The sequence below is a fragment of the Macrosteles quadrilineatus genome, unplaced genomic scaffold (genome assembly GCF_028750875.1).
Source record: "Macrosteles quadrilineatus isolate MER2022 unplaced genomic scaffold, UCM_ALF_1.0 Scaffold_140__1_contigs__length_277083, whole genome shotgun sequence".
Lineage (NCBI taxonomy): Eukaryota > Metazoa > Arthropoda > Insecta > Hemiptera > Cicadellidae > Macrosteles > Macrosteles quadrilineatus.
Window position 1 is genome coordinate 1 of NW_026542733.1, and position 72,089 is coordinate 72,089.

Sequence of the window (72,089 nt, forward strand, 5' to 3'; positions counted from 1 at the left end):
CCATTTTTGGTCGAGATTGGTTATTTCAATTCCATCTTGATTGGAGCAGCATCAAACCTAGTAGGCCTATAAAATCTCTAGAAGTCTCTACAGGGAATCCAAATGCATGGATTCAACCTAACCTAACTAAGCTACTCACCAAATAATAAGTCAATAAGTCATTTATTAGGCCAGATCAACATATACATGCATTAGTCAAGTCAAATTAATCTTAATTGATAAAACATATTGATTATCTTACAGTGAAAACAACTAAAGTACTTACAAGCAACAACTCAATTCAGTTAACTCAAGTTAATTCAACAAGTGCCTACAAGTAAAGTTAAATATAAAGAAGTCTTTGACAAAAATGTAGGTACCATAAACAATTTTGTGTGCGATCTGAAATTGAAACCAAATGCTGTGCCGTGTTTTTCCAAAGCTCGTGTAGTACCTTTGACTTAACAGAAACGAGTCGAATTAGAACTTGCTCGTTTGGAGCGTGAAGGGATCATAAAACCTGTCGACACCTCAGAATGGGCTACACCCATTGTCCCTATTGTTAAGCCGAATGAAACTATCCGCATTTGCGCAGATTATTCTGGTACCGTAAATAAACAAATTGAAGTACCACAACACCCATGTAGCACAGATGGTTGGGCCAACGTTGGTAAATTGTGGAGCCACACAGTTAGCCAACGGTAGAAATGTCACTTCTTTAAACTGTTTTCCAACCAACCATTGTCCAACAATGGCCCAACTATCCAAAAATACTGATGGCCAACTAACCATAACACAACTGATATCCAACCAACCGTTTTATTTAACACAAAATATTAAAGATTTAGTATGAAAAGCATAATTATAAGTTGAGTAAATTGATTAAATAGTTCATAAAAACAAATTTTGAAAAAAAGCTAGAACAAAATTTTTTGGCCCAGACGGGTCTTGAACCCGGGTCCTTCGACTTATGAGCCTCTTACCTTACCACTGAGCTATCTGCGATTGTTGATATAGAGAGTTTTCAAGTGGTGTAAGAGTAGCCGACAGTTGCAATGGTCGCAATACTTAAAACAATTTTGATACTACACAGTATAATATGATTCTGTTAATAAAATGCATCATAAGTAGTTATTATTTTTTTGGGGGGGGAGTTAGAGAGGATACTGGTATTTGAATATAGATTATTTAATTACCGTTAGATTATTAATGCTATTATAATTGACTGTTATATGATTAATTACTCTTTCCCCTTAAATTGTTGCAAATAAGTTAAAGAATATTAGTTGATCCAGAGAATGAAAGTCGTGTAAAACTCAACTATGGACCATCGTTGGTCCAACAAAAGTATCTTTTGTTGGTCCAACGGAGTGAAAAACGGTTAGACAATGGTTGGCTTGATGTATGATACCCAGCAATGCATATTAATGTATTTCATTAACAATGAACCAATGTTGGTCCACAGTTGTAAATATTGGTTGGCCCAACTACGAGATATACAGTTGGACAACGGTTGGTTGGTTGTGGAAGCTCCAACCAACCATCGACCAACTGTTCCACAGTTGGCCAACGTTAGCCCAACCATCTGTGCTACATGGGCATCCTCTACCTAGATACGAATATGTCTTTTCTAAACTCAGTGTTGGCTTACATTTCACTATACACTAGATATTCTTTCAGCCTTTCTACATATGCCTGTGTCTGAGAAAACTTAGGAAATTCTAACTATCAATACGCACAAGGGATTGTACCGCTGTCTTAGGCTTATGTATGGTGTAAGTGCGGCCCCAGCCACTTGGCAAAAATACATTGAGAGTGTGCTTGCCGGCATCCAAAATTGTACAGTAGTCCATGATAACATAATTCTCACGGCTAAGACTGATGAAGAACATTTAAATGTTTTACGTCAAGTACTAGAAAAGCTAAAATCTTGCGGGTTACATCTTAATATACTTAAGTGCAAGTTTTTTCAAGAGGAGGTGACATATTTAGGCCACAAAATCAATGCTTCTGGTATTTCAAAAACTGAAGAAAAGGTTCAAGCCGTGCTTAACTTTCAACCCCCCACTACAGTTAAGGAAGTTAAGTCTTTCTTGGGCATGGTATCTTTTTACAGAAGGTTTTTCCCAAACTTATCTACGCTAGCCAATCCATTATACAACCTAACGAGACAAAACGTCCCTTTTAAATGGACTAAAGACTGTGAAAATAGCTTCCAAGCTATAAAGGAAGAAATTGTCCAAGATCGCATCTTGGTTCATTATGACCCCAACTTACCTTTAGTTCTTTCTGTGGATGCAAGCCCCGTAGGCCTTGGTGCAGTGTTGTCCCATCAAATGTCAGATAACTCTGAACGACCTATTGCTTTTAGTTCTCGTACGCTTACAGGGAGCGAATGCAATTACTCTCAGATAGACAAGGAGGCTTTGGCAATCTATTAGGGTGTACGGAAATTCTACCATTACCTCTATGGCCGAAAATTTACATTAGTTACGGACCATCAGCCCTTAATACACATTTTTGGTTCACGGAACAAACTCCCCGTCCTACAGGCTACTAGGCTACTGCATTACGCACTCTTTTTACAATCATTCCAATTTGACATAAAGTACAGGAAGTCTGAGATGCATGGTAATGCAGACTGTTTATCACGTTTCCCTACAAAATCTCAAGAAGTGTTTCAAATGGACGATATTTCCCTGTTCCAACTGAAGCAGATTAGTACAACGTTTGCTCCAGAAGTAATTTCAAAGGCCACTGCGGAGGATGAGGAGTTGCGGCCGATTCTACATAACTTACGAACAGGCGTGCCCTTACAAGGGAAAGAAGGGACTATGTCACTCCAGTCAGGTTGTATCCTGTTCTGTCATAGGGTTTACATTCCAACCAAACTACGCAAAGATGTCCTACAAGATCTACACTTAGGCCATTTGGGTATCGTAAAGATGAAGGCTTTAGCTAGGTCCTATTTGTATTGGCCTAGGATTGACAGTGATATCGAAACTATGGCGAGGAACTTCCCCGAGTGCATTTCAATACAGAAAGAACCCAAAAAGAGCGATACACATTTTTGGGAATATCCTTCGTATCCATGGGAAAGAATCCATATTGACTTTGCGGGTCCCTTTTACGGTCACAGTTTCCTGCTTGTCATAGACGCCCATTCAAAATGACCTGAAATCTTTATAATGAACTCAACTACAGCTCAAGCTACGATTACAAAGCTCAACTCTCTTTTTGCCTCTTTCGGATACCCAAAAGTGCTAGTAAGTGATAATGCCGCAACCTTTACAGGCATAGAATTCCAACAGTTTCTTAAGGCAAGAGGAATTAAACATATCACGGGAGCACCCTTCCACGCAGCGTCAAACGGACAAGTTGAACGCTATGTCCAAATTTTCAAACAGGCACTGCGAGCTATGAAAAATCCTGGTCACGGTTCAATGCAAGAGAAACTCAACACCTTCCTACTAGCCTACCGAAGAGCGCCTAATTCAACAACTTGTCAAAACTCCAGCCATGCTGTTTCTCAAGAGAGAGTTACGCTCAAACTTAGAAATTCTACGACCTAATATTCAAGACATTGTTGAAAAACATACAAGAGGCGATAAGTTCGAAGTTAAGAGCAGAAGTTTTGAAGAAGGCCAAAAGGTTGCTGTAAGGAACTATGCCAATCCAAACAAAAAATGGTTGGTAGGGCGAGTAGTAAGCCGTGATGGTGAACTTAATTACACTGTCTCAGTCAACAACAATTTGTGGAGAAGACATGCTGATCAAATTAGGTCTGTTGGAAGTGATGTACAAGAAACAGTAGAGCCAATTTACAATACACCCAGAATCGGTAGTGATTCCAACCTACAAAAAGATGCCAGCCCATCAGTACCACTTGCCCAAGAAAAGCCTCAAGTAAAGGAATTAAGTTTTCAAGAAGCTGTGCCCGCAACTACATGTGACACAGTCAGAAGTACCTCGGCCGAGTACCATGTTCCAAGTACTACAGCCTCGACACCTGTTCTCCGGCGGTCTTCCAAGATTCGGAAACCGCCCCAGAAGATGAATCCTTAAGGAGGGAGATATCATGTATATATGTAAATAGTGTATATAGCAAGATGAACATATAGATTAAGCCTGCCTACAAGCTAACCAAAAAAAAAATACCATGAAGATGCTAGAAACGGAACAAGGATTTGGTCTTCTCTATCCGGCAATGAAAGTGAGTAGTTGTATCAAAGTTTCTACATACGTTTTTACATAAGTATTTTAATCCATTATAATCGGCATACCCTTAGTATAAATTTACGTGTTTAATATTTTAAAGAGTCAAAGACCATAACGTATCAAAAACTTGACAACAGTGCTGGTATATATAAGTAACAAAGTTGAATTTTGATGGGAAGCCAAAGATGAAGGATTATAATGAAACATTCAAACAACTGACAACATGCTTCAAAACTGAAAACTATAAACACCTTATCTGTTCTCCATTAGGAAGTGTCAGAGACAAGCTGCCAATCAAGCACAATTTACCAGACATTGTTCAATTTCAAAGGGAAACTTTAGCTAAAGTTGGTATTGTAAAATACAGGCAGAACTTGGATAGAAGAGTTTTGAACAACAGTCTTGAACAGAAGTTTATAATTACCTTTAACTTTTTCCACCAATGTTCAGGCACTCAGACGTGGGAACGCAGCCTATGCCGCCTCAGCTATAAGTATTTTATGACGTACGACATCATAAGCCGTATAATACTGGTAAAGGAACCCTCCTCCCAGTACCCATTGATCGGGACCGGTGGAGCTCTCCCCTGGCTGGAAAGCTGATGGGCATATGGTAATACCTGAGTAGGAGACCTGTAGAACAAATTATCAAGTCAGAACTCTTTATTTGCCAGGAAATATTAACATAAATACATTGGCTATTGGCACGTCAGTAATTAGATAAATATAGCTACAGTTTCTTTATTTACGGTACGTTATATAGGTACAAATCTACAAGTTAAAACCAGCGGCAGTCCAGGTTGCAGTCATAAATTTGTTAGGGTATAAACAATTGTTTGTGAAAAAAAATAGAGGCCTTAAGAAGTGTCTTTTTTTCTGGGTTTTTAACAAATGTTTGGATCATGTCACGTATAAGTGGACCACTTCCCGCACATAAATATCCAAATTTGCTTTTATATGAATAAAACAAAGATAAATATTCAAACATGAGTTCATTTTGAGGTTTGCAAAATAGGCCAACAATTTTCATATTCCTCTACAATGTCAATAACATGCAAAGTATGTTTTTGTATTAGTAAAATGTCATCATTATGCAGAGAGCAACCCCACACACCGAGATCCAATGTAATAAGTACAACGTCTAGAATGTACTTTACCCTTAGTACATTTGGCGGCTAATGTCACTCAATTCCCTTATTGAGAGCTACCTCCAGTTGTATATCTAGCTCAGTGGTTAACAGCATAACCAGTGGCGTAGCCAAGGGGGGGGTTTTGGGGGTCATAACCCCCCCCCCCTTGACGATAGGATTTTGCCCTTAAAAACCCATAAAGACTCCTAATACTGTATAAATGGTCATTATTGTGATGATTAATTTTCTTTTCACAATTAAAAGACAATAACAGTAGTATTGCGCAATCATAATAAGTTGTCATTAACTCTTGGATCAGTAATACAAACTTTAACGTTTAAAATCATAGCTAACTCAAAGTTTTACTCAAACAAAAACATTTCCAAACACTGAAACACTGTACTGTACAGAAATGAATCGCGTAAAGAACAGAAAAATAGATAGTCTAAGCTAGTCATAGGTTTACTGCTACGTGTTTACTGCTACGTGATGTTTTGGGACAGAATAGGCTAAGTGTGATCTGTGACTCAGCAGACAGACAGATGTGTAAGGAAAGGAGCAGACGACTGTCAGTGCTAGCGCGTAGCTTAAGTGACCTTGAAGCTATCAGCCGATTTTTTTTGTCATGCTTCCATTTTATTTTTGTCAATTAAAATGTGATGTTTCAAAAACAATAATGTGAGAACCTACTGCATATAAATAATAATGGTAAAAAACTAGTTAAATTAAATATACAATGCATAAAACACATTAGACTTAAGAAACACAATTTATAAATCAATTGTGAAGTAAAAGTTCTTGGTATTGGATAATGAGGTTATGTAACATAATTTTAGAAGCATTTATATTGACCACTCTGGTTAATCAAGGTTCTTAATAGACAAAAGATTACGTATCTACTGAAAGAAAAAAACTGGACCTCACTGCTATTTAACTTATTATGATAAGTTCTTAAGTGGAACTGTGCAAATGAGGAATATTAAAAAATCAAATGTACTAGGGGGTATAAATAGCAATTCAACTACTGTGTCACGCATCTTACACTTGTTTTTTTATGACCACTAGTTATTTTTTAAATGGTCCTAAACAAACCTTATTATTATTTCTTCTCAAATTTTACGGCTGTGGCCCTCAAACCCCCCCCCCCCCCCCTCCAGATCAGCTATGTGAAACCCCCCCCCCCTTGACATAATCCTGGCTACGCTACTGAGCATAACCAAGATCTTTAACTTTACATCCATGCTTAATACAAGATAACCGCATCAATTACAAGCTGGAATGTATGTAAAATACTGGATTGGCCATTTTGTAACCGATGGTACTACAAAAAGGACCCTGATCAACTATAAAATGACCGATTGGCAGTTCTAGATCATTATTTGGTACTATATTGCAAATAAAGATTACACCTCACTTTGAATCTAAGTATTTATAATTTTAAAGATGTTTATTTATATCAAATCAAGATAAAATTATATCATATTTAACAATATGGAAACATGTTGCAGCAACCACAGCAGTAATAAAACAAAACAATTACTGGCAATGGTTATTATATCAGCAACCCTGTGTGAATTCAAATGAAAAAAATAATAGCAACAAATTAACATAACTTGTTAAGTTAAAAGATAATCACAAAGTATTTTTATCTATTGGTGTTGAGTGAATTGGTTATCAACACAAGTGGGTAAAAGTTTACTGGCATTGGTGATACAATGGCATGTAATGCACTCAATTAAAAGTGACAGCAAAAATAATACCTTCTGAATGTAATCTCGAGCAAGGATCATGAAGTCCTGATTGGCAATGGTAAACTTTACCTTTGGTCCCTTCAACTCATTGATGCATGGAATCTGAAAATAATGTTGAAATTTAAAATGAACAATCAGAAAATTTCCAATAATCAGATAATTACCATCCACTTTAGAATAAAGTGTCACAATAATTATGAGTTCTAAAAATTTTGAACCAGTTGTAAATAACCGTTCTACTTATGATGGTACACTCTTAATGAAATGAAATGAAATGAATGAAATGAAATGAAAAAATATCTTTATTCATATGGTATACAGTCGCATACATTGAATGGCGTCACTAGGCTTAAAACTAAATCAAACTAAATTACAATTCATCGAAACCATAAAGTGTTTTATCAGTCAACAAATGTTTCAGTTAATTTTTAAATTTGGAAATATTATCAATATTCCTCACCTCAGCTGGGAGTTTGTCCAAAAACCTTTTCCCTGCACAGGTGGTTTTTTTGTTAAAGAGCTCCAAATTATGGACACTGACAGCAATTTCATTTCTGTTCCGGGAAAAATAATTATGACTATCACCAAGTTTTGGGACCAAATTAGCATTAGAAAGTTTTTTTGTGTGTAAAATTGTATGAAAATCATAAATACTATATACAGTCATTATTCCCAATTTTGAAAAATTTTGACGAGCTGACTCATCCCATTCTAAATTTAACATAATTAATGGATATTCTTAAAATTGGTTAACCCGTGTTTTGATTTACAGTAGAACCTTGATAACAAGACTCTCATGGGATTGTAAAATCAGACTTGTTATCAAGGTTGACTTCTTATCGAGGTTTACAGTAATATAACATGTGTTTAGGGGTAAAATAATTTCAAGGGGATTTGAAAATGACCCTTGTTATCAAGAGTGTCTTGTTATCGAGGGTTTTGTTATCGAGGTTCTACTGTATATTGTTTTATAAATATTCATGGAAATACACTCGCAGCAAATGTCCATTTGTCTGACTAAACAAATTTCCATTTGACTGGTTGGATTTTCCCTAAAATAATTTGTTAAAAATGACAAATATATTCCCCTCTTAAATAACATTATGTATGACGAGTACTTAGGTTTGCTGCTACATGGATGGTCTTTAAAGGGTCTTTTAGAAAAACTTAGAATTAAATAATGAAATTATTTCCTATAACAATTAAATGAGAATTTAAATTAAAAGTTTTTTGGAATTTTCTAAAAAAATCATTACTCGTAAAGCAGTGCTCCCATATACTAAAATATTTGTTTTGCTCTACAAAATGGTATGGAAAGAAATTTTGAACAAAATTGGATAGCTTAAATATGAATTATCGTGTTAACAGACACACACACATTTATTCAATGAATTTGAATGACTGGCATTTTTATCCTCTGGGGACAACAAATGGGAAAAAGAAAGCGGTCCTGGGTCCAGGTCTTAGTATGATACCTCTGGCAAGAGCTTATTTCCAATAAAGTAAATTTGCAAAAACTTTCAAAATTGTTGTTAGAAACATCTACTACCATTTGAATAAATATTTATTGGAAGCATCATATTTGATTAATAGACTCCATCTTATTTTTAATTATTGTGTAATTCTAGATAACGCAAGATTGACCAACAATGAAGAGTAGCTTTTTACACCATTCCTTGTACTGATGTACAACAACTAATAGTATTAAATAAAGACAATTTCATTTGATTTGATTCTAAAGAAGCCCTGATACCTGGACTCGGTTTTGTCGGTCCTCGGTATATCCGGCCACTTCTGGGTAAATAATAACAATATTTTTTTACAGTTTACAGACGGTAGTCGCAAGTACAAATCTTGGAGGAGGATTCTCACAATTGATCTGTTTGATTACGTTTTATTGTGCCACCTTCAGTTGAGCTAGTAGTATTATTGTTTTTATAATAGGTTGGTTTATCCGGCCAAGGGCTTAGTCTCGTGGTGGTTATTTACGAGGGTTGTTTTTTTTTCAACCTCCGATAGGCTATATACAAAAGACAAGTTCATATAAAACATTAAATTTATTACCAAAAGTTTGGTCCATTTATGGTTACTTTTTGACATAATCACCAAAGAGATTGAGAGATTTGCTATATCTGTGCACCAGCTTTTTAATACCCTCTTCAAGAAAAGTGGCCGCCAGTACATTCAAAAAACTAAAAAAATTCAAAAAACAAAAAAATGTCAAAAAAATTTAAAAAATTTAAAAAAATCAATAAAAAATAAAAAAAAGACTTTAAAATTTCTAGATATTCAGTAAACAAATCAATAATGGTGAATCTGTGGTTTATTTAACCATTCTGCCAACTTGTTGAACCAGCTCATCACTGTCGTTTCAGATGACTTGGTTCAACAGTTTGACAGGATGGTTAAATAAACCACAGATTCGCCATTATTGCTTTGTTTACTGAATTTCTAGAAATTTTAAAGTCCTTTTTTTATTTTTTCTTGATTTTTTTAATTTTTTTGACATTTTTTTGTTTTTTGAATTTTTTTTGTTTTTGGATGTACTGGCGGCCACTTTTCTTGAAGAGGGTATTAAAAAGCTGGTGCACAGATATAGCAAATCTCTCAATCTCTTTGGTGATTATGTCAAAAAGTAACCATAAATGGACCAAACTTTTGGTAATAAATTTAATGTTTTATATGAACTTGTCTTTTGTTTATAGCCTATCGGAGGTTGAAAAAAAAACAACCCTCGTATAAGGGATTCTTGTTAACAATACAACCTGTTTTTACAGCTATGCTTTGTATAAACGTTTTTGTTACGAAAAGTTAAGTTTGATGAATGTTTTAATTTGAATCTTACCATGTATCGGTTTGAAAAAAATATTTCGGTGGCTCCAACGAGTCTGTTGATGTCATTTATCTCGTCAGCTGGACCGATGATGGTGTTGGCGCTGGTGTCAGCGAGAGCTTTACAACCATTCTTACAGTACTCCTTCTGGCTCTTCTTGCTCATCACTAGAGCGATTCTGCAAAAACATAAACAATGATAGAGATGACATGAGCGTCCATCAAACTTTTCCATAAGGGTGGCTGGGGGACTGAAGTGTAGCGAATGACCCCCAGTAAAAAGAGAGTTCAGGGCTCCTCCCCCAGAAATTGTTTAACATTTAAGTACAATTTGGATTGTAATTTTTTTACTAAAAATTCTTTATGTAGCCTATTGTAATTTTATTGTTTTTTGCAAAATTGGGTAATGTAGGGTCTCATAGGGCAGGGGGGGTTGGGCCCCCTGCCCATATTGATGGACGCCCATTGCTTTTAATGATCTTAGGGTTGTAATATATTAAATTATTACTCTATTGTCATTCTTATATTTATATTTTGAGTAATATTGTTTCCAGACAAACATCATAGCCACCGTATATTTGATGGGGTTTTATGAGAAAATCACCATTAAAAACCTTAATTTCAAAGAAATTAATAAACCTCTGGAGATACCATGGATCAATTAGTATCCAACCACTAAATTTCATTAAAATGGGACCAGTCTGGTCTGTAGCACTGAGCACATCCACACACACAGATATAAAAAAAAAACTTTTTTCGGTTCAGTTCAGGGTGACCCAAAATGTATATATCCACTCAAACACAAAAATTTTGACCACAATACTTTTGCCATATAGTAGTTTGTATTAGGGGTGTGCGAGTACTCCAATCTTCGAGCTTTTTGGTCGAGCTTTTCATTATTCGGCTCGGTTCGAGGCATTTTGAAAAAGCTCGAAGTTCGAGCCGAGCTTTTAATACTAAGTCAAAACTAAAAAAACCCCTTAATTTGGGTCGTAATTGAAAACAATGTTATCACAATTCTACGTTGTTCATGCATTCGAGGTTTGATAAGCACGAACCTCAGCTCCGTCAAGACGCAATGATTATCGATCGTAATTTTGAGGATATAGGAAAGAGACAAACTACCACCTATCGCGTTGTCTTTCTAACACAGCTATTCCAACGCAGTGCGAGTGCGTGATTGGCTCGCCGCTATGACGACACAGGGTTGCCGTGACAACCTACAGTGCGCACTGAGCACTGCGCCTTGTGTGGGAGGGGAGATTATACCAACAAACTATTTCAGGAATTCTATTTTGGGACGGATGAAAGATAAGGAAGAAACAAAAAGTGGTCACGTGTGCAAATGTAGTGGGCGACACAATAAGGCTGTAAACATCGTCGTGTCGTTGTTCCTTGTTTGTTTACTTTTTCAACTCCTTATCAAACGTCCCTATCTGTTATCTCTCTTTCTCTCTCTTTCTCTCCTCTCTCTCTCTCTCTCTCTCTCTCTCTCTCTCTCTCTCTCTCTCTCTCTCTCTCTCCCTCTCTCTCTCTCTCTCTCTCTCTCTCTAACAATGTACTGATTAAACAGATTGTGGTTGACGACTTTTCTACTTATAAGTTTCCCTGCAGTAATTTTAGTTCAATCAATCCCATAACCTTTTTAATGTTTATCAAAATAATTAATAATCTGTTTTGTATTTTATTTCCTTTAAACCAACCCCTATTTACCATCTGTATTTTATAGAATAAAATGTTTGTTTATAAAGTTTGACTGGCCACACAATTTTGTACCTATTTTATTTTGTATAAAGGAACAGTTACTTTGATGATTATATATATATCAATAAGTGGTGCATGCTGTAATGAATGCTTTTTATAATCAAAATAAGTAATGAATTATTAATTTTTGATAATACATGGGTCATTGAATACCATAATGTGATGTAGTTTCCTATTTGTAGCTTGCAAATAATAATAGTTGATAGTTAATTCTGGAAAATGAAAAATAGTGATCGCATTCATAAACCTGTTGTCAAAACAGCAACGAGGGTGTAAGGGTTTATTGTTTCAGAGGCTAGGGTGTTTTAAGGACAAAGTGTTGGGCCTCCCGGCTCAGGGAGGAGGGGGGCGGTGAGACTGTGTGAAGGGGAGGAAACTGGTTTTGGCTATTTATTGATTAGTTCGCTGACCCTTCTAGATAACAAAATTGAGTGACAGTGTTAAATCATCGTGTTCTTTATTTCATTTCTTGTTTACTTTGTGTGTTATTCTATTGATTTTAGTGTTTTGGTCTATTTCCTCTATATGTCAATTATATCTTTTTTAATATATAAGTTTACTTTTTACTTGTCTCTCCACCTTTTTGGATCCAAACAAACAATGTTCTTTTTTGATTAATACGATTCATAAAACAAAAATATTTTGTGCATGGAAAACAACAAGAATAGTCACGTGTTTTAAAATTTATTTTGTATTTATTTATACAAAATAGAATTAAATACTGTATTCATAGTAGTTACAATGTACATATGTTATCGACTTGCTAGTTGTTTTGTCGTCATTCAAGGTCGCGTTGCTGTTCTGTTATGAAAGACAATCTGATTGTCTCAGTCTGCACTGCATATCTCGTCAGGCCTTCAATCGATATCCTTTTTTTCTTGCATCTTAATTTAGTTCAGTTCAGTTCTTTTCGTGATTATCTACTATTTATTGTCTTGACAATTCTCAAATGTTTTTAAACATATTAAAATAACATTGTGTTTATTTAAAAATTGACTGAACATTATTATTATTAGGAAAAGCTTATTGAGGAAAAGCTCGGCTCGAAAAAGCTCGAGCTCGACAATTTTTTAAAAAGCTCGGCTCGGCTCGGCTCGAGGTTGAAAATCACTATTCGCACACCCCTAGTTTGTATATCGTGAGAAAGTGAAAAAATACAGTATGAATGCTAATATCAGTAGCAAAAAAACCAAATGATTCTTACTTGTCCACTTGGAACTCCCAGTAGAAATCAGAAGTCACATCTAGAGTGGTAAAGGCCGTTTTGTTGTGTTTGTAGTCAATTCCCCCGAAGAAGATGGAGCCTCCTCGTTTTGTGGTAGGATCTCTATAACACATAATCAATCAATAAATCAATCAATCATTATTTGCCATAAGGATACATTTACATATCATTGACAAAGTCTATTTGCAGTTTTTAAACCAAGTCTTAACATAAACAACAAAATACTCTTACAGGCCAAATATTACAATTAACATTCAACTCCATTCACATTCTTAACTGAAATGAAAACCAAACTAAAGGACAATTTCTCCCAGTTTAAAATAATCATCCAGACTATAAAAAGGGTTCTGAAGTAGATAACTATAAAACATAGCCTTAAATTTTTTAATTGAATGAAAATTTATATTATTTTTTACTGAGTTATACACTTTAATTGATAAAATGATGTGGCAATTACTAGTTTTACTAAGACGATGGGATTCTAACAGCGCAGTATTTTTAAAACGAGTGTTGTGACTGTGATTATTAAATTGAAGATATTCAGGGTTTTTTAATATATAAACAATCAGATCATAAATGAACAAATTTACTGCAGTTTGAATTTGCAGATCTATAAAAAGAGGTTTGCAATGATCAGGGTGCGTCCCTGTCATAGCTCTTAAAGCCCTTTTTTGGAGAATCAAAATTTCTTTTATTCTACCACTAATAATAATAATAATAATAATAATAATAATAATATCTTTATTGCCGTGAAACAAATATAAAATTGCATGGCATCCGTCAACATTTAATACAGGCATAACAAGTGACAGCAAAACAAATAAATACAACAGCATAAAACAATTAAAAATACTCATGATTAAAAAATTACACAGAACTTGTCATTTGATTGATTTAGAACCTCAGAGCAGCCGAACACCATCTACTCATTTGTGTCAAAAAACTTACCCACAGTGTAATATTCTTTATTAATCAGATATCTTTTTAAAATCAGTTTGAACCGTTTTTCGTTCCTTTCTTTCCTTATTTGTTCAGGAAGACTATTCAAAAATCTCACCCCCGTCTGAGAGGGCAAGCTTGAGGCTGCTCGGGACCTGTTTTGGGCCAACCTATATTGTTCTCTGCCTCGAGTTGAATACGAGTGAATGTCCTGGCCTTGTGTTAGGCTGCATTTAAATTTGGAAAACGTGGCAGCTTCCAAGATATACAGAGAGGCAAGAGTAAGCAGGCCCAGCTCCCTGAAGACGGCCCTACAAGACTCTCCCACCTGTAGTTTAGCCACTATTCTGAGTGCTCTCTTTTGAAGACGGAACAACCTGTGGAAGTCCACTTCTGCACATCCACCCCAGATTGCAATTCCATAAGAAAGATGGGGGTAAATAAGGCCAAAGTAGGCCATTAGCAAAACATTTTCTGGACAAAATTTTGAGAGGACTCTTAAGGCAAAACAGCCTGAAGATACTCTCGTACAGACGTTGTCAAGGTGGTTACTCCAAGTGAGCCCCCGGTCAATGGTGATGCCCAGAAACTTAAAAGAATGAACTTGTTCAATTTGTGAGTCATCAATCATTACCGTTACAGTCTCACTTGGTTCACCGTGCCTGTGAAAACGGATAAAATTTGTTTTTTGAGAATTTATTTTCAAATTGATGTTTTCAAAAAATTGAACACATGAATTTAGATCTACAAAAGTTTTGATTTCTAGATTTGGAAGATTGTTGGCACTGCAACAGAGAGTCGTATCATCAGCATATTGAGCCAATTTGCTAGATCCAGATGATGAAGACAGATCGTTAACGTAAATCAAAAATAAAATTGGACCAAGAATGGATCCCTGCGGGACACCATACTTTAACAGAGCTGGTTTTGAAAGATGATTTGAGACCTGCACCTGTTGAGTTCTGTTTGAAAGGTAAGATTTTATCCAATGCAACGGAACACCTCGAACACCGTAGTGTTCTAATTTTGACAAGAGGATACTGTGGTTGACGCAGTCAAAAGCCTTGGTAAGATCTAGAAAGACACTGAGTGTCGGGTGATGCTTGTCCGGATTCTCAATTACCTTACTGACAAGGCTATACACTGCATCCACTGAACATTTCCCCCTTCTGAACCCGAATTGATCAAATGAAAAAATGTTGTGATGATTGAGGAATGCTAACAATTGAATCAAGAACAGTTTTTCAAATATTTTGCTAAACACAGGCAAGAGAGAGATGGGACGGTAGTTGTTGGCATTGAGTGGGTCCCCCTTTTTAAAGATTGGAATAACTTTTGCCCTTTTCAGATCTTCAGGGAAACACCCACTCTTAAAAGAGGCATTGACTGCTTCCGTCAATGGACGTAATATATGCTCAGACAGTTGCTTAAGAAGCCACACAGACATGCCATCGACATCTGTTGATCTCTTCGACGGTAGTTGATTTATGACAGTTGCAACTTCCTCCTCTGTTACGGGGAAAAGTCCCATAGACATAATAGGACTATCACCTATCACTGGCTGCATATTTCTCAAAGATGTCACATTTGAAATTGCTACTTGGGAAAAATAATCATTAAGGTAGTTTGCCACATTCGAAGGTTCTGTGACTACGCCACTGTTTATTCTTACATGAATAGGTTTTTCAGTTTTCTGGCCTTTTATATTGTTGATCACACCCCATGCTGATTTTGAGATATTGTCACTAGCTTTTAATTTTTTTCTAATTTCATAGGATTTCGCTGCTCTAATTAGTTTTCTGTAAATTCTTTTGTAATTTTTAAAAAATATTTTGAAATTTGCATCTCTTGTTGCTTTAGCCGTAATATAGTGTTGCTTTAGTTTTTCTCTAGATACCAAAATACCTTTAGTTATCCAAGAAACATTTTGAGATTTTTTTTTTATTTTCATCTTTCTTCTTGGACAGTTTGAGTCAAGGTGATATCTAAAGCTGTACATGAAATGTTGAAAAACATCAACTGATTTGGTGTTTGATAAATAGTTACATTGCTCATTTTTTAAACAGGCTTTAAATGATTTAATTGTTGAGGGGTTGACAGTCCTTCCCTCATAAACCAAGGAGGGAGTAGTTGCTGGAGAACAATCATGGATATATATCTGCTGCGCATCATGGTCTGAGATGGCTGTAGTAACAACTGATGTTACCAGATTTTCACAGTTTGAGATTACATTGTCAATGGCACTAGACGAGGTTGCAGTTACACGTGTGGGTGAGTTTATGCGCCATTGCAAACCAAAAGACTCTAAAAGGTCTCTCAGCTGTTTAGTCTCAGGAAGAGAGGCATCTAGTACATTGATATTGAAGTCGCCAGCAACTACGAATTGACTACTCCTTGAGCTTAAGTCGCTCAGCAAAATCTCAAAATTTCGAAAAAAAGCATTTAGAAGACCATCAGGTGACCTATATAGACCTATGATGATTATAGGGCTTTGATTTGACGTTGTTACTTTCACTCCAGCAACTTCGAAGTCTTTGTCTGTGGTATTCGGAACAGAAATAGGCGCATAGACTATGGGAGACCTAACAAATATTGCGACGCCACCACCTTGAAACCTCGACCTGACAAAAGAATTAGACATTTCAAAATTGTTTATATGAAAATACTGAATATTTGCAGGCTTGAAATGATGCTCAGTAGCAACAAACACATCTGGCTGAAGCTCCTCACACAGAAGCTCCAATTGGAGAAGTTTGTTTGTTGCACACTGAACATTTTGATGCACTATTGATAATTTAGTACCTAATTCGGGGCTACAAGGGTGGCGCCGGTCGATGTTAGTAAACAACTGCTCTGAGATTGACTCGGAATTCCTAAAAAAAGAGTGTGAGTGGAATTAGATACTACGTTACATACAGGTTTATAACTTTGTGAAAGAGGTTCTGAATTGGTTAAATTTAAATTAGTTGGTTGGAGGTCTGGAGTCAGTAGTGGAAAGTCTTGCAGACAGTTGAGTTTTGGTGGTGGTGGTGATGGTGAAGAAGGTGATAGGAGCTGTACCTGGTGAGTCTTAGAGATGGATGGTAGTGGCGTGGACTGCTTGAGAGGAGCATGATGTCGCTGATGGACCGGAGGACTACGTAGATGGGGCACTGCAGGCGGAGATGTATTCTTTGGCATCTCTTTTTGCGAGGTGACTGTTAAAGATGTTGAGTCTCTTGTAGCCTGTCTGATAAGTCTGGTAAAATGATCTGCCAGTAGCTGTTTGCCCCTCCTGTTGTAGTGTAGACCATGTCTAGTGAAGTGTGATCTGTTAAGTACTGCATTGACATCTACATAAGAGAGGTTGGCCTGTCCTTTGTAGTCCTGTATCCTGTGAGATATGTTCCAGTTTGCATAATAAATGTTGTTGTTGATTGAAGGAGTATCGTAGCGGTAAGGTATGCTATTAATAAGGATATTAGATGTCACGTTCACGGAAAGAAGAGATTGGACACCTTGGGTAACAGTTAGTTGTGAAGGCTCGTTTTGATGTAGATCATTTGACCCTGCTAACACAATGACAAAATCCTCCTTGCCGAAATTGTTGATCATACTCATCCCATCTCGAACAACATGTTTAAGTTTAGCACCAGGCTTGGTATAGACAAAAATTTCAAAATCCTCTTCTAAATGTTTCAGATACTTGCCAAAATCCTTGCCTTGACTGTCGGCTAATAAAGTAAGGCGCCTTTTATTCCTTGGAAAATCAGAAGATCGATTTAACTGTTTTTTATTAGATTTTGTAGATGAAGTCGAAGGAGGTTCAGCTGATTTGTGAACTTGAGCCAAAACCTCGACTCTTACGCCGTCACAAGGTGGTACACGGATTTCTTCAGCAAGAGCGGAGAATCTGTTTGAAGTTATAATTGGTTGTACATCTTGAGGATTTACTATGTTTTTTTTTACTGTGTTCTTTGGAAGTGCAAACTCTGTATTCCCAGGAATTAATCCACTATTATTCATTCCTTGATATAGAGAGTTACTTTCACATTGTAATATATTTATGACTGCATCTTTATCCTTTAAGTCTTCGTGCATCTTTAACTGAACTTGTTTCAGGTTTTCAATTTGAAGTTTTAATAATTTTATATCTTCTTCCGCCTTTTCTTCAAAGTGCAATGAAACTTCAAAATTTTCTCTCCTCTGAGCTTTTTCTTTTTCCAGTAGCTTTACTAACGTTTTATTTTCCTCAGTTAGATCATAAATATGTTTCTTCAAATCGTTATTGACGGTAGTTGATGCATCCAATCTATTTAAGGTACTCGTTATATCTGGTATTAAATCCACTATAGCTTCATTACCATACTTTTCCGCTACAACTGAAAGAGTCCCACGAAGGTTTATGGCAAGACCCACCACATCATCATTTACCAATTCACCTCTAAGGCTTTCAAGACCATTTTCAGCTTCGCGTAATAAATTCTCGCGACCACGACGAGTAATTGGCTTGGACATATTTCACTTCCTTCAATAATCTCAATGCAAGTTAGCAGTACAGCACTGTCATGCGGGTTAGTCTACCCTTGCGTTGAAGGCCAATAGTCTACCACCCCAAAGCACCAATCCGTATCTCATGATTGACTGGAAGTACACAAAATAGGCTGTCCTTACATATTTCTTAGGAACCTGATTTACAAGCCATCCTAAAAGATGCACCACCCGAGACAATCTTGAAGATAAATAATCTATGTGAGCATTTCATGTAAGTTGATTATCAATATGAAGGCCCAAAAATTTTACAGCTGTGCTATTATTTATATCACTCTTAGTGGGGATTTGTTTTAGTGTAAAAATCATATTTTGGGTTTTTTCTTCATTAAGCAAAAATCCATTCGCATTAAACCAATTTGATGCTTTTAGCTTTGTTTCATGGACAAGATTTTTTAGTTCTGTTAGGTTGGGGTTTACATGAAAAAATGTTGGTTTGTCAGCATTTAGAATAGTTTGACTCTTTACTGCCAATGGAAGGTCATTGAAATAAATTAAAAATAAAAGTGGACCAAGGACTGAGCCTTGGGGAACGCCCCATTTTACATTCTTTTCTTGTGACGTATTACCGTTAATACTTACTATTTGTTTACGATTGTTTAGGTAAGATGAAAAGAATTGTAGAGATGGCCCTCTAAACCCATTTTGTAATTTGTTTATAAGAATTTTAAAATCAACACAATCAAACGCCTTGCTCAGGTCACATGTGCATGTTTGACAGTCTATGTGTTATCCACACAGGGACACAGTGCTTATTTAAACCTGAATACGAGTGAAAGATCAGTGTGTAGCAAAGAAAATGACAATAGAAATAATAGTAATGCAATTTTTAACAAGTTTTCTCAGGTGGAAAATATTTTCCACCTGAGACTTGTTAAAAATTGCATTACTATTATTTCTATTGCCATTTTCTTCGCTACACACTGATCTTTCACTCGTATTCAGGTTTAAATAAGCACTGTGTCCCTGTGTTAATGTACCAGAATCAGAATCTCATTGTCATTTGTCAACATTACACAATAGACAACACCAAAGAAGAACAGTAATATGCTGTCTAAAAGAAAATAGTATAGTCTGCAAGTGTTGGTTTTTAAGTTAGGGCTGTTTGAATAGTTCCTTAGTTGGCATGTAGGTTGCAACGCTGCTTACTGGCAAAGTTTATTAACAGAAAGGCACCGTTTACAGTTCTATAGCTAACATGTACACTTAGCTGTGTGCCTAGAAAACTTTTTAAGATATAGAATTTCACGCCGCATACGAGATAAGGTCATTGGTATGTTTTTAGACTGTAAGAAACATATCAGCTGGATTAGGGAGCTTAAAAATGACTATGAAAATATCAATTTCTTAAGGAATTGTGTTTAGTGTTTTTGTGGATACTTTTCATAGAAAACCACAAAGAAAAAAGGTTTTCACAATTTATTTTTGTTATATAGTATATTATTGATTAAATTGTGCATATTTATGAAAATAGTTGTTGAGTTTGAGTGAGAGTTGAAAGTGGAGAGGATTTTCCATTGTCACGTGATTTAAAATGTTTTCTGTTGCTTTCACCCCCAACAAACCCAAAACATCTTGCGCCTCTGGGTCCGAGCACATTTGAAAGCAAGCCTGGATTTACCTTTAAATCAAATGGTATTTAGTGTAATTGTTGTTGTTATAATACCGTATTATCATTCCATGTTTTTGTAGTTTTTATACAAGTACATATTTTTGTCCTTTGTTAATTCAATAAACAATTGTATTCTCTCTGTAACTTAATTTATGTAAACATTGTGAATCTATGTTAAATGACTATGTAATATTTTAACTGTCTTGTGTATGGTTGCCAATATAAATAAATTGCCTATTACAGGACAGATAATGATCCCAGACAGCACAAGGATATTTTATAAATATTTTTAAAACATATATCCATCTTAAAAATATTTTATATATTTTAATATTATTTTTAAAATCTATTTTTTTAATTTTTGAATAATATTTTAACATAATAGTTTTAAAATATTTTAAAATGATTTTTTAATTGTCTTAAAAATATATTTTGTAAATATTTTCTATTTTTCGGTTGAATATATTTACAAAATATTTTTAATATATTAAGACAAAATAATTTAGTTTTTTATGTAAAAGATATTTTTAAAATATTTTATTTACCATAAAAAATAGCTTTTAAAAATATTTTTATAGAATTGTAACTGTAAAAATATTTTTAAAAACACTTTATAACACCTTTATAAAGAATATTATAGAAATATTTTATAAATAGCCTGTTTAAGTTTTAAAAATATATTTTGGTTACTTGTTTCAACCGAGCTGGGTAAAATATATTTCCCACACATTTAAAAAATATATTTTGACAGCAAATTTCTTGTTCCTTAAAGAATTGATTTAGGGCCATGACTAAAAGACTTTTTTAAATAATTCAAGTAGCTTATACTAAAAATTGCATGTATATTACAGTTGTCACTCCAAAAATAATTCCTTTTTTCCAAACAGTTAAACAAAATGTTTAGACTATCTTATAAAAGTGAACTTTTAACATACCGGATGTCCGCCCAAGTAGCACACATTGTTATTGTTGGCCCAACGTTGGGAAATGGTCGGTACGGTTATGAAATCTATAGTAAATTGGATCTATAATTAATAGATTTAATTATAGATTATAGAGCAGGGAACACCTGCTTAATATAGAACAATTAAAATAATGCATTTTTTTAATTAATATTTTTTAACTTATTTGAGTTAATTTTTAATAGATGAACAATTTAAGGGGAAATATTAATTAATGTTATAATAATAAATTATAATAACATTACTAATCTAATTGTAATTAAATAATCTTTATTCAAATACTAGTACCCTCTCCAACTCCCAGAAAAACAATTCATCTACTTGATGCCTAAGCAGATTAACAGAATTATATTATATACTGTGGTATCAAAAATATTTCAAGTATTGCGGCCATTGCAACTGTCGGCTACTCTTTCACCACTTGAAAACTCTCAAAAACAACCAACACAGGTAGCTCAGAGGTAAGGTAGGAGGCTCACAAGGCAAAGGTACCAGGTTCAAACCCCCGTCCGGGCAAAAAAATTTTGTTCTAGTTTTTTTTTAATTTGTTTTTATGAACTATTTAATCAATTTACTCAACTAATAATTATGCTTTTCATACCAAATCTTTATAATTTAAAATATTTAAATACATTTTTTAATAATTTTTTAATAACATTTATAAAATATTAAAACAAAATATTTTATTAAAATATTTTTAGTATACATTGGGGGTGGAATAGGATGCATTTTTAAAATATACTTTAAAGATTAAAATAAAATATTTTTAAAACATCCTGTGCTGTCTGGGATTAACCTAGAACAAATTAGTTCAAAAGTTAACTCTTGTGAAATGTGTTTGGGACACACTCCTTAACATTTACCGAGAATTCCCAAAAACTTCAGCAAAATTTGCCATCTTGGAAAATGGCAGCGAAACAAATCAAACTTTCAAGGCTTTACGGAAGTTGAATAAATTTGAAGTTATAGCAATTTCCCTTAAACCTCGCAAGTATGATTTGTTTCGATGCCATTTTCCAGGATGGCGGATTTTGCTGAAATGGCATTTTTTGGGAATTCTCGGGAAATATTTAAGAGTGTGTCCCAAGCACATTCCAGAAGAGTTTATCCTTGAACTAATTTGTTCTAGGTTAGGGTCTTTTTTTGGATAACTGTCTTGTACTACAGGTAAAGTAACACATTGATCAATAGCTAATTGTCAATAAATTATACAAAAAAAAAGTGAACTGAAAACATACCTGTTAATGTAGAAAGAAAATATTGGAGCAATTTTGTTCTGTCTGTAGAAGTTGTAGAACAAAGGAGTGACACCGGGGGACAGTTTTTCCAAGCCTAGCCCTAGGGTTCCGTCTGCTTCATACAGAGCGTTTATCCATGGCAAATGTTTGAGTTCTGCAAACTTCTGATCTGTGGTATTCATCTGGCCAACCTGGGGAGCAAAGGTATGTTACAATTTCATCAACAAAAACATAGTGAGAAAATGTACAGGAAACTTTTTTTAACAACTTATAACTCAAGCTTGGGGCTGATTTTCACATTATTTAAACTTTTCACATATTTTTAAGCGGTTTGTAAATACATTCAGTCTGATGGGAGCATTTATACACTATGGTGTAACCACTCCCTCTTCAAGTGCTGCAGCCAACTCCGATGGCAAATATAGTATATTTTTGAAACCGAGTGTTTATTAGTTTTGGTAATATCCTAGACTGCTTGTACTAATTCCTACTTACCTAACCAATCTGAAATTTCTTGCGTACCATACTTTGATGAATGTTCTGAATGGTTGTGCCCAACGTATATGATGTTACATATGGCTTTAATTTGCTTTAATTACTGCTTTAATTTGTTTGAACAACAGAGTAACACGGACCAATGAGGTTCAAGGATTGAGAGAGAAGAAGTAAAATTGTAATGATTCGAACTTCAACTAATCAGCTGTTTAGGCCAATTTAATTGTTGAGTGCTGCAATTAGTGTTTGGTACAATGTTTGGTTGCATCACTGACAGTGGCAATGAGAGGTTTAAACAAAAACATAACCTCTCTTAGAAGTAATGAGTAGTGATTTATAGTAATTAAAACACTGTCGTAGGTAAAGTAATGTATGCAACTTGCGTAAATAGTGTTAACGACACTTGTAGAAGGTTTTAACGCACTCGCCAAGGCTGGCACCTTAAATTTTCTACTCGTGTCGTTAACACACTACTACTATAAGTCCCCTGAAACAATGCACTATTAACTACAAATAATATTTTTGTTAAATCAAGTGTATAAAAAAGATTAGTGATTATTGAAAATGGATAAAACTTACCAAGAACAAGTCATTGGAAAGATATCCAACATAAGTGTTGGAAATGTTGAAGCTGGTGCCATCAGGTTTATAAGTCGATGATCTACTGTGGTCATATCTTTCATGTCGGGCTGAAAAATACATTTATACCTAAATCAATAATCACCTGTATCATAAATTTAATTAACCTATTTTAAAATCAGTAGGATATTGGCAAAAATGAATTCCAAACTGTTCTTCGAGGTCTCCTTTATAATTAAGCTCTCAAACTCTGGAACTTTTCAAAAAGAAACCTAAATATGCTGGTTTAAAATTGTATAACAAAATTTCAAAAAGCATTACAGATAAGGCATCAAATAAAAATTCAAGATTAAATTGTAGCAGTACTTCATCAAAAAAGCTATTTATTCTTTTGATGAGTTATAAGAAGTAATGTTAGTTTTTACATTTTTAATTCTAAGATACCTTTGTTTATCATTTTTCAATAACTGTATTTGGCACTATTTATGTGTATTCGATGCTACAAACAAATAAAGATTCTTTGAATTGAATGAGTGAACTTGTGGAGACTAGTGTATAATACTTCATGTCTTTTAAGCCATATGGGAAACACGTTTTAATATTGGCTTCCAATCGGCCACATAAAACAAAGACCAGCGAAACCAAGACAGGATAACTTAAGTTATAGTAAAGCACAATACCACAAGCTATGCTGACAGGGGGCATTCCACGGACGGAACCCAGGTGTAGGCCCAAGCCGTGTCCATCACCATTTTGAATGTCTTCTCAGGCTTGCCAATGTTGACAAAACCATAGTATTGGGTCTGAAAATATACTCATAAATAGTAAAGACATTAAAAGACTATAATAATGGTACAATACCTCGTCAAGTAATCCAAATGGTGATTGAGGTTATCAACCTACATGTTTCGCCGTTAATACGGCATCGTCAGGGTTACAAAAAACGAAGACATCGATGTCACACGCACACAATAAATACACGAAAACGAACATTTAATTACGAAAAGACAAAAAGTAAACATTTAATTGACATTGATAGGCCTATCACACGCACACGACACGGACGGTCCCGGCGCAGGTAGTAGACTGCAGTCAGACTCCTTCCTCGTTGTTGTCCATGTTATCAGTAGGACAAAGGTCAGGTGGCCGGTTATTTTGGTGAATTAGCACATTGAAAATAGAGTGTGACTGGAACTGCAGTTTTTCATTGAGGATATGTCCACTGGCGGTGTTGTCGTGGTATAATTTGTAAATTTCAAATTCCTCTAACGTGTTTAGTTTACTACCTTTCCTGCATTTATGTAGCACCTCAAAACCGTCAGCAATCTCACTCATGTTATGGTTTAGGTCGATTAAATGCTGGGCAAACGCTGAATTTTGTTTGATTAAACGTGGTTTGGGCCTGTGTTCATTGTAGCGAGTAGCGAACCCACGACCTGTTTGCCCAACATATTGGCTTGGACAATCTTGGCATTTAATTTTGTAAACACCTGTCATTTCCATTTTATCTCTTGATCGGTCAGTTTGTGACAGGGTGTTACGAGTACGGTTTGTAGTTTTGAATGTTAATTCGATTCCCTTTCTACGAAGCTCTTTGGATAGGCAGTTTTGTAATGTGTGGGAATATTCAATACATACGTACTTCTTACGTTCGTCCTTTTGTTTGACCTCTCTATTATGGTGTTTGATTATAAGTCTGTCTACAAGCCCGCTATTATAGCCGTTGGATATGGCTATATGTTTGATGATATTGTATTCATTACTGTAATTTGTGGGACTTAAGGGGACCGTTAGAAGTCTGTGTACCATAGAGCTGTATGCTGCAATTTTTTGAGAATGTGGATGATATGAGGTTGCGTGAATGGTCTGAACTGAAAAAGTGGGTTTCCTGTAGATTTTATAATCGAATTTATTGTTAATTTTAGTTATGGTTAAATCTAGAAAATGTATTGCGTTGTTGTCTTCTTCTGTTTCTAATGTGAACTTTAGTCTCGGGGCTATTTTGTTTAGATAATTTAAGAGTAGATCCAATTGCCTTTTATTGCCATCAAACAAGACAATGGTATCATCGACATATCTATTGTATAGTACTATTTTAGAATGATATTTGTTCTTGTCAGATAAAATGTACTCATTTTCAATATAATTTAAGTATATATCAGATAAAATTCCAGATAGTGGGGAGCCCATTGCCAGACCATCAGTTTGAGAATAATATTTCCCATTAAATGCAAAATAGTTTTGTCTCAAAATCTCTCTTAACAGGTCAATAATCTCTTTTATTGCCTCTGGTAACATAGCTGATTTGTTTGTTAAGTTTGTTTGTATTATATCTATGGTTTTTTCTACGGGCACATTCGTGTATAAATTCACTATGTCGAATGAGGCAAGCAAATGATGGTTTTGTATGTGCCAATCTTTAGTTTTGTCAATGAAATCATAGGAATTCCTTAGGCTGTGGTTATTGTCTAGGACTATGTTATCCTTTAGGATCCTTTCTAATCGTTTAGCGATATTATATGTGGGTGCGTTTGTGTAGTCGACTAGTGGCCTGATGGGAACACCTGTTTTATGAACTTTAGGAAGCCCCCGTAGTATCGGGGCTGATGGGTTCATGATACGTAGATAGCGGATATCGTTATCAGTGAATAACACTTTACTCGAATTTATCAGAGTTTTGATTTTTGTTTGATAATTTTTAGTGGGGTCTTTTTTTAGTTCAATAACTTCGTTGGCAGGTCGTGGGTTCGCTACTCGCTACAATGAACACAGGCCCAAACCACGTTTAATCAAACAAAATTCAGCGTTTGCCCAGCATTTAATCGACCTAAACCATAACATGAGTGAGATTGCTGACGGTCTTGAGGTGCTACATAAATGCAGGAAAGGTAGTAAACTAAACACGTTAGAGGAATTTGAAATTTACAAATTATACCACGACAACACCGCCAGTGGACATATCCTCAATGAAAAACTGCAGTTCCAGTCACACTCTATTTTCAATGTGCTAATTCACCAAAATAACCGGCCACCTGACCTTTGTCCTACTGATAACATGGACAACAACGAGGAAGGAGTCTGACTGCAGTCTACTACCTGCGCCGGGACCGTCCGTGTCGTGTGCGTGTGATAGGCCTATCAATGTCAATTAAATGTTTACTTTTTGTCTTTTTGTAATTAAATGTTCGTTTTCGTGTATTTATTGTGTGCGTGTGACATCGATGTCTTCGTTTTTTGTAACCCTGACGATGCCGTATTAACGGCGAAACATGTAGGTTGATAACCTCAATCACCATTTGGATTACTTGACGAGGTATTGTACCATTATTATAGTCATTTAAAGTAATCCAGGGGCCATCAACATGGAATTTAATAGACATTAAAAGGTTAGGTACTTTTAGCTATTAGCACACTAATCACTTTTCGCTATACTAAAAATTAATCAATTGGTTTCTGTAGTTTTTTCATACCAGAAAGTCATCTTTCATAGTAAGGCACCAGTAAAGTCAGCTGGAGTAAGGGTCAATTTAAGGATTGTTCTCGCGTGAAAATGACACTTTTTCAAAAAGCTATAATACAGTAGAACCTTGATAACAAGACTCTCATTGGGATTATTAATTAAGACTTGTTATCAAGGTTGACTTGTTTTTGAGGGTCTTCCTATCGAGGTTCAACTGTATGAGTTTCTTAGTAGGCTTTCAACGAAGCTACACTATAAATATTTTTCAGGTTTGACCAGGCCAATTGCACTTTCACAAATTAAAAATTGGAAACATACTCTTTAAAAATAGTTGACAATTCTGTTTGGTGAACTGTATATTTAATATTTTGTCATTAAATGGGTTGTTTTTAACATGCTGTGTTTAGCTGTGTGTAGTTTGTAGTGTGGCAAAAAAGTATAATATGAAACTCATTTGGGAAGATGATTACAGAGCTTGTAGTGCGTCACTGTCACTTTATTAAATGTAATGAGTAATGTAATTAAATGTAATAAAGTTGTTTTAGAATTTTTAAAGTTATGTTGTAACAGTTGTTTCAAGTTTTTTCACTTATCTAATGAATCAAGTGATTTCATTGCCAGGGACGTAACTAGGCTATTCAGCACCCATAGAAAACCACAAAAAAAAAAGTTTTTCACAATTTATTTTTGTTATATATTATATTATTGATTAAATTGTGCATATTTATGAAAATAGTTGTTGAGTTTGAGGGAGAGTTGGAGAGTGGAGAGGATTTTCCATTGTCACGTGATTTAAAATGTTTTCTATTGCTTTCACCCCCAACAAACCCAAAACATCTTGCGCCTCTGGGTCCGAGCACATTTGAAAGCAAGCCTGGATTATCCTTTAAGTCAAATGGTATTTAGTGTAATTGTCGTTATTATAATACCGTATTATCATTCCATGTTTTTGTAGTTTTTATACAAGTACACATTCTTGTCCTTTGTTAATTCAATAAACAATTTTATTCTCTCTGTGATTTATGTAAACATTGTGCATCTATGTTAAATCACTATGTAATATTTTAACTGTCTTGTGTATGGTTGCCAATATGAATAAATTGCCTATTACAGGACAGATAATGATTAACCTAGAACAAATTAGTTCAAAAGTTAACTCTTGTGGAATGTGTTTGGGACACACTCCTTAACATTTACCGAGAATTCCCAAAAACTTCAGCAAAATTTGCCATCTTGGAAAATGGCAGCGAAACAAATCAAACTTTCAAGGCTTTACGGAAGTTGAATAAATTTGAAGTTATAGCAATTTCCCTTAAACCTCACAAGTATGATTTGTTTCGATGCCATTTTCCAGGATGGCAGATTTTGCTGAAGTGGCATTTTTTCGGAATTCTCGGGAAATATTTAAGAGTGTGTCCCAAGCACATTCCAGAAGAGTTTATCCTTGAACTAATTTGTTCTAGGTTAGGGTCTTTTTTTGGATAACTGTCTTGTACTATAGGTAAAGTAACACATTGATCAATAGCTAATTGTCAATAAATTATACAGAAAAAAGTGAACTGAAAACATACCTGTTAATGTAGAAAGAAAATATTGGAGCAATTTTGTTCTGTCTGTAGATGTTGTAGAACAAAGGAGTGACACCGGGGGACAGTTTTTCTAAGCCTAGCCCTAGGGTTCCGTCTGCTTCATACAGAGCGTTTATCCATGGCAAATGTTTGAGTTCTGCAAACTTCTGATCTGTGGTATTCATCTGGCCAACCTGGGGAGCAAAGGTATGTTACAATTTCATCAACAAAAACATAGTGAGAAAATGTACAGGAAACTTTTTTAACAACTTATAACTCAAGCTTGGGGCTGATTTTCACATTATTTAAACTTTTCACATATTTTTAAGCGGTTTGTAAATACATTCAGTCTGATGGGAGCATTTATACACTATGGTGTAACCACTCCCGCTTCATGTGCTGCAGCCAACTCCAATGGCAAATATAGTATATTTTTGAAACCGAGTGTTTATTAGTTTTGGTAATATCCTAGACTGCTTGTACTAATTCCTACTTACCTAACCAATCTGAAATTTCTTGCGTACCGTACTTTGATGAATGTTCTGAATGGTTGTGCCCAACGTATATGATGTTACATATGGTTTTACTGCTTTAATTTGTTTGAACTATTAAGAGTCAAAACAACAGAGTAACACGGACCAATGAGGTTCAAGGATTGAGAGAGAAGAAGTAAAATTGTAATGATTTGAACTTCAACTATTCAGCTGTTTAGGCCAATTAATTTGTTAAATGCTGCAATTAGTGTTTGGTACAATGTTTGGTTGCATCACTGACAGTGGCAATGAGAGGTTTAAACAAAAACATAACCTCTCTTAGAAGTAATGAGTAGTGATTTATAATTAAAACACTGTCGTAGGTAAAGTAATGTATGCAACTTGCGTAAATAGTGTTAACGACACTTGTAGAAGGTTTTAATGCACTCGCCAAGGCTGGCACCTTAAATTTTCTACTCGTGTCGTTAACACACTACTACTATAAGTCCCCTGAAACAAAGCACTATTAACTACAAATAATATTTTTGTTAAATCAAGTGTATAAAAAAGATTAGTGATTATTGAAAATGGATAAAACTTACCAAGAACAAGTCATTGGAAAGATATCCAACATAAGTGTTGGAAATGTTGAAGCTGGTGCCATCAGGTTTATAAGTCGATGATCTACTGTGGTCATATCTTTCATGTCGGGCTGAAAAATACATTTATACCTTAATCAATAATCACCTGTATCATAAATTTAATTAACCTATTTTAAAATCAGTAGGATATTGGCAAAAATGAATTCCAAACTGTTCTTCGAGGTCTCCTTTATAATTAAGCTCTCAAAAGCTCTGGAACTTTTCAAAAAGAAACCTAAATATGCTGGTTCAAAATTGTATAACAAAATTTCAAAAAGCATTACAGATAAGGCATCAAATAAAAATTCAAGATTAAATTGTAGCAATACTTCATCAAAAAAGCTATTTATTCTTGTGATGAGTTATAAGAAGTAATGTTAGTTTTTACATTTTTAATTCTAAGATACCTTTGTTTATCATTTTTCAATGCCTGTATTTGGCACTATTTATGTGTATTCGATGTTACAAACAAATAAAGATTCTTTGAATTGAATGAGTGAACTTGTGGAGACTAGTGTATAATACTTCATGTCTTTTAAGCCATATGGGAAACACGTTTTAATATTGGCTTCCAATCGGCCACATAAACCAAAGACCAGCGAAACCAAGACAGTAAAGCACAATACCACAAGCTATGCTGACGAGGGGGCATTCCACGGACGGAACCCAGGTGTAGGCCCAAGCCGTGTCCATCACCATTTTGAATGTCTTCCCAGGCTTGCCAATGTTGACAAAACCATAGTATTGGGTATGAAAATATACACATAAATAGTAAGGACATTAAAAGGTTAGGTACTTTTAGCTATTAGCACACTAATCACTTTTCGCTATACTAAAAATTAATCAATTGGTTTCTGTAGTTTTTTCATACCAGAAAGTCATCTTTCATAGTAAGGCACCAGTAAAGTCAGCTGGAGTAAGGGTCAATTTAAGGATTGTTCTCACGTGAACATGACACTTTTTCAAAAAGCTATAATACAGTAGAACCTTGATAACAAGACTCTCATGGGGATTATTAAATAAGACTTGTTATCAAGGTTGACTCCTTATTGAGGTTTGCAATAACATGTGATTTGGGGTAAAATAAATTCAAGGGGATTTGAAAATTACACTTGTTATCAACGATGACTTGTTTTCGAGGGTCTTCCTACCGAGGTTCAACTGTATGAGTTTCTTAGTAGGCTTTCAACGAAGCTACACTATAAATAATTTTCAGGTTTGACCAGGCCAATTGCACTTTCACAAATTAAATATTGGAAACATACTCTTTAAAAATAGTTGACAATTCTGTTTGGTGAACTGTATATTTAATATTTTTGTCATTAAATGGGTTGTTTTTAACATGCTGTGTTTAGCTGTGTGTAGTTGGTAGTGTGGCAAAAAAGTATAATATGAAACTCATTTGGGAAGATGATTACAGAGCTTGTAGTGCGTCACTGTCACTTTATTAAATGTAATGAGTAATGTAATTAAATGTAATAAAGTTGTTTTAGAATTTTTAAAATTATGTTGTAACAGCTGTTTCAAGTTTTTTCACTTATCTAATGAATCAAGTGATTTCATTGCCAGGGACGTAACTAGGCTATTCAGCACCCATAGAAAACCACAAAAAAAAAGGTTTTCACAATTTATTTTTGTTTTATAGTATATTATTGATTAAATTGTGCATATTTATGAAAATAGTTGTTGAGTTTGAGGGAGAGTTGGAGAGTGGAGAGGATTTTCCATTGTCACTTGATTTAAAATGTTTTAAATTGCTTTCACCCCCAACAAACCCAAAACATCTTGCGCCTCTGGGTCCGAGCACATTTAAAGCAAGCCTGGATTAACCTTTAAGTCAAATGGTATTTAGTGTAATTGTCGTTATTATAATACCGTATTATCATTCCATGTTTTTGTAGTTTTTATACAAGTACACATTCTTGTCCTTTGTTAATTCAATAAACAATTTTATTCTCTCTGTGATTTATGTAAACATTGTGCATCTATGTTAAATCACTATGTAATATTTTAACTGTCTTGTGTATGGTTGCCAATATGAATAAATTGCCTATTACAGGACAGATAATGATTAACCTAGAACAAATTAGTTCAAAAGTTAACTCTTGTGGAATGTGTTTGGGACACACTCCTTAACATTTACCCAGAATTCCCAAAAACTTCAGCAAAATTTGCCATCTTGGAAAATGGCAGCGAAACAAATCAAACTTTCAAGGCTTTGCGGAAGTTGAATAAATTTGAAGTTATAGCAATTTCCCTTAAACCTCACAAGTATGATTTGTTTCGATGCCATTTTCCAGGATGGCAGATTTTGCTGAAGTGGCATTTTTTCGGAATTCTCGGGAAATATTTAAGAGTGTGTCCCAAGCACATTCCAGAAGAGTTTATCCTTGAACTAAATTGTTCTAGGTTAGGGTCTTTTTTTGGATAACTGTCTTGTACTATAGGTAAAGTAACACATTGATCAATAGCTTATTGTCAATAAATTATACAGGAAAAAGTGAACTGAAAACATACCTGTTAATGTAGAAAGAAAATATTGGAGCAATTTTGTTCTGTCTGTAGATGTTGTAGAACAAAGGAGTGACACCGGGGGACAGTTTTTCTAAGCCTAGCCCTAGGGTTCCGTCTGGTTCATACAGAGCGTTTATCCATGGCAAATGTTTGAGTTCTGCAAACTTCTGATCTGTGGTATTCATCTGGCCAACCTGGGGAGCAAAGGTATGTTACAATTTCATCAACAAAAACATAGTGAGAAAAAGTACAGGAAACTTTTTTAACAACTTATAACTCAAGCTTGGGGCTGATTTTCACATTATTTAAACTTTTCACATATTTTTAAGCGGTTTGTAAATACATTCAGTCTGATGGGAGCATTTATACACTATGGTGTAACCACTCCCGCTTCAAGTGCTGCAGCCAACTCCAATGGCAAATATAGTATATTTTTGAAACCGAGTGTTTATTATTTTTGGTAATATCCTAGACTGCTTGTACTAATTCCTACTTACCTAACCAATCTGAAATTTCTTGCGTACCGTACTTTGATGAATGTTCTGAATGGTTGTGCCCAACGTATATGATGTTACATATGGTTTTACTGCTTTAATTTGTTTGAACTATTAAGAGTCAAAACAACAGAGTAACACGGACCAATGAGGTTCAAGGATTGAGAGAGAAGAAGTAAAATTGTAATGATTCGAACTTCAACTAATCAGCTGTTTAGGCCAATTTAATTGTTGAGTGCTGCAATTAGTGTTTGGTACAATGTTTGGTTGCATCACTGACAGTGGCAATGAGAGGTTTAAACAAAAACATAACCTCTCTTAGAAGTAATGAGTAGTGATTTATAGTAATTAAAACACTGTCGTAGGTAAAGTAATGTATGCAACTTGCGTAAATAGTGTTAACAACACTTGTAGAAGGTTTTAATGCACTCGCCAAGGCTGGCACCTTAAATTTTCTACTCGTGTCGTTAACACACTACTACTATAAGTCCCCTGAAACAAAGCACTATTAACTACAAATAATATTTTTGTTAAATCAAGTGAATAAAAAAGATTAGTGATTATTGAAAATGGATAAAACTTACCAAGAACAAGTCATTGGAAAGATATCCAACATAAGTGTTGGAAATGTTGAAGCTGGTGCCATCAGGTTTATAAGTCGATGATCTACTGTGGTCATATCTTTCATGTCGGGCTGAAAAATACATTTATACCTTAATCAAAAATCACCTGTATCATAAATTTAATTAACCTATTTTAAAATCAGTAGGATATTGGCAAAAATGAATTCCAAACTGTTCTTCGAGGTCTCCTTTATAATTAAGCTCTCAAAAGCTCTGGAACTTTTCAAAAAGAAACCTAAATATGCTGGTTCAAAATTGTATAGCAAAATTTCAAAAAGCATTACAGATAAGGCATCAAATAAAAATTCAAGATTAAATTGAAGCAATACTTCATCAAAAAAGCTATTTATTCTTGTGATGAGTTATAAGAAGTAATGTTAGTTTTTACATTTTTAATTCTAAGATACCTTTGTTTATCATTTTTCAATGCCTGTATTTGGCACTATTTATGTGTATTCGATGTTACAAACAAATAAAGATTCTTTGAATTGAATGAGTGAACTTGTGGAGACTAGTGTATAATACTTCATGTCTTTTAAGCCATATGGGAAACACGTTTTAATATTGGCTTCCAATCGGCCACATAAACCAAAGACCAGCGAAACCAAGACAGTAAAGCACAATACCACAAGCTATGCTGACGAGGGGGCATTCCACGGACTGAACCCAGGTGTAGGCCCAAGCCGTGTCCATCACCATTTTGAATGTCTTCCCAGGCTTGCCAATGTTGACAAAACCATAGTATTGGGTATGAAAATATACACATAAATAGTAAGGACATTAAAAGGTTAGGTACTTTTAGCTATTAGCACACTAATCACTTTTCGCTATACTAAAAATTAATCAATTGGTTTCTGTAGTTTTTTCATACCAGAAAGTCATCTTTCATAGTAAGGCACCAGTAAAGTCAGCTGGAGTAAGGGTCAATTTAAGGATTGTTCTCACGTGAACATGACACTTTTTCAAAAAGCTATAATACAGTAGAACCTTGATAACAAGACTCTCATGGGGATTATTAAATAAGACTTGTTATCAAGGTTGACTCCTTATTGAGGTTTGCAATAACATGTGATTTGGGGTAAAATAAATTCAAGGGGATTTGAAAATTACACTTGTTATCAACGAAGACTTGTTTTCGAGGGTCTTCCTATCGAGGTTCAACTGTATGAGTTTCTTAGTAGGCTTTCAACGAAGCTACACTATAAATATTTTTCAGGTTTGACCAGACTAATTGCACTTTCACAAATTAAATATTGGAAACATACTCTTTAAAAATAGTTGACAATTCTGTTTGGTGAACTGTATATTTAATATTTTTGTCATTAAATGGGTTGTTTTTAACATGCTGTATTTAGCTGTGTGTAGTTGGTAGTGTGGCAAAAAAGTATAATATGAAACTCATTTGGGAAGATGATTACAGAGCTTGTAGTGCGTCACTGTCACTTTATTAAATGTAATGAGTAATGTAATTAAATGTAATAAAGTTGTTTTAGAATTTTTAAAGTTATGTTGTAACAGTTGTTTCAAGTTTTTTCACTTATCTAATGAATCAAGTGATTTCATTGCCAGGGACGTAACTAGGCTATTCAGCACCCATAGAAAACCACAAAAAAAAGGTTTTCACAATTTATTTTTGTTATATAGTATATTATTGATTAAATTGTGCATATTTATGAAAATAGTTGTTGAGTTTGAGGGAGAGTTGGAGAGTGGAGAGGATTTTCCATTGTCACGTGATTTAAAATGTTTTCTATTGCTTTCACCCCCAACAAACCCAAAACATCTTGCGCCTCTGGGTCCGAGCACGTTTGAAAGCAAGCCTGGATTAACCTTTAACACGTTCGCTGCTACGGACGTTCCGGAACGTCAGCCGGGCCACGGCGTTAGGAGCTAAGAACGTTCCAGAACGTGACCGTTCATTGTTGTTTAACGTTGCTATGGATAAGCCAGCACGTCACAAGCGTTCTATATTTCTTTGCAGCTCGTGGGGACGTACTTTTCTGACAATAAAAAATATAGTTTCCCAAGTCACCACCTGGGTCGTTTGGAACAGGGCTTTGTTTTACCTCTTTCCTGCTGGATAGCGATACTACTTTAACGACTGTAACCTGGGTAGTGCTGCTATCTATCAGAATCACTTAGTACTATATCCAAAGCCAGTTTTATTGCAGAACATTGCCATCCAGTATAACTACTGTTGTTTTTATTGTAATTCAGTGTATCGGTGGCAATGTTACGCAGCGGCCGAGCGTTAGTTCAGCAACTGGCGCCGTCCCGGCATCTAGCGCTCAGCAGCGAACGTGTTAAGTCAAATGGTATTTAGTGTAATTGTCGTTATTATAATACCGTATTATCATTCCATGTTTTTGTAGTTTTTATACAAGTACACATTCTTGTCCTTTGTTAATTCAATAAACAATATTATTCTCTCTGTGATTTATGTAAACATTGTGAATCTATGTTAAATCACTATGTAATATTTTAACTGTCTTGTGTATGGTTGCCAATATAAATAAATTGCCTATTACAGGACAGATAATGATTAACCTAGAACAAATTGGTTCAAAAGTTAACTCTTGTGGAATGTGTTTGGGACACACTCCTTAACATTTACCGAGAATTCCCAAAAACTTCAGCAAAATTTGCCATCTTGGAAAATGGCAGCGAAACAAATCAAACTTTCAAGGATTTACGGAAGTTGAATAAATTTGAAGTTATAGCAATTTCCCTTAAACCTCACAAGTATGATTTGTTTCGATGCCATTTTCCAGGATGGCAGATTTTGCTGAAGTGGCATTTTTTGGGAATTCTCGGGAAATATTTAAGAGTGTGTCCCAAGCACATTCCAGAAGAGTTTATCCTTGAACTAATTTGTTCTAGGTTAGGGTCTTTTTTTGGATAACTGTCTTGTACTATAGGTAAAGTAACACATTGATCAGTAGCTAATTGTCAATAAATTATACAGAAAAAAGTGAACTGAAAACATACCTGTTAATGTAGAAAGAAAATATTGGAGCAATTTTGTTCTGTCTGTAGATGTTGTAGAACAAAGGAGTGACACCGGGGGACAGTTTTTCTAAGCCTAGCCCTAGGGTTCCGTCTGGTTCATACAGAGCGTTTATCCATGGCAAATGTTTGAGTTCTGCAAACTTCTGATCTGTGGTATTCATCTGGCCAACCTGGGGAGCAAAGGTATGTTACAATTTCATCAACAAAAACATAGTGAGAAAATGTACAGGAAACTTTTTTAACAACTTATAACTCAAGCTTGGGGCTGATTTTCACATTATTTAAACTTTTCACATATTTTTAAGCGGTTTGTAAATACATTCAGTCTGATGGGAGCATTTATACACTATGGTGTAACCACTCCCGCTTCATGTGCTGCAGCCAACTCCAATGGCAAATATAGTATATTTTTGAAACCGAGTGTTTATTAGTTTTGGTAATATCCTAGACTGCTTGTACTAATTCCTACTTACCTAACCAATCTGAAATTTCTTGCGTACCGTACTTTGATGAATGTTCTGAATGGTTGTGCCCAACGTATATGATGTTACATATGGTTTTACTGCTTTAATTTGTTTGAACTATTAAGAGTCAAAACAACAGAGTAACACGGACCAATGAGGTTCAAGGATTGAGAGAGAAGAAGTAAAATTGTAATGATTCGAACTTCAACTAATCAGCTGTTTAGGCCAATTTAATTGTTGAGTGCTGCAATTAGTGTTTGGTACAATGTTTGGTTGCATCACTGACAGTGGCAATGAGAGGTTTAAACAAAAACATAACCTCTCTTAGAAGTAATGAGTAGTGATTTATAGTAATTAAAACACTGTCGTAGGTAAAGTAATGTATGCAACTTGCGTAAATAGTGTTAACAACACTTGTAGAAGGTTTTAATGCACTCGCCAAGGCTGGCACCTTAAATTTTCTACTCGTGTCGTTAACACACTACTACTATAAGTCCCCTGAAACAAAGCACTATTAACTACAAATAATATTTTTGTTAAATCAAGTGAATAAAAAAGATTAGTGATTATTGAAAATGGATAAAACTTACCAAGAACAAGTCATTGGAAAGATATCCAACATAAGTGTTGGAAATGTTGAAGCTGGTGCCATCAGGTTTATAAGTCGATGATCTACTGTGGTCATATCTTTCATGTCGGGCTGAAAAATACATTTATACCTTAATCAAAAATCACCTGTATCATAAATTTAATTAACCTATTTTAAAATCAGTAGGATATTGGCAAAAATGAATTCCAAACTGTTCTTCGAGGTCTCCTTTATAATTAAGCTCTCAAAAGCTCTGGAACTTTTCAAAAAGAAACCTAAATATGCTGGTTCAAAATTGTATAACAAAATTTCAAAAAGCATTACAGATAAGGCATCAAATAAAAATTCAAGATTAAATTGAAGCAATACTTCATCAAAAAAGCTATTTATTCTTGTGATGAGTTATAAGAAGTAATGTTAGTTTTTACATTTTTAATTCTAAGATACCTTTGTTTATCATTTTTCAATGCCTGTATTTGGCACTATTTATGTGTATTCGATGTTACAAACAAATAAAGATTCTTTGAATTGAATGAGTGAACTTGTGGAGACTAGTGTATAATACTTCATGTCTTTTAAGCCATATGGGAAACACGTTTTAATATTGGCTTCCAATCGGCCACATAAACCAAAGACCAGCGCGAAACCAAGACAGTAAAGCACAATACCACAAGCTATGCTGACGAGGGGGCATTCCACGGACTGAACCCAGGTGTAGGCCCAAGCCGTGTCCATCACCATTTTGAATGTCTTCCCAGGCTTGCCAATGTTGACAAAACCATAGTATTGGGTATGAAAATATACACATAAATAGTAAGGACATTAAAAGGTTAGGTACTTTTAGCTATTAGCACACTAATCACTTTTCGCTATACTAAAAATTAATCAATTGGTTTCTGTAGTTTTTTCATACCAGAAAGTCATCTTTCATAGTAAGGCACCAGTAAAGTCAGCTGGAGTAAGGGTCAATTTAAGGATTGTTCTCACGTGAACATGACACTTTTTCAAAAAGCTATAATACAGTAGAACCTTGATAACAAGACTCTCATGGGGATTATTAAATAAGACTTGTTATCAAGGTTGACTCCTTATTGAGGTTTGCAATAACATGTGATTTGGGGTAAAATAAATTCAAGGGGATTTGAAAATTACACTTGTTATCAACGAAGACTTGTTTTCGAGGGTCTTCCTATCGAGGTTCAACTGTATGAGTTTCTTAGTAGGCTTTCAACGAAGCTACACTATAAATATTTTTCAGGTTTGACCAGACTAATTGCACTTTCACAAATTAAATATTGGAAACATACTCTTTAAAAATAGTTGACAATTCTGTTTGGTGAACTGTATATTTAATATTTTTGTCATTAAATGGGTTGTTTTTAACATGCTGTATTTAGCTGTGTGTAGTTGGTAGTGTGGCAAAAAAGTATAATATGAAACTCATTTGGGAAGATGATTACAGAGCTTGTAGTGCGTCACTGTCACTTTATTAAATGTAATGAGTAATGTAATTAAATGTAATAAAGTTGTTTTAGAATTTTTAAAGTTATGTTGTAACAGTTGTTTCAAGTTTTTTCACTTATCTAATGAATCAAGTGATTTCATTGCCAGGGACGTAACTAGGCTATTCAGCACCCATAGAAAACCACAAAAAAAAAGGTTTTCACAATTTATTTTTGTTATATAGTATATTATTGATTAAATTGTGCATATTTATGAAAATAGTTGTTGAGTTTGAGGGAGAGTTGGAGAGTGGAGAGGATTTTCCATTGTCACGTGATTTAAAATGTTTTCTATTGCTTTCACCCCCAACAAACCCAAAACATCTTGCGCCTCTGGGTCCGAGCACGTTTGAAAGCAAGCCTGGATTAACCTTTAACACGTTCGCTGCTACGGACGTTCCGGAACGTCAGCCGGGCCACGGCGTTAGGAGCTAAGAACGTTCCAGAACGTCACCGTTCATTGTTGTTTAACGTTGCTATGGATAAGCCAGCACGTCACAAGCGTTCTATATTTCTTTGCAGCTCGTGGGGACGTACTTTTCTGACAATAAAAAATATAGTTTCCCAAGTCACCACCTGGGTCGTTTGGAACAGGGCTTTGTTTTACCTCTTTCCTGCTGGATAGCGATACTACTTTAACGACTGTAACCTGGGTAGTGCTGCTATCTATCAGAATCACTTAGTACTATATCCAAAGCCAGTTTTATTGCAGAACATTGCCATCCAGTATAACTACTGTTGTTTTTATTGTAATTCAGTGTATCGGTGGCAATGTTACGCAGCGGCCGAGCGTTAGTTCAGCAACTGGCGCCGTCCCGGCATCTAGCGCTCAGCAGCGAACGTGTTAAGTCAAATGGTATTTAGTGTAATTGTCGTTATTATAATACCGTATTATCATTCCATGTTTTTGTAGTTTTTATACAAGTACACATTCTTGTCCTTTGTTAATTCAATAAACAATATTATTCTCTCTGTGATTTATGTAAACATTGTGAATCTATGTTAAATCACTATGTAATATTTTAACTGTCTTGTGTATGGTTGCCAATATAAATAAATTGCCTATTACAGGACAGATAATGATTAACCTAGAACAAATTGGTTCAAAAGTTAACTCTTGTGGAATGTGTTTGGGACACACTCCTTAACATTTACCGAGAATTCCCAAAAACTTCAGCAAAATTTGCCATCTTGGAAAATGGCAGCGAAACAAATCAAACTTTCAAGGATTTACGGAAGTTGAATAAATTTGAAGTTATAGCAATTTCCCTTAAACCTCACAAGTATGATTTGTTTCGATGCCATTTTCCAGGATGGCAGATTTTGCTGAAGTGGCATTTTTTGGGAATTCTCGGGAAATATTTAAGAGTGTGTCCCAAGCACATTCCAGAAGAGTTTATCCTTGAACTAATTTGTTCTAGGTTAGGGTCTTTTTTTGGATAACTGTCTTGTACTATAGGTAAAGTAACACATTGATCAATAGCTAATTGTCAATAAATTATACAGAAAAAAGTGAACTGAAAACATACCTGTTAATGTAGAAAGAAAATATTGGAGCAATTTTGTTCTGTCTGTAGATGTTGTAGAACAAAGGAGTGACACCGGGGGACAGTTTTTCTAAGCCTAGCCCTAGGTCTCCGTCTGGTTCATACAGAGCGTTTATCCATGGCAAATGTTTGAGTTCTGCAAACTTCTGATCTGTGGTATTCATCTGGCCAACCTGGGGAGCAAAGGTATGTTACAATTTCATCAACAAAAACATAGTGAGAAAATGTACAGGAAACTTTTTTAACAACTTATAACTCAAGCTTGGGGCTGATTTTCACATTATTTAAACTTTTCACATATTTTTAAGCGGTTTGTAAATACATTCAGTCTGATGGGAGCATTTATACACTATGGTGTAACCACTCCCGCTTCATGTGCTGCAGCCAACTCCAATGGCAAATATAGTATATTTTTGAAACCGAGTGTTTATTAGTTTTGGTAATATCCTAGACTGCTTGTACTAATTCCTACTTACCTAACCAATCTGAAATTTCTTGCGTACCGTACTTTGATGAATGTTCTGAATGGTTGTGCCCAACGTATATGATGTTACATATGGTTTTACTGCTTTAATTTGTTTGAACTATTAAGAGTCAAAACAACAGAGTAACACGGACCAATGAGGTTCAAGGATTGAGAGAGAAGAAGTAAAATTGTAATGATTCGAACTTCAACTAATCAGCTGTTTAGGCCAATTTAATTGTTGAGTGCTGCAATTAGTGTTTGGTACAATGTTTGGTTGCATCACTGACAGTGGCAATGAGAGGTTTAAACAAAAACATAACCTCTCTTAGAAGTAATGAGTAGTGATTTATAATTAAAACACTGTCGTAGGTAAAGTAATGTATGCAACTTGCGTAAATAGTGTTAACGACACTTGTAGAAGGTTTTAATGCACTCGCCAAGGCTGGCACCTTAAATTTTCTACTCGTGTCGTTAACACACTACTACTATAAGTCCCCTGAAACAAAGCACTATTAACTACAAATAATATTTTTGTTAAATCAAGTGAATAAAAAAGATTAGTGATTATTGAAAATGGATAAAACTTACCAAGAACAAGTCATTGGAAAGATATCCAACATAAGTGTTGGAAATGTTGAAGCTGGTGCCATCAGGTTTATAAGTCGATGATCTACTGTGGTCATATCTTTCATGTCGGGCTGAAAAATACATTTATACCTTAATCAAAAATCACCTGTATCATAAATTTAATTAACCTATTTTAAAATCAGTAGGATATTGGCAAAAATGAATTCCAAACTGTTCTTCGAGGTCTCCTTTATAATTAAGCTCTCAAAAGCTCTGGAACTTTTCAAAAAGAAACCTAAATATGCTGGTTCAAAATTGTATAACAAAATTTCAAAAAGCATTACAGATAAGGCATCAAATAAAAATTCAAGATTAAATTGAAGCAATACTTCATCAAAAAAGCTATTTATTCTTGTGATGAGTTATAAGAAGTAATGTTAGTTTTTACATTTTTAATTCTAAGATACCTTTGTTTATCATTTTTCAATGCCTGTATTTGGCACTATTTATGTGTATTCGATGTTACAAACAAATAAAGATTCTTTGAATTGAATGAGTGAACTTGTGGAGACTAGTGTATAATACTTCATGTCTTTTAAGCCATATGGGAAACACGTTTTAATATTGGCTTCCAATCGGCCACATAAACCAAAGACCAGCGAAACCAAGACAGTAAAGCACAATACCACAAGCTATGATGACGAGGGGGCATTCCACGGACTGAACCCAGGTGTAGGCCCAAGCCGTGTCCATCACCATTTTGAATGTCTTCCCAGGCTTGCCAATGTTGACAAAACCATAGTATTGGGTATGAAAATATACACATAAATAGTAAGGACATTAAAAGGTTAGGTACTTTTAGCTATTAGCACACTAATCACTTTTCGCTATACTAAAAATTAATCAATTGGTTTCTGTAGTTTTTTCATACCAGAAAGTCATCTTTCATAGTAAGGCACCAGTAAAGTCAGCTGGAGTAAGGGTCAATTTAAGGATTGTTCTCACGTGAACATGACACTTTTTCAAAAAGCTATAATACAGTAGAACCTTGATAACAAGACTCTCATGGGGATTATTAAATAAGACTTGTTATCAAGGTTGACTCCTTATTGAGGTTTGCAATAACATGTGATTTGGGGTAAAATAAATTCAAGGGGATTTGAAAATTACACTTGTTATCAACGAAGACTTGTTTTCGAGGGTCTTCCTATCGAGGTTCAACTGTATGAGTTTCTTAGTAGGCTTTCAACGAAGCTACACTATAAATATTTTTCAGGTTTGACCAGACTAATTGCACTTTCACAAATTAAATATTGGAAACATACTCTTTAAAAATAGTTGACAATTCTGTTTGGTGAACTGTATATTTAATATTTTTGTCATTAAATGGGTTGTTTTTAACATGCTGTATTTAGCTGTGTGTAGTTGGTAGTGTGGCAAAAAAGTATAATATGAAACTCATTTGGGAAGATGATTACAGAGCTTGTAGTGCGTCACTGTCACTTTATTAAATGTAATGAGTAATGTAATTAAATGTAATAAAGTTGTTTTAGAATTTTTAAAGTTATGTTGTAACAGTTGTTTCAAGTTTTTTCACTTATCTAATGAATCAAGTGATTTCATTGCCAGGGACGTAACTAGGCTATTCAGCACCCATAGAAAACCACAAAAAAAAAGGTTTTCACAATTTATTTTTGTTATATAGTATATTATTGATTAAATTGTGCATATTTATGAAAATAGTTGTTGAGTTTGAGGGAGAGTTGGAGAGTGGAGAGGATTTTCCATTGTCACGTGATTTAAAATGTTTTCTATTGCTTTCACCCCCAACAAACCCAAAACATCTTGCGCCTCTGGGTCCGAGCACGTTTGAAAGCAAGCCTGGATTAACCTTTAACACGTTCGCTGCTACGGACGTTCCGGAACGTCAGCCGGGCCACGGCGTTAGGAGCTAAGAACGTTCCAGAACGTGACCGTTCATTGTTGTTTAACGTTGCTATGGATAAGCCAGCACGTCACAAGCGTTCTATATTTCTTTGCAGCTCGTGGGGACGTACTTTTCTGACAATAAAAAATATAGTTTCCCAAGTCACCACCTGGGTCGTTTGGAACAGGGCTTTGTTTTACCTCTTTCCTGCTGGATAGCGATACTACTTTAACGACTGTAACCTGGGTAGTGCTGCTATCTATCAGAATCACTTAGTACTATATCCAAAGCCAGTTTTATTGCAGAACATTGCCATCCAGTATAACTACTGTTGTTTTTATTGTAATTCAGTGTATCGGTGGCAATGTTACGCAGCGGCCGAGCGTTAGTTCAGCAACTGGCGCCGTCCCGGCATCTAGCGCTCAGCAGCGAACGTGTTAAGTCAAATGGTATTTAGTGTAATTGTCGTTATTATAATACCGTATTATCATTCCATGTTTTTGTAGTTTTTATACAAGTACACATTCTTGTCCTTTGTTAATTCAATAAACAATATTATTCTCTCTGTGATTTATGTAAACATTGTGAATCTATGTTAAATCACTATGTAATATTTTAACTGTCTTGTGTATGGTTGCCAATAAAAATAAATTGCCTATTACAGGACAGATAATGATTAACCTAGAACAAATTGGTTCAAAAGTTAACTCTTGTGGAATGTGTTTGGGACACACTCCTTAACATTTACCGAGAATTCCCAAAAACTTCAGCAAAATTTGCCATCTTGGAAAATGGCAGCGAAACAAATCAAACTTTCAAGGATTTACGGAAGTTGAATAAATTTGAAGTTATAGCAATTTCCCTTAAACCTCACAAGTATGATTTGTTTCGATGCCATTTTCCAGGATGGCAGATTTTGCTGAAGTGGCATTTTTTGGGAATTCTCGGGAAATATTTAAGAGTGTGTCCCAAGCACATTCCAGAAGAGTTTATCCTTGAACTAATTTGTTCTAGGTTAGGGTCTTTTTTTGGATAACTGTCTTGTACTATAGGTAAAGTAACACATTGATCAATAGCTAATTGTCAATAAATTATACAGAAAAAAGTGAACTGAAAACATACCTGTTAATGTAGAAAGAAAATATTGGAGCAATTTTGTTCTGTCTGTAGATGTTGTAGAACAAAGGAGTGACACCGGGGGACAGTTTTTCTAAGCCTAGCCCTAGGTCTCCGTCTGGTTCATACAGAGCGTTTATCCATGGCAAATGTTTGAGTTCTGCAAACTTCTGATCTGTGGTATTCATCTGGCCAACCTGGGGAGCAAAGGTATGTTACAATTTCATCAACAAAAACATAGTGAGAAAATGTACAGGAAACTTTTTTAACAACTTATAACTCAAGCTTGGGGCTGATTTTCACATTATTTAAACTTTTCACATATTTTTAAGCGGTTTGTAAATACATTCAGTCTGATGGGAGCATTTATACACTATGGTGTAACCACTCCCGCTTCATGTGCTGCAGCCAACTCCAATGGCAAATATAGTATATTTTTGAAACCGAGTGTTTATTAGTTTTGGTAATATCCTAGACTGCTTGTACTAATTCCTACTTACCTAACCAATCTGAAATTTCTTGCGTACCGTACTTTGATGAATGTTCTGAATGGTTGTGCCCAACGTATATGATGTTACATATGGTTTTACTGCTTTAATTTGTTTGAACTATTAAGAGTCAAAACAACAGAGTAACACGGACCAATGAGGTTCAAGGATTGAGAGAGAAGAAGTAAAATTGTAATGATTCGAACTTCAACTAATCAGCTGTTTAGGCCAATTTAATTGTTGAGTGCTGCAATTAGTGTTTGGTACAATGTTTGGTTGCATCACTGACAGTGGCAATGAGAGGTTTAAACAAAAACATAACCTCTCTTAGAAGTAATGAGTAGTGATTTATAATTAAAACACTGTCGTAGGTAAAGTAATGTATGCAACTTGCGTAAATAGTGTTAACGACACTTGTAGAAGGTTTTAATGCACTCGCCAAGGCTGGCACCTTAAATTTTCTACTCGTGTCGTTAACACACTACTACTATAAGTCCCCTGAAAAAAAGCACTATTAACTACAAATAATATTTTTGTTAAATCAAGTGTATAAAAAAAGATTAGTGATTATTGAAAATGGATAAAACTTACCAAGAACAAGTCATTGGAAAGATATCCAACATAAGTGTTGGAAATGTTGAAGCTGGTGCCATCAGGTTTATAAGTCGATGATCTACTGTGGTCATATCTTTCATGTCGGGCTGAAAAATACATTTATACCTTAATCAAAAATCACCTGTATCATAAATTTAATTTACCTATTTTAAAATCAGTAGGATATTGGCAAAAATGAATTCCAAACTGTTCTTCGAGGTCTCCTTTATAATTAAGCTCTCAAAAGCTCTGGAACTTTTCAAAAAGAAACCTAAATATGCTGGTTCAAAATTGTATAACAAAATTTCAAAAAGCATTACAGATAAGGCATCAAATAAAAATTCAAGATTAAATTGAAGCAATACTTCATCAAAAAAGCTATTTATTCTTGTGATGAGTTATAAGAAGTAATGTTAGTTTTTACATTTTTAATTCTAAGATACCTTTGTTTATCATTTTTCAATGCCTGTATTTGGCACTATTTATGTGTATTCGATGTTACAAACAAATAAAGATTCTTTGAATTGAATGAGTGAACTTGTGGAGACTAGTGTATAATACTTCATGTCTTTTAAGCCATATGGGAAACACGTTTTAATATTGGCTTCCAATCGGCCACATAAACCAAAGACCAGCGAAACCAAGACAGTAAAGCACAATACCACAAGCTATGCTGACGAGGGGGCATTCCACGGACTGAACCCAGGTGTAGGCCCAAGCCGTGTCCATCACCATTTTGAATGTCTTCCCAGGCTTGCCAATGTTGACAAAACCATAGTATTGGGTATGAAAATATACACATAAATAGTAAGGACATTAAAAGGTTAGGTACTTTTAGCTATTAGCACACTAATCACTTTTCGCTATACTAAAAATTAATCAATTGGTTTCTGTAGTTTTTTCATACCAGAAAGTCATCTTTCATAGTAAGGCACCAGTAAAGTCAGCTGGAGTAAGGGTCAATTTAAGGATTGTTCTCACGTGAACATGACACTTTTTCAAAAAGCTATAATACAGTAGAACCTTGATAACAAGACTCTCATGGGGATTATTAAATAAGACTTGTTATCAAGGTTGACTCCTTATTGAGGTTTGCAATAACATGTGATTTGGGGTAAAATAAATTCAAGGGGATTTGAAAATTACACTTGTTATCAACGAAGACTTGTTTTCGAGGGTCTTCCTACCGAGGTTCAACTGTATGAGTTTCTTAGTAGGCTTTCAACGAAGCTACACTATAAATATTTTTCAGGTTTGACCAGACTAATTGCACTTTCACAAATTAAATATTGGAAACATACTCTTTAAAAATAGTTGACAATTCTGTTTGGTGAACTGTATATTTAATATTTTTGTCATTAAATAGGTTGTTTTTAACATGCTGTATTTAGCTGTGTGTAGTTGGTAGTGTGGCAAAAAAGTATAATATGAAACTCATTTGGGAAGATGATTACAGAGCTTGTAGTGCGTCACTGTCACTTTATTAAATGTAATGAGTAATGTAATTAAATGTAATAAAGTTGTTTTAGAATTTTTAAAGTTATGTTGTAACAGTTGTTTCAAGTTTTTTCACTTATCTAATGAATCAAGTGATTTCATTGCCAGGGACGTAACTAGGCTATTCAGCACCCATAGAAAACCACAAAAAAAAAGGTTTTCACAATTTATTTTTGTTATATAGTATATTATTGATTAAATTGTGCATATTTATGAAAATAGTTGTTGAGTTTGAGGGAGAGTTGGAGAGTGGAGAGGATTTTCCATTGTCACGTGATTTAAAATGTTTTCTATTGCTTTCACCCCCAACAAACCCAAAACATCTTGCGCCTCTGGGTCCGAGCACGTTTGAAAGCAAGCCTGGATTAACCTTTAACACGTTCGCTGCTACGGACGTTCTGGAACGTCAGCCGGGCCACGGCGCCAGGAGCTAAGAACGTTCCAGAACGTCACCGTTCATTGTTGTTTAACGTTGCTATGGATAAGCCAGCACGTCACAAGCGTTCTATATTTCTTTGCAGCTCGTGGGGACGTACTTTTCTGACAATAAAAAATATAGTTTCCCAAGTCACCACCTGGGTCGTTTGGAACAGGGCTTTGTTTTACCTCTTTCCTGCTGGATAGCGATACTACTTTAACGACTGTAACCTGGGTAGTGCTGCTATCTATCAGAATCACTTAGTACTATATCCAAAGCCAGTTTTATTGCAGAACATTGCCATCCAGTATAACTACTGTTGTTTTTATTGTAATTCAGTGTATCGGTGGCAATGTTACGCAGCGGCCGAGCGTTAGTTCAGCAACTGGCGCCGTCCCGGCATCTAGCGCTCAGCAGCGAACGTGTTAAGTCAAATAATATTTAGTGTAATTGTCGTTATTATAATACCGTATTATCATTCCATGTTTTTGTAGTTTTTATACAAGTACACATTCTTGTCCTTTGTTAATTCAATAAACAATATTATTCTCTCTGTGATTTATGTAAACATTGTGAATCTATGTTAAATCACTATGTAATATTTTAACTGTCTTGTGTATGGTTGCCAATATAAATAAATTGCCTATTACAGGACAGATAATGATTAACCTAGAACAAATTGGTTCAAAAGTTAACTCTTGTGGAATGTGTTTGGGACACACTCCTTAACATTTACCGAGAATTCCCAAAAACTTCAGCAAAATTTGCCATCTTGGAAAATGGCAGCGAAACAAATCAAACTTTCAAGGCTTTACGGAAGTTGAATAAATTTGAAGTTATAACAATTTCCCTTAAACCTCACAAGTATGATTTGTTTCGATGCCATTTTCCAGGATGGCAGATTTTGCTGAAGTGGCATTTTTTGGGAATTCTCGGGAAATATTTAAGAGTGTGTCCCAAGCACATTCCAGAAGAGTTTATCCTTGAACTAATTTGTTCTAGGTTAGGGTCTTTTTTTGGATAACTGTCTTGTACTATAGGTAAAGTAACACATTGATCAATAGCTAATTGTCAATAAATTATACAGAAAAAAGTGAACTGAAAACATACCTGTTAATGTAGAAAGAAAATATTGGAGCAATTTTGTTCTGTCTGTAGATGTTGTAGAACAAAGGAGTGACACCGGGGGACAGTTTTTCTAAGCCTAGCCCTAGGTCTCCGTCTGGTTCATACAGAGCGTTTATCCATGGCAAATGTTTGAGTTCTGCAAACTTCTGATCTGTGGTATTCATCTGGCCAACCTGGGGAGCAAAGGTATGTTACAATTTCATCAACAAAAACATAGTGAGAAAATGTACAGGAAACTTTTTTAACAACTTATAACTCAAGCTTGGGGCTGATTTTCACATTATTTAAACTTTTCACATATTTTTAAGCGGTTTGTAAATACATTCAGTCTGATGGGAGCATTTATACACTATGGTGTAACCACTCCCGCTTCATGTGCTGCAGCCAACTCCAATGGCAAATATAGTATATTTTTGAAACCGAGTGTTTATTATTTTTGGTAATATCCTAGACTGCTTGTACTAATTCCTACTTACCTAACCAATCTGAAATTTCTTGCGTACCGTACTTTGATGAATGTTCTGAATGGTTGTGCCCAACGTATATGATGTTACATATGGTTTTACTGCTTTAATTTGTTTGAACTATTAAGAGTCAAAACAACAGAGTAACACGGACCCATGAGGTTCAAGGATTGAGAGAGAAGAAGTAAAATTGTAATGATTCGAACTTCAACTAATCAGCTGTTTAGGCCAATTTAATTGTTGAGTGCTGCAATTAGTGTTTGGTACAATGTTTGGTTGCATCACTGTCAGTGGCAATGAGAGGTTTAAACAAAAACATAACCTCTCTTAGAAGTAATGAGTAGTGATTTATAATTAAAACACTGTCGTAGGTAAAGTAATGTATGCAACTTGCGTAAATAGTGTTAACGACACTTGTAGAAGGTTTTAATGCACTCGCCAAGGCTGGCACCTTAAATTTTCTACTCGTGTCGTTAACACACTACTACTATAAGTCCCCTGAAAAAAAGCACTATTAACTACAAATAATATTTTTGTTAAATCAAGTGTATAAAAAAAGATTAGTGATTATTGAAAATGGATAAAACTTACCAAGAACAAGTCATTGGAAAGATATCCAACATAAGTGTTGGAAATGTTGAAGTTGGTGCCATCAGGTTTATAAGTCGATGATCTACTGTGGTCATATCTTTCATGTCGGGCTGAAAAATACATTTATACCTTAATCAATAATCACCTGTATCATAAATTTAATTAACCTATATTAAAATCAGTAGGATATTGGCAAAAATGAATTCCAAACTGTTCTTCGAGGTCTCCTTTATAATTAAGCTCTCAAAAGCTCTGGAACTTTTCAAAAAGAAACCTAAATATGCTGGTTCAAAATTGTATAACAAAATTTCAAAAACCATTACAGATAAGGCATCAAATAAAAATTCAAGATTAAATTGTAGCAATACTTCATCAAAAAAGCTATTTATTCTTGTGATGAGTTATAAGAAGTGATGTTAGTTTGTACATTTTTAATTCTAAGATACCTTTGTTTATCATTTTTCAATGCCTGTATTTGGCACTATTTATGTGTATTCGATGTTACAAACAAATAAAGATTCTTTGAATTGAATGAGTGAACTTGTGGAGACTAATGTATAATACTTCATGTCTTTTAAGCCATATGGGAAACACGTTTTAATATTGGCTTCCAATCGGCCACATAAACCAAAGACCAGCGAAACCAAGACAGTAAAGCACAATACCACAAGCTATGCTGACGAGGGGGCATTCCACGGACGGAACCCAGGTGTAGGCCCAAGCCGTGTCCATCACCATTTTGAATGTCTTCCCAGGCTTGCCAATGTTGACAAAACCATAGTTTTGGGTATGAAAATATACACATAAATAGTAAGGACATTAAAAGGTTAGGTACTTTTAGCTATTAGCACACTAATCACTTTTCGCTATACTAAAAATTAATCAATTGGTTTCTGTAGTTTTTTCATACCAGAAAGTCATCTTTCATAGTAAGGCAACAGTAAAGTCAGCTGGAGTAAGGGTCAATTTAAGGATTGTTCTCACGTGAACATGACACTTTTTCAAAAAGCTATAATACAGTAGAACCTTGATAACAAGACTCTCATGGGGATTATTAAATAATACTTGTTATCAAGGTTGACTCCTTATTGAGGTTTGCAATAACATGTGATTTGGGGTAAAATAAATTCAAGGGGATTTGAAAATTACACTTGTTATCAACGATGACTTGTTTTCGAGGGTCTTCCTATCGAGGTTCAACTGTATGAGTTTCTTAGTAGGCTTTCAACGAAGCTACACTATAAATATTTTTCAGGTTTGACCAGGCCAAATGCACTTTCACAAATTAAATATTGGAAACATACTCTTTAAAAATAGTTGACAATTCTGTTTGGTAAATTGTATATTTAATATTTTTGTCATTAAATGGGTTGTTTTTAACATGCTGTGTTTAGCTGTGTGTAGTTGGTAGTGTGGCAAAAAAATATAATATGAAACTCATTTGGGAAGATGATTACAGAGCTTGTAGTGCGTCACTGTCACTTTATTAAATGTAATGAGTAATGTAATTAAATGTAATAAAGTTGTTTTAGAATTTTTTAAGTTATGTTGTAACAGTTGTTTCAAGTTTTTTCACTTATCTAATGAATCAAGTGATTTCATCGCCAGGGACGTAACTAGGCTATTCAGCACCCATAGAAAACCACAAAAAAAAAGGTTTTCACAATTTATTTTTGTTATATAGTATATTATTGATTAAATTGTGCATATTTATGAAAATAGTTGTTGAGTTTGAGGGAGAGTTGGAGAGTGGAGAGGATTTTCCATTGTCACGTGATTTAAAATGTTTTCTATTGCTTTCACCCCCAACAAACCCAAAACATCTTGCGCCTCTGGGTCCGAGCACATTTGAAAGCAAGCCTGGATTAACCTTTAAGTCAAATGGTATTTAGTGTAATTGTCGTTATTATAATACCGTATTATCATTCCATGTTTTTGTAGTTTTTATACAAGTACACATTCTTGTCCTTTGTTAATTCAATAAACAATTTTATTCTCTCTGTGATTTATGTAAACATTGTGCATCTATGTTAAATCACTATGTAATATTTTAACTGTCTTGTGTATGGTTGCCAATATAAATAAATTGCCTATTACAGGACAGATAATGATTAACCTAGAACAAATTGGTTCAAAAGTTAACTCTTGTGGAATGTGTTTGGGACACACTCCTTAACATTTACCGAGAATTCCCAAAAACTTCAGCAAAATTTGCCATCTTGGAAAATGGCAGCGAAACAAATCAAACTTTCAAGGCTTTACGGAAGTTGAATAAATTTGAAGTTATAGCAATTTCCCTTAAACCTCACAAGTATGATTTGTTTCGATGCCATTTTCCAGGATGGCAGATTTTGCTGAAGTGGCATTTTTTGGGAATTCTCGGGAAATATTTAAGAGTGTGTCCCAAGCACATTCCAGAAGAGTTTATCCTTGAACTAATTTGTTCTAGGTTAGGGTCTTTTTTTGGACAACTGTCTTGTACTATAGGTAAAGTAACACATTGATCAATAGCTAATTGTCAATAAATTATACAGAAAAAAGTGAACTGAAAACATACCTGTTAATGTAGAAAGAAAATATTGGAGCAATTTTGTTCTGTCTGTAGATGTTGTAGAACAAAGGAGTGACACCGGGGGACAGTTTTTCTAAGCCTAGCCCTAGGGTTCCGTCTGGTTCATACAGAGCGTTTATCCATGGCAAATGTTTGACTTCTGCAAACTTCTGATCTGTGGTATTCATCTGGCCAACCTGGGGAGCAAAGGTATGTTACAATTTCATCAACAAAAACATAGTGAGAAAATGTACAGGAAACTTTTTTAACAACTTATAACTCAAGCTTGGGGCTGATTTTCACATTATTTAAACTTTTCACATATTTTTAAGCGGTTTGTAAATACATTCAGTCTGATGGGAGCATTTATACACTATGGTGTAACCACTCCCGCTTCATGTGCTGCAGCCAACTCCAATGGAAAATATAGTATATTTTTGAAACCGAGTGTTTATTAGTTTTGGTAATATCCTAGACTGCTTGTACTAATTCCTACTTACCTAACCAATCTGAAATTTCTTGCGTACCGTACTTTGATGAATGTTCTGAATGGTTGTGCCCAACGTATATGATGTTACATATGGTTTTACTGCTTTAATTTGTTTGAACTATTAAGAGTCAAAACAACAGAGTAACACGGACCAATGAGGTTCAAGGATTGAGAGAGAAGAAGTAAAATTGTAATGATTCGAACTTCAACTAATCAGCTGTTTAGGCCAATTTAATTGTTGAGTGCTGCAATTAGTGTTTGGTACAATGTTTGGTTGCATCACTGACAGTGGCAATGAGAGGTTTAAACAAAAACATAACCTCTCTTAGAAGTAATGAGTAGTGATTTATAATTAAAACACTGTCGTAGGTAAAGTAATGTATGCAACTTGCGTAAATAGTGTTAACGACACTTGTAGAAGGTTTTAATGCACTCGCCAAGGCTGGCACCTTAAATTTTCTACTTGTGTCGTTAACACACTACTACTATAAGTCCCCTGAAAAAAAGCACTATTAACTACAAATAATATTTTTGTTAAATCAAGTGTATAAAAAAGATTAGTGATTATTGAAAATGGATAAAACTTACCAAGAACAAGTCATTGGAAAGATATCCAACATAAGTGTTGGAAATGTTGAAGCTGGTGCCATCAGGTTTATAAGTCGATGATCTACTGTGGTCATATCTTTCATGTCGGGCTGAAAAATACATTTATACCTTAATCAATAATCACCTGTATCATAAATTTAATTAACCTATTTTAAAATCAGTAGGATATTGGCAAAAATGAATTCCAAACTGTTCTTCGAGGTCTCCTTTATAATTAAGCTCTCAAAAGCTCTGGAACTTTTCAAAAAGAAACCTAAATATGCTGGTTCAAAATTGTATAACAAAATTTCAAAAACCATTACAGATAAGGCATCAAATAAAAATTCAAGATTAAATTGTAGCAATACTTCATCAAAAAAGCTATTTATTCTTGTGATGAGTTATAAGAAGTAATGTTAGTTTTTACATTTTTAATTCTAAGATACCTTTGTTTATCATTTTTCAATGCCTGTATTTGGCACTATTTATGTGTATTCGATGTTACAAAAAAATAAAGATTCTTTGAATTGAATGAGTGAACTTGTGGAGACTAGTGTATAATACTTCATGTCTTTTAAGCCATATGGGAAACACGTTTTAATATTGGCTTCCAATCGGCCACATAAACCAAAGACCAGCGAAACCAAGACAGTAAAGCACAATACCACAAGCTATGCTGACGAGGGGGCATTCCACGGACGGAACCCAGGTGTAGGCCCAAGCCGTGTCCATCACCATTTTGAATGTCTTCCCAGGCTTGCCAATGTTGACAAAACCATAGTATTGGGTATGAAAATATACACATAAATAGTAAGGATATTAAAAGGTTAGGTACTTTTAGCTATTAGCACACTAATCACTTTTCGCTATACTAAAAATTAATCAATTGGTTTCTGTAGTTTTTTCATACCAGAAAGTCATCTTTCATAGTAAGGCACCAGTAAAGTCAGCTGGAGTAAGGGTCAATTTAAGGATTGTTCTCACGTGAACATGACACTTTTTCAAAAAGCTATAATACAGTAGAACCTTGATAACAAGACTCTCATGGGGATTATTAAATAATACTTGTTATCAAGGTTGACTCCTTATTGAGGTTTGCAATAACATGTGATTTGGGGTAAAATAAATTCAAGGGGATTTGAAAATTACACTTGTTATCAACGATGACTTGTTTTCGAGGGTCTTCCTATCGAGGTTCAACTGTATGAGTTTCTTAGTAGGCTTTCAACGAAGCTACACTATAAATATTTTTCAGGTTTGACCAGGCCAATTGCACTTTCACAAATTAAACATTGGAAACATATACGGAGAGGAGTACCACAGGGATCAGTTCTCGGACCAGTCCTGTTCCTCCTCCTTACAAATGACCTACCAGACCAGCTACAAGAATACTGCCAAACCACAATGTATGCAGATGACACTGTCATCACACTAACCGACAAATCAACGGAAACTTTAAACCGAAACATCAATATAACCTTCAACATGACTAAACTATATTGTACAGTAAACGAATTGGCTCTAAATGAAAAGAAAACTGTTCAGCTGAACTACTCTACTAAAAATAAAGACACAAACATATTAATCCCTGGGATAGAAGCACAAAATAGTACCAAATATCTCGGCATTATCATGGATTCAAAACTGACATGGAAACAGCACATTGACCAACTCTGCAAGAAGCTACGCTCTGGCATTCATGTCATCAGGCGAATGAAGCAGGTTGGTGGTCTGGACACCGCAAAAACAGCCTACCATGCCCTGGTCGAGTCACACCTCAGGTATGGTCTGGTGGTCTGGGGAAGTACATCCAACAACTACCTAAAAAGAGTCCTTATCCAACAAAAAAGAGCTATAAGATGTCTAGCAGGCCTTCAATATCAAGAAAGCAGTCGTGATGCATTTAAGGAACTAAAAATCCTCACACTGACATCACTTTACATCCGTGAGGCAATTCTCCATGCCATCTCCACAAATCAAACAAGAAACAGAGACATTCACCATCACAATACACGGAACGCCTCAAGCTTTGCAATACCACCTCACCATCTAAGTCTCTTTGAAAAGAAGCCATCCTACAAAGGGGCCCTGTATTTCAACAATCTACCAGAACAACTTAGAAATGAACCAACTCACCGTTTCAAGAACCAATTAACAACATGGCTGCAAGAAAGGCCATTCTACTCAGAAAAAGAATTCCTTGACAACCAGCTTTAACAACATATTAAATCAACAAATTTTAATTATTATTCTGACGCATGTACTGTTCTCAACGAATATGTAAATAAAGATCATTGTCTATTGTCTATTGTCTATTGTCATACTCTTTAAAAATAGTTGACAATTCTGTTTGGTAAATTGTATATTTAATATTTTTGTCATTAAATGGGTTGTTTTTAACATGCTGTGTTTAGCTGTGTGTAGTTGGTAGTGTGGCAAAAAAATATAATATGAAACTCATTTGGGAAGATGATTACAGAGCTTGTAGTGTGTCACTGTCACTTTATTAAATGTAATGAGTAATGTAATTAAATGTAATAAAGTTGTTTTAGAATTTTTAAAGTTATGTTGTAACAGTTGTTTCAAGTTTTTTCACTTATCTAATGAATCAAGTGATTTCATTGCCAGGGACGTAACTAGGCTATTCAGCACCCATAGAAAACCACAAAAAAAAAGGTTTTCACAATTTATTTTTGTTATATAGTATATTATTGATTAAATTGTGCATATTTATGAAAATAGTTGTTGAGTTTGAGGGAGAGTTGGAGAGTGGAGAGGATTTTCCATTGTCACGTGATTTAAAATGTTTTCTATTGCTTTCACCCCCAACAAACCCAAAACATCTTGCGCCTCTGGGTCCGAGCACATTTGAAAGCAAGCCTGGATTAACCTTTAAGTCAAATGGTATTTAGTGTAATTGTCGTTATTATAATACCGTATTATCATTCCATGTTTTTGTAGTTTTTATACAAGTACACATTCTTGTCCTTTGTTAATTCAATAAACAATTTTATTCTCTCTGTGATTTATGTAAACATTGTGCATCTATGTTAAATCACTATGTAATATTTTAACTGTCTTGTGTATGGTTGCCAATATAAATAAATTGCCTATTACAGGACAGATAATGATTAACCTAGAACAAATTGGTTCAAAAGTTAACTCTTGTGGAATGTGTTTGGGACACACTCCTTAACATTTACCGAGAATTCCCAAAAACTTCAGCAAAATTTGCCATCTTGGAAAATGGCAGCGAAACAAATCAAACTTTCAAGGCTTTACGGAAGTTGAATAAATTTGAAGTTATAGCAATTTCCCTTAAACCTCACAAGTATGATTTGTTTCGATGCCATTTTCCAGGATGGCAGATTTTGCTGAAGTGGCATTTTTTGGGAATTCTCGGGAAATATTTAAGAGTGTGTCCCAAGCACATTCCAGAAGAGTTTTTCCTTGAACTAATTTGTTCTAGGTTAGGGTCTTTTTTTGGATAACTGTCTTGTACTATAGGTAAAGTAACACATTGATCAATAGCTAATTGTCAATAAATTATACAGAAAAAAGTGAACTGAAAACATACCTGTTAATGTAGAAAGAAAATATTGGAGCAATTATGTTCTGTCTGTAGATGTTGTAGAACAAAGGAGTGACACCGGGGGACAGTTTTTCTATGCCTAGCCCTAGGGTTCCGTCTGGTTCATACAGAGCGTTTATCCATGGCAAATGTTTGAGTTCTGCAAACTTCTGATCTGTGGTATTCATCTGGCCAACCTGGGGAGCAAAGGTATGTTACAATTTCATCAACAAAAACATAGTGAGAAAATGTACAGGAAACTTTTTTAACAACTTATAACTCAAGCTTGGGGCTGATTTTCACATTATTTAAACTTTTCACATATTTTTAAGCGGTTTGTAAATATATTCAGTCTGATGGGAGCATTTATACACTATGGTGTAACCACTCCCGCTTCAAGTGCTGCAGCCAACTCCAATGGCAAATATAGTATATTTTTGAAACCGAGTGTTTATTAGTTTTGGTAATATCCTAGACTGCTTGTACTAATTCCTACTTACCTAACCAATCTGAAATTTCTTGCGTACCGTACTTTGATGAATGTTCTGAATGGTTGTGCCCAACGTATATGATGTTACATATGGTTTTACTGCTTTAATTTGTTTGAACTATTAAGAGTCAAAACAACAGAGTAACACGGACCAATGAGGTTCAAGGATTGAGAGAGAAGAAGTAAAATTGTAATGATTCGAACTTCAACTAATCAGCTGTTTAGGCCAATTTAATTGTTGAGTGCTGCAATTAGTGTTTGGTACAATGTTTGGTTGCATCACTGACAGTGGCAATGAGAGGTTTAAACAAAAACATAACCTCTCTTAGAAGTAATGAGTAGTTATTTACAGTAATTAAAACACTGTCGTAGGTAAAGTAATGTATGCAACTTGCGTAAATAGTGTTAACGACACTTGTAGAAGGTTTTAATGCACTCGCCAAGGCTGGCACCTTAAATTTTCTACTCGTGTCGTTAACACACTACTACTATAAGTCCCCTGAAAAAAAGCACTATTAACTACAAATAATATTTTTGTTAAATCAAGTGTAAAAAAAAGATTAGTGATTATTGAAAATGGATAAAACTTACCAAGAACAAGTCATTGGAAAGATATCCAACATAAGTGTTGGAAATGTTGAAGCTGGTGCCATCAGGTTTATAAGTCGATGATCTACTGTGGTCATATCTTTCATGTCGGGCTGAAAAATACATTTATACCTTAATCAATAATCACCTGTATCATAAATTTAATTAACCTATTTTAAAATCAGTAGGATATTGGCAAAAATGAATTCCAAACTGTTCTTCGAGGTCTCCTTTATAATTAAGCTCTCAAAAGCTCTGGAACTTTTCAAAAAGAAACCTAAATATGCTGGTTGAAAATTGTATAACAAAATTTCAAAAACCATTACAGATAAGGCATCAAATAAAAATTCAAGATTAAATTGTAGCAATACTTCATCAAAAAAGCTATTTATTCTTGTGATGAGTTATAAGAAGTAATGTTAGTTTTTACATTTTTAATTCTAAGATACCTTTGTTTATCATTTTTCAATGCCTGTATTTGGCACTATTTATGTGTATTAGATTTTACAAACAAATAAAGATTCTTTGAATTGAATGAGTGAACTTGTGGAGACTAGTGTATAATACTTCATGTCTTTTAAGCCATATGGGAAACACGTTTTAATATTGGCTTCCAATCGGCCACATAAACCAAAGACCAGCGAAACCAAAACAGGATAACTTAAGTTATAGTAAAGCACAATACCACAAGCTATGCTGACAGGGGGCATTCCACGGACGGAACCCAGGTGTAGGCCCAAGCCGTGTCCATCACCATTTTGAATGTCTTCCCAGGCTTGCCAATGTTGACAAAACCATAGTATTGGGTCTGAAAATATACACATAAATAGTAAAGACATTAAAAGGTTAGGTACTTTTAGCTATTAGCACACTAATCACTTTTCGCTATACTAAAAAGTAATCAATTGGTTTCTGTAGTTTTTTCATACCAGAAAGTCATCTTTCATAGTAAGGCACCAGTAAAGTCAGCTGGAGTAAGGGTCAATTTAAGGATTGTTCTCACGTGAACATGACACTTTTTCAAAAAGCTATAATACAGTAGAACCTTGATAACAAGACTCTCATGGGGATTATTAAATAAGACTTGTTATCAAGGTTGACTCCTTATTAAAGGTTTGCAATAACATGTGAATTGGGGTAAAATAAATTCAAGGGGATTTGAAAATTACACTTGTTATCAACGATGACTTGTTTTCGAGGGTCTTCCTATCGAGGTTCAACTGTATGAGTTTCTTAGTAGGCTTTCAACGAAGCTACACTATAAATATTTTTCAGGTTTGACCAGACCAATTGCACTTTCACAAATTAAATATTGGAAACATACTCTTTAAAAATAGTTGACAATTCTGTTTGGTGAACTGTATATTTAATATTTTGTCATTAAATGGGTTGTTTTTAACATGCTGTGTTTAGCTGTGTGTAGTTTGTAGTGTGGCAAAAAAGTATAATATGAAACTCATTTGGGAAGATGATTACAGAGCTTGTAGTGTGTCACTGTCACTTTATTAAATGTAATGAGTAATGTAATTAAATGTAATAAAGTTGTTTTAGAATTTTTTAAGTTATGTTGTAACAGTTGTTTCAAGTTTTTTCACTTATCTAATGAATCAAGTGATTTCATTGCCAGGGACGTAACTAGGCTATTCAGCACCCATAGAAAACCACAAAGAAAAAAGGTTTTCACAATTTATTTTTGTTATATAGTACCTATATTATTGATTAAATTGTGCATATTTATGAAAATAGTGGTTGAGTTTGAGGGAGAGTTGGAGAGTGGAGAGGATTTTCCATTGTCACGTGATTTAAAATGTTTTCTATTGCTTTCACCCCCAACAAACCCAAAACATCTTGCGCCTCTGGGTCCGAGCACATTTGAAAGCAAGCCTGGATTAACCTTTAAGTCAAATGGTATTTAGTGTAATTGTCGTTATTATAATACCGTATTATCATTCCATGTTTTTGTAGTTTTTATACAAGTACACATTCTTGTCCTTTGTTAATTCAATAAACAATTTTATTCTCTCTGTGATTTATGTAAACATTGTGAATCTATGTTAAATCACTATGTAATATTTTAACTGTCTTGTGTATGGTTGCCAATATAAATGTATTGCCTATTACAGGACAGATAATGATTAACCTAGAACAAATTAGTTCAAAAGTTAACTCTTGTGGAATGTGTTTGGGACACACTCCTTAACATTTACTGAGAATTCCCAAAAACTCCAGCAAAATTTGCCATCTTGGAAAATGGCAGCGAAACAAATCAAACTTTTAAGGCTTTACGGAAGTTGAATAAATTTGAAGTTATAGCAATTTCCCTTAAACCTCACAAGTATGATTTGTTTCGATGCCATTTTCCAGGATGGCAGATTTTGCTGAAGTGGCATTTTTTCGGAATTCTCGGGAAATATTTAAGAGTGTGTCCCAAGCACATTCCAGAAGAGTTTATCCTTGAACTAAATTGTTCTAGGTTAGGGTCTTTTTTTGGATAACTGTCTTGTACTATAGGTAAAGTAACACATTGATCAATAGCTTATTGTCAATAAATTATACAGAAAAAAGTGAACTGAAAACATACCTGTTAATGTAGAAAGAAAATATTGGAGCAATTTTGTTCTGTCTGTAGATGTTGTAGAACAAAGGAGTGACACCGGGGGACAGTTTTTCTAAGCCTAGCCCTAGGGTTCCGTCTGGTTCATACAGAGCGTTTATCCATGGCAAATGTTTGAGTTCTGCAAACTTCTGATCTGTGGTATTCATCTGGCCAACCTGGGGAGCAAAGGTATGTTACAATTTCATCAACAAAAACATAGTGAGAAAAAGTACAGGAAACTTTTTTAACAACTTATAACTCAAGCTTGGGGCTGATTTTCACATTATTTAAACTTTTCACATATTTTTAAGCGGTTTGTAAATACATTCAGTCTGATGGGAGCATTTATACACTATGGTGTAACCACTCCCGCTTCAAGTGCTGCAGCCAACTCCAATGGCAAATATAGTATATTTTTGAAACCGAGTGTTTATTATTTTTGGTAATATCCTAGACTGCTTGTACTAATTCCTACTTACCTAACCAATCTGAAATTTCTTGCGTACCGTACTTTGATGAATGTTCTGAATGGTTGTGCCCAACGTATATGATGTTACATATGGTTTTACTGCTTTAATTTGTTTGAACTATTAAGAGTCAAAACAACAGAGTAACACGGACCAATGAGGTTCAAGGATTGAGAGAGAAGAAGTAAAATTGTAATGATTCGAACTTCAACTAATCAGCTGTTTAGGCCAATTTAATTGTTGAGTGCTGCAATTAGTGTTTGGTACAATGTTTGGTTGCATCACTGACAGTGGCAATGAGAGGTTTAAACAAAAACATAACCTCTCTTAGAAGTAATGAGTAGTTATTTACAGTAATTAAAACACTGTCGTAGGTAAAGTAATGTATGCAACTTGTGTAAATAGTGTTAACGACACTTGTAGAAGGTTTTAATGCACTCGCCAAGGCTGGCACCTTAAATTTTCTACTCGTGTCGTTAACACACTACTACTATAAGTCCCCTGAAACAAAGCACTATTAACTACAAATAATATTTTTGTTAAATCAAGTGTATAAAAAAGATTAGTGATTATTGAAAATGAATAAAACTTACCAAGAACAAGTCATTGGAAAGATATCCAACATAAGTGTTGGAAATGTTGAAGCTGGTGCCATCAGGTTTATAAGTCGATGATCTACTGTGGTCATATCTTTCATGTCGGGCTGAAAAATACATTTATACCTTATTCAATAATCCCCTGTATCATAAATTTAATTAACCTATTTTAAAATCAGTAGGATATTGGCAAAAATGAATTCCAAACTGTTCTTCGAGGTCTCCTTTATAATTAAGCTCTCAAAAGCTCTGGAACTTTTCAAAAAGAAACCTAAATATGCTGGTTCAAAATTGTATAACAAAATTTCAAAAAGCATTACAGATAAGGCATCAAATAAAAATTCAAGATTAAATTGTAGCAGTACTTCATCAAAAAAGCTATTTATTCTTTTGATGAGTTATAAGAAGTAATGTTACTTTTTACATTTTTAATTCTAAGATACCTTTGTTTATCATTTTTCAATGCCTGTATTTGGCACTATTTATGTGTATTCGATGTTACAAACAAATAAAGATTCTTTGAATTGAATGAGTGAACTTGTAAAGACTAGTGTATAATACTTCATGTCTTTTAAGCCATATGGGAAACACGTTTTAATATTGGCTTCCAATCGGCCACATAAACCAAAGACCAGCGAAACCAAAACAGGATAACTTAAGTTATAGTAAAGCACAATACCACAAGCTATGCTGACAGGGGGCATTCCACGGACGGAACCCAGGTGTAGGCCCAAGCCGTGTCCATCACCATTTTGAATGTCTTCCCAGGCTTGCCAATGTTGACAAAACCATAGTATTGGGTCTGAAAATATACACATAAATAGTAAAGACATTAAAAGGTTAGGTACTTTTAGCTATTAGCACACTAATCACTTTTCGCTATACTAAAAAGTTATCAATTGGTTTCTGTAGTTTTTTTCATACCAGAAAGTCATCTTTCATAGTAAGGCACCAGTAAAGTCAGCTGGAGTAAGGGTCAATTTAAGGATTGTTCTCACGTGAACATGACACTTTTTCAAAAAGCTATAATACAGTAGAACCTTGATAACAAGACTCTCATGGGGATTATTAAATAAGACTTGTTATGAAGGTTGACTCCTTATTGAGGTTTGCAATAACATGTGAATTGGGGTAAAATAAATTCAAGGGGATTTGAAAATTACACTTGTTATCAACGATGACTTGTTTTCGAGGGTCTTCCTATCGAATTCAACTGTATGAGTTTCTTAGTAGGCTTTCAACGAAGCTACACTATAAATATTTTTCAGGTTTGACCAGACCAATTGCACTTTCACAAATTAAATATTGGAAACATACTCTTTATAAATAGTTGACAATTCTGTTTGGTGAACTGTATATTTAATATTTTTGTCATTAAATGGGTTGTTTTTAACATGCTGTTTTTAGCTGTGTGTAGTTGGTAGTGTGGCAAAAAAGTATAATATGAAACTCATTTGGGAAGATGATTACAGAGCTTGTAGTGCGTCACTGTCACTTTATTAAATGTAATGAGTAATGTAATTAAATGTAATACAGTTGTTTTAGAATTTTTAAAGTTATGTTGTAACAGTTGTTTCAAGTTTTTTCACTTATCTAATGAATCAAGTGATTTCATTGCCAGGGACGTAACTAGGCTATTCAGCACCCATAGAAAACCACAAAGAAAAAAGGTTTTCACAATTTATTTTTGTTATATAGTACCTATATTATTGATTAAATTGTGCATATTTATGAAAATAGTTGTTGAGTTTGAGGGAGAGTTGGAGAGTGGAGAGGATTTTCCATTGTCACGTGATTTAAAATGTTTTCTGTTGCTTTCACCCCCAACAAACCAAAAACATCTTGCGCCTCTGGGTCCGAGCACATTTGAAAGCAAGCCTGGATTAACATTTAAGTCAAATGGTATTTAGTGTAATTGTCGTTATTATAATACCGTATTATCATTCCATGCTTTTGTAGTTTTTATACAAGTACACATTCTTGTCCTTTGTTAATTCAATAAACAATTTTATTCTCTCTGTGATTTATGTAAACATTGTGCATCTATGTTAAATCACTATGTAATATTTTAACTGTCTTGTGTATGGTTGCCAATATAAATAAATTGCCTATTACAGGACAGATAATGATTAACCTAGAACAAATTAGTTCAAAAGTTAATTCTTGTGGAATGTGTTTGGGACACACTCCTTAACATTTACCGAGAATTCCCAAAAACTTCAGCAAAATTTGCAATCTTGGAAAATGGCAGCAAAACAAATCAAACTTTCAAGGCTTTACGGAAGTTGAATAAATTTGAAGTTATAGCAATTTCCCTTAAACCTCACAAGTATGATTTGTTTCGATGCCATTTTCCAGGATGGCAGATTTTGCTGAAGTGGTTAGGTACTTTTAGCTATTAGCACACTAATCACTTTTCGCTATACCAAAAAGTAATCAATTGGTTTCTGTGGTTTTTTCATACCAGAAAGTCATCTTTCATAGTAAGGCAACAGTAAAGTCAGCTGGAGTAAGGGTCAATTTAAGGATTGTTCTCACGTGAACATGACACTTTTTCAAAAAGCTATAATACAGTAGAACCTTGATAACAAGACTCTCATGGGGATTATTAAATAAGACTTGTTATCAAGGTTGACTCCTTATTGAGGTTTGCAATTACATGTGATTTGGGGTCAAATAAATTAAAGATAATTTGAAAATTACACTTGTTATCGACGATGACTTGTTTTCAAGGGTCTTCTTATCAAGGTTCAACTGTATGAGTTTCTTAGTAGGCTTTCAACGAAGCTACACTATAAATATTTTTCAGGTTTGACCAGGCCAATTGCACTTTCACAAATTAAATATTGGAAACATACTCTTTATAAATAGTTGACAATTCTGTTTGGTGAACTGTATATTTAATATTTTTGTCATTAAATGGGTTGTTTTTAACATGCTGTGTTTAGCTGTGTGTAGTTGGTAGTGTGGCAAAAAAGTATAATATGAAACTCATTTGGGAAGATGATTACAGAGCTTGTAGTGTGTCACTGTCACTTTGTTAAATGTAATGAGTAATGTAATTAAATGTAATAAAGTTGTTTTAGAATTTTTAAAGTTATGTTGTGACAGTTGTTTCAAGTTTTTTCACTTATCTAATGAATCAAGTGATTTCATTGCCAGGGACGTAACTAGGCTATTTAGCACCCGGGGCAAAAACCTATTTTGGCGCCCCCCCCTCAATTTGACTGAAACTAATTCCTTACAAATCTTTTTAAAAATGTGTGGTTTGTCATCGGTACAATAAATTAATACTATTTAGATCTTAAAATGCTTAACCTCAAGTTCAAAGTACTAAGGCCTAGATATATGTGGTAAATAATTTAATACAGTATGTATTTTAAAAGACAATAGTTTATTTGAAAACGAAATCATTCAGGTTCACAAAAACACATAAGGTAGTAAATCATGTACAAGTGGGTCAAGTATTAGATAAAATTATAAAGAATTTAACTGAAAATACTTATTTTAAACATTTAATTGTTCTTAGAAGTTTCACATTTGGGCTTTTCTTGCAGCAAATGTATTTACAATCTCGCTGAAGGATAGTTTTGAGGCTACCTGGTGCTCAATGGAAATAATCGCTAGGTTTGTGTAGGATTATTGTTATCAGCTGAGTTATAAAAGTTATGAATCATCTGCTATTTGGCTTGTTTACATTATTATTGTTTTGTAAATAAATAGTTTAATTGAGTTACTTAAAATGAGTTTTCATAATTAATTATTCTATATTGGCGACGAGAAAATGCCGAAGAAAACAGTTCAGTCTCAGTATAAGAGTGTAATTGATTGTAGTAACATGTCTTGCATACAAGATAGAATGAGCAGATTTTCATTTAAAGAGTATGTGAGGTGTTTATGTCGGGTAGGGGCACCTATCCTAAACTTACCTCCGATTTGCTCGGACAGCTCGAGAGTAGTCCAGGGTTCCAGCTGACAGCCCCGTCGCTCGCTAACCGCTTCTCGATCTTCGTAGACGTTTTCTTCGTCGTCCTACACGGACACGATACTATGGTTGTATGTCAGCACAACGACGCACTGACCAGGAATATATCGGCACTAAATACGATACTTCTATGAGAACTAAAATACGTGACCAGCTTCCAGGTCTAACAAAATGTATCGCTTCTCGAATAAAAACTAAAATTAAAACTCTCGTAGTGAAATAAAATGTCGTCACACACAATAATAAAATAACGAAATGAAATGAGTCAGCGCTAATATGCCAATGAACTTCTTGGCTTTGAAATATATCTAAATAAAATACTTTTAGATAAAATAAAATAAAACCACTTTCGATAAATAAACTAAAAAGTGTAGGCTACTGCGGCACCGCACTCGCAGTGCCTGCCTGAGAAATACAATACGCTAATCTCTTACAACTAAGATGATCGTAAATAATATTAACTTTGACTCGCCAAAGTAAAACGGGGAAAATAAGATTATATTTAACGTAAGGGTATACCACAGTACTTACGTCTGACGATACTTCGCTCGATTTATTATTATCGATATTATGTTGTCTCGCACGTTGCGAGTCGAATCCACGACCTATTCTCGCCGCAGGTCCGCTGTACGTTCTAGAGGGAGGGTGTTTGGCGAACAAGCGCTCGCCATCGACTGCTTCTGCTTCAAGAAATGTCCCATGTCCACCGGTCTCAGCGCCTATCCCCACTACCGCTACGTTAGCGCCCCGAGGTCGTAGCGGCCAAGTCACGAACTAGGAGACTTGACTTGCCGTGGACATGTTTGACATTGTTGTCGAGCGCGCTCAAACCTTCGCGGCCTTAAAATAATTAAAACTAACCCCCCTCATAAAATTTGCCCATTACAAGTATAATAGTGAACAATTGTGGGAAGACTACATAGCTCGTTTTGAGTTGACCTGCAGAGTTAAGGGACTGGGTAGTGCTGACACAGAAGAACAAGCGGCTCGGCGAGATCTTCTATTGGCAAATATCGGAGAGGAGCACCTCAGGGCACTGTTGGACCAGATGTATCCAAGGGCCTGGGAGGAATGCACCTATGACGAAGTCAAAGAGGAAGCCAACCGGTTGTTCAAGCCTACAAGGACACTTTTTGCAACAAGGTTTGAGTTTGAAAGAGCTATAAGAAAAGATGGTGAGACATTTATTTTGTTTTATAACAGATTGAAGTCTTTAGATAGAAGTTGTGAATATGGAGATAGCTTAGATGAACGAGTACGAGATAGATTTGCAGTAGGAAGCAACTGTTCAGAATTTGAAGTTGAAGTCAGACAAAGATGGCCCGAGGGAGTTGATAACCGAGGTGAGCGTGTTAAGTCAACAGTAGTACTAGAGTTAGCTCAATCTATGGAACGCGCGAGAGAAGAAGTTTCCAAACATTTATGTAAAAATGAGATTTTCAAACTAAGTGACAGTAAGGAAAAGAGGAAACCAGAGGTACTAAATCGACTGGTTTCATTAGATGTTATAGATGTGGGTTTGCGCATGACCCTAGTGAAGATAGGTGTCCTGCTATTTCTGCTGTGTGCAAGAAATGTTCAAAGAGAGGCCACTTCGCAAGAATGTGCAAAAGTAAAAATTATTTTGTCAAGAGAACAGATGGTAATTTGAGAAAAGTAGATGATTCTTGTGATCAAAATTACGATGATGAGTATAGTTCTGATATTGATGTTAGCGGAACACAAATCAGATCAGTCAAGAGTAAGGTTCCCAGAGCTACAATAGATGTAGAATTGAACGGGTGTTAGAATGGAGTTTGATTCCGGGGCTCGGGTAAGTGCTATAAGTTTGTCTCTTTGGGATAAGATAAATTCAAGTGGCGAAACTCTCAAAAAGTCTGATGTCATCACTGGCTATGGGAAAAATAAGCTAGAAGTCATGGGTAAGGCTTTTGTCAACGTTACTTTACGTAATCGCACTAAGCGATTACCTGTTATTGTATTACTAGAAGATGATGTTCCATTATTTGGGATGCCATGGAGTGTAGCTTTCAATCTTAATTTGCCTAGGGAAGTAAGGGTTAGACGTATTGACAATGGAAAGACAAATAGTAAAGAGACAGGTAAGAAGGAAGAAAGTTATAGAAAAGAGTTGCAAAAAAAGAAGTTGAGGCATTAACTCAGGAGTTTTCCGAACTCTTTCGTGATGAGCTAGGAACGATATATGACTCTAATGAAGTTTTCCATCTAAAAAGTGGAACAAAACCTGTATCTTACGGGGCACGACGAGTTCCATTCCCCTTAAGGGAGGCAGTGGAGCGAGAATTACAGAGATTAGTACAGGAAGGAGTTTTGGAAGCAGTGGACCCTTCCGAAACACCGATAGAATGGAGTACCCCAACAGTTAACGTAGACAAGGGCGGAGGTAGAGTCAGGATCTGTGGCGATTTTCGTACAACCTTGAATCCAAACATCGTCCCGGAAAGACACCTCCTGCCAACCTTTGATGACTTGACTTCCAAATTAACTGATGGAAAGATATTTTCAGTCATAGATCTTCGAGACGCGTACTTGCAAATGAAAGTACACCCAGAGTCACAAAAGTAACTTACAATAGCAGCTCATGTAGGTTACTTTCGCTACAAGAGGTTGCCTTTTGGGCTTTCCTCTAGTCCGGCTAAATTTCAAAAGGTACATGGAAAGTTTACTAAAATGACTTAATGTCGGAGTTCTACTTGATGATATAATCATTTCTAGTAAGGATAATACTACCCATATAACCACTCTTAGAGAAGTTTTGAGGCGACTAGAATCAAGTGGAATAAGATCAAAACTGTCAAAATGTAAGTTCTTTCAGAAGTCTGTAAAGTATTTGGGTCATACAATAGATGGAAATGGTATTCATCCCTCCGAAGACAAAGTTGAAACCATAAGACACGCACCAAGACCAAGAAACGTGAAAGAATTACGAGCTTTTCTAGGAGCACTAAATTTTTACGAAAGGTACATACCTAATCTTCATGCGATCGCTTCGAACTTGCACAAGCTGACTGGTACGAAGACTAAATGGAAATCCACTGACACCGAACAAATGACGTTCGAAAAGTTAAAGAATATTCTGTCATTAGAGAAGACATTAGTTCCATACGACATATTGTGGCTACATAGTTTTGCCATTAATATGAATCTGCTACTTACTGTCTCAACTGTACTTTGAATGTAAAAATTATCATATGATCAGCTGACTGTTTGGACTGTTTGTAAATGTTATATTTGATTTTGATTGTAGTTCTTTCTTAATACAAAAGTGTTTCAATGTTATAATCTCTTCTTTTAATTAACTTATTTTGTGTTAGTATTTTTATATAAGGCACAAGCCTTATTTGGTGACCCCTTATTGTACTTTTTACTGCCATTAATTCAATTAGACCACAATGAATAATAAAGAATCTTCTCCAACTCCTGGTACACCAGAGGCTTCACAAATCTCACCAATTCAAGTGAAAATTCCACCATTTTGGACAAAAAATGTTTCACTTTGGTTTCATCAAATCGAATGTCAGTTTTCTCTTCATGGAATTTCAAATGAAAGAACTAAATACAATTATGTAATGAGCTCACTGGACAATGAAGTTGCAAGTCACCTTTCAGATTTTATTACCAAACCTTTGTCCCAAACTCCCTACTCTGACTTAAAGGAAAGGCTCTGCTCAGAATATGAAATTTCAGAAAATGCCAAACTAAAACAACTGACAACAGAAGTTTTTCTCGGAGATAAGAAGCCGACAACTCTTCTTCGTGAAATGAGAACCTTAGCAGGCACACAGGTAACTGATAGTTTTTTGAAAGTTATTTTTCTACAACGTCTACCTAATTACATTCGTACTGCTCTAGCTGCTTCTCAAACAAATTCTCTTGATGTATTAGCTAAATTAGGTGACCAAATAGCTGAACTATCAGCTATCGACAACTACGTTTGTGCTCATGGAGATGTAGCGCAATCTAGTGATCGGATTGTCAACTTAGAAAAACAAGTCAGTGAACTAACTCAGTCTATTGATGGACTTCTTAAGTTAAGTAAACACAACTTTCCAGCCAAACATAAGAACAAGTACTACCCTAAAGAGAGAAATTATCAAGGTGAAATTTGCTGGTATCATAACAAATTTGGTGAAAATGCTAAAAAATGTGTTCAACCTTGTTTGTTCACACCAAAAAAGAATGCACAACAGGAAAACTTCCTGCCCCGTCACTAAATGCGGCTCATGATGACAGGGGCTTTCAATCTCGCCGCTTATTTGTAACTAACTTACCCTGTGGTCGTAAGTTTCTCGTGGATTCTGGAGCAGACATATCTGTTTTGCCTCTCACAAACAAAGACAAATGTGCTGTAAGTAATAGAAAATTATATGCTGCCAATGGTTCTGTTATCAAAACGTACGGTAAACAAGACATAAAACTTGATCTAGGCTTGAAAAGAAAGTTTGCCTGGTCTTTCATAGTTGCAGACGTAACCCAACCCATAATTGGCGCAGACTTTTTATCACATTATGGTTTACTTGTTGATATAAAAAATAAAAGACTAATCGATAACAGGACTCAATTATCTGTAATTGGAATTCAAAAACTTTCAACTCAACAATCTGTATTGGTTCTTGACCCAGAAGGTAAATACTCAAAACTTATCAACCAATATCCTAATTTACTGAAAGAAAATCCAAATTTTCAAGTTTCACAGGACACAGTTTTTCACTCAATTCAGACAACAGGTCAGCCAGTGAACTTTAGAGCTAGACGTTTACCTCCAGAAAAACTTGCGGTAGCTAAAAAGGAGTTTCACAAGATGGTTGAGTTAGGCATTTGCAGGCCTTCAAAAAGCTGTTGGTCCAGTCCACTTCATTTAGTTCCTAAAACTGATGGTACATGGAGACCTTGCGGGGATTACCGTGCCCTAAATGCAAAAACAGTTCCTGATAGATATCCTATACCTTATTTGCATGATTTTAACAGCCAGTTAAATGGAAAAGCTATATTTTCCAAAATTGATCTTGTTCCGGCTTTTCATCACATTCCAGTAGCTCCTGATGACATTCCAAAAACTGCTGTCATAACGCCTTTTGGATTATTTGAATTTCTAAAAATGCCATTTGGATTAAGGAATGCTGCACAAACTTTCCAGAGATATATTAATTCTGTTTTGAATGATCTAGAGTTTACCTTTTGTTACTTAGATGATATCCTGGTAGCATCCTCCTCAGAAGATGAACATATTAATCACTTGCAAACTGTTTTTGATAGACTTAATAAGCATCACATTAATATTAATACGTCAAAGAGCGTATTTGGCGTGGCTGAGATCTCTTTTCTTGGTTACACAGTTTCTAAACAAGGAATTTCTCCTCTTCCTGATAAAGTTGAAGCTATTGTTAGTTGCAAACTTCCTGAAACCATTCTTGAGCTTCGTAGATTCCTTGGACTTATAAACTTTTACAGAAGTTCACTTCCTAACGCAGCTGCTATTCAGCAACAACTATTTGATTTGTGTAAGGGTACACATAAATCTGATAAACGAAAAATAAGTTGGACCTCAGAATCTAAGAAAGCTTTTGAGGATGCAAAGGGTCAGCTAGTCAATGCCAAACTTCTAGCACACCCATCTCCTGATGCTCCTTTGGCTCTCATGGTCGATGCATCGAACTTCGCTATAGGTTCGTCTCTCCACCAGATTTGTAATGGAAACTTTGAACCTCTTGGGTTTTTCTCTAAATCCCTTACAACAACTCAAAAAAAATACAGTACCTATGACAGGGAACTCCTGGCTGCATACCTATCTGTGAAGCACTTCCGTTATCTCCTTGAAGGGCGAAGTTTTGTTATATATACAGATCACAAACCTCTATCTTTTGCCTTCAATAAACCCTCTGATACATCTAGTCCAAGGCAATTGCGTCATCTAGACTTCATTGGACAGTTCACTACCGACATAAGGTATCTACCAGGAAAACAAAACATTCCTGCTGATTTCATGTCGAGAATAAGTGCTATTGACCTACCTTCATCTGTATCATTTGAACAAATTTCTCAAACTCGATCTCAAGATGCTGAACTTAAAAACCTGAAATCCTCAAACACAACTTCATTGATATTCAAAAATATTTTACTTCCTAATGGCTCAGAGTTGTGTTGTGACACCAGTACTGGAAGACTACGACCATTTATTCCTCAGCAGTTCAGAAAGCAGTTATTTGACTCCCTTCACAACCTGGCACATCCTGGAATCAAAGGATCTCTGGACCTTATTAAACAACGTTTTGTTTGGCCTTCCATGAATAAAGATGTCAGACTTTGGGCCAAAGCATGTGTAGCTTGCCAAAAATCAAAGGTTTGGAAACATACTACTACTGAGATTGGAGCTTACAACAACATTAATGGACGTTTTTCTCACATTAATGTGGACATAGTTGGACCCTTGCCACCTTCTCAAGGATTTACGTACTTGCTAACTATCTTAGACCGCTTTACACGATGGGTCGAGGCAACTCCTATCAAGGATATTACTGCTGGAACAGACCTGGATTGCTAGATTTGGAGTTCCTCAAAACATTACTACAGATAGAGGAAGACAATTTGACTGCAATTTATTTCAGGAATTAACAAAACATCTCGGTATCCATCACAATAAAACTACAGCGTATCACCCTGAAGCTAATGGAAAGATCGAGAGATGGCACCGACATCTGAAATCTGCATTAACGGCTCAACTTACATCTAACTGGACACAGACGTTACCAATGG

At 35.0% G+C, this 72,089-nt stretch overlaps 3 protein-coding genes across 3 annotated transcripts; 1 reads left to right on the forward strand and 2 right to left on the reverse strand.

The window, feature by feature from the left end:
• Positions 1-3,498: 3,498 nt before the first annotated feature.
• Positions 3,499-4,044, forward strand: LOC128982149 (uncharacterized). Its single transcript, XM_054401208.1, has one exon. It carries the CDS (start codon positions 3,499-3,501, stop codon positions 4,042-4,044), a length of 546 nt encoding a protein of 181 aa, XP_054257183.1.
• Positions 4,045-4,670: 626 nt separating this feature from the next.
• On the reverse strand, positions 4,671-32,067 carry LOC128982150 (lysosomal aspartic protease-like). Its single transcript, XM_054401209.1, has 10 exons — positions 31,913-32,067; positions 29,357-29,466; positions 28,285-28,475; positions 23,934-24,056; positions 23,254-23,363; positions 22,180-22,370; positions 12,878-13,000; positions 9,923-10,088; positions 7,087-7,179; positions 4,671-4,829 (listed from the first exon to the last, which is right to left on the reverse strand). The coding sequence occupies exons 4-10, from the start codon at positions 23,956-23,958 to the stop codon at positions 4,671-4,673; spliced, it is 867 nt and encodes a 288-aa protein (XP_054257184.1). The 5' UTR covers positions 23,959-24,056; positions 28,285-28,475; positions 29,357-29,466; positions 31,913-32,067.
• Positions 32,068-49,493: 17,426 nt separating this feature from the next.
• On the reverse strand, positions 49,494-53,760 carry LOC128982152 (lysosomal aspartic protease-like). The gene is made up of 4 exons (XM_054401210.1): positions 53,688-53,760; positions 53,023-53,132; positions 51,951-52,141; positions 49,494-49,503 (listed from the first exon to the last, which is right to left on the reverse strand). The coding sequence occupies exons 1-4, from the start codon at positions 53,758-53,760 to the stop codon at positions 49,494-49,496; spliced, it is 384 nt and encodes a 127-aa protein (XP_054257185.1).
• Between the last annotated feature and the right edge of the window lie 18,329 nt (positions 53,761-72,089).

Bases quoted from the DNA above. Each gene is read 5' to 3' on its own strand.
- LOC128982150 (XM_054401209.1), bottom strand. From the start codon at position 23,958: ATGCCCCCTGTCAGCATAGCTTGTG. The intron at 22,371-23,253 runs GTAAGTTTTATC...TTTGCTCCCCAG, and splicing joins TTTCCAATGACTTGTTCTTG to GTTGGCCAGATGAATACCAC. The intron at 13,001-22,179 runs GTATGTTTTCAG...TATGTGTTATAG, and splicing joins TTTTCTTTCTACATTAACAG to AGATCCTACCACAAAACGAG.
- LOC128982152 (XM_054401210.1), bottom strand. From the start codon at position 53,760: ATGGTGATGGACACGGCTTGGGCCTACACCTGGGTTCCGTCCGTGGAA. The intron at 53,133-53,687 runs GTATTGTGCTTT...TGTATTTTTCAG, and splicing joins CCTCGTCAGCATAGCTTGTG to CCCGACATGAAAGATATGAC. The intron at 52,142-53,022 runs GTAAGTTTTATC...TTTGCTCCCCAG, and splicing joins TTTCCAATGACTTGTTCTTG to GTTGGCCAGATGAATACCAC.
- LOC128982149 (XM_054401208.1), top strand. From the start codon at position 3,499: ATGCTGTTTCTCAAGAGAGAGTTACGCTCAAACTTAGAAATTCTACGA.